General features: G+C 38.9%; 4 protein-coding genes across 4 annotated transcripts; 1 reads left to right on the forward strand and 3 right to left on the reverse strand.

The window, feature by feature from the left end:
* Positions 1–1,244: 1,244 nt before the first annotated feature.
* TRAK2 (trafficking kinesin protein 2) lies at positions 1,245–19,489 on the forward strand (the record flags this gene model as incomplete). The annotated part of the gene is made up of 16 exons (XM_079538826.1): positions 1,245–1,281; positions 2,180–2,374; positions 7,759–7,812; positions 8,345–8,415; positions 9,025–9,141; positions 10,424–10,633; positions 11,173–11,251; positions 12,812–12,942; positions 13,138–13,212; positions 14,076–14,213; positions 15,106–15,185; positions 15,791–15,991; positions 16,126–16,424; positions 16,765–17,040; positions 18,197–18,296; positions 18,811–19,489. The coding sequence occupies 16 exons, from the start codon at positions 1,245–1,247 to the stop codon at positions 19,487–19,489; spliced, it is 2,742 nt and encodes a 913-aa protein (XP_079394952.1).
* A 6,794-nt stretch (positions 19,490–26,283) lies between these two features.
* LOC306949217 (caspase-8-like) lies at positions 26,284–30,974 on the reverse strand (the record flags this gene model as incomplete). The annotated part of the gene is made up of 8 exons (XM_079539008.1): positions 26,284–26,419; positions 26,718–27,219; positions 27,554–27,689; positions 28,172–28,239; positions 28,432–28,488; positions 28,579–28,717; positions 29,801–29,906; positions 30,670–30,974. 8 exons carry the CDS (start codon positions 30,972–30,974, stop codon positions 26,284–26,286), a joined length of 1,449 nt encoding a protein of 482 aa, XP_079395134.1.
* Positions 30,975–36,879: 5,905 nt separating this feature from the next.
* Positions 36,880–42,854, reverse strand: LOC306949218 (caspase-8-like; the record flags this gene model as incomplete). Its single annotated transcript, XM_079539009.1, has 7 exons — positions 36,880–37,039; positions 37,617–38,106; positions 39,204–39,315; positions 39,979–40,055; positions 41,038–41,176; positions 42,217–42,322; positions 42,544–42,854. 7 exons carry the CDS (start codon positions 42,852–42,854, stop codon positions 36,880–36,882), a joined length of 1,395 nt encoding a protein of 464 aa, XP_079395135.1.
* Positions 42,855–48,227: 5,373 nt separating this feature from the next.
* On the reverse strand, positions 48,228–56,796 carry LOC306949471 (caspase-10-like; the record flags this gene model as incomplete). Its single annotated transcript, XM_079539371.1, has 10 exons — positions 48,228–48,384; positions 49,056–49,560; positions 50,227–50,335; positions 51,776–51,864; positions 53,278–53,349; positions 53,785–53,821; positions 54,945–55,033; positions 55,816–55,951; positions 56,253–56,352; positions 56,483–56,796. The coding sequence occupies 10 exons, from the start codon at positions 56,794–56,796 to the stop codon at positions 48,228–48,230; spliced, it is 1,608 nt and encodes a 535-aa protein (XP_079395497.1).
* Between the last annotated feature and the right edge of the window lie 7,138 nt (positions 56,797–63,934).

Below are 63,934 nucleotides of genomic sequence, written 5' to 3' on the forward strand. Positions count from 1 at the left end.
GCTAAGTGCTTAAACTTACACTGAGAACACTGAGAAGTAAAACTCAAAGAATCTGATGACATGAAGCACTTCTTATGAACGTGCATTGCTATCTTAAGTGACTCACAGAATGGTTGAGATTAGAAGGGAACTCTGGAGGCCATCTAGTCCAACAAACCTGCTCAAGGCAGAGCCGTGTGGAGCTGCTTGCTTAGGACCATTTCCTACAAAAAAGATGACTTTTGAATATCTCCACAGTCTGTCTGGACAGCCTTTTCCAGTTCTCAGTTACCCTCACAACAAAACAAACCACAACAAAAAACGCTTCCAGTGTTCAGACAGGATCTCCTGCATTTCAGTTTTTGTCTATTGCCTCTTGTTCAGTAAAGGCAAATGCCAAGTCCTGCACCTCAGAATAAAACTATGTAAGCAGGATGTGCTGGGAGGTGACAGCCTGGAAAGAACCTTTGCCAAAAAGGACTAGGGAGTTCTGGTAAACAATAAGTAGACCATTAGCCAGCAATATTGCCTTGTAAGAAGGAAGGTCAACAGCCATCTTGGGTGACATTAGGAGGATCACAAGCTGGTTAAGGGTTGTGATCTTTCCACTGTGCTCAGTCATGGTGAGAAACATGTACAGCTGTGTGTTTAATTCTGGGGCTCTTAGTACAAGAGACAGTACAAATTGTGTGTCCTGCAGAGGTTAAAGAACTGGAGCATCTATCGCATGAGAAGAGCTGAGATAGAAAGCTCAGAGCAGAATCTTATCTGTGTGTGGAGAAGACATTTTTTTAACGCTACACTTAACATATGATGATGTAATGTGTAAGCTATTAATTTGATTAAAATGATTAAAATGATTGTTTATTTTTTTGAGTTAAATGGTGATACAGAGAAGAAATAGACTGAAAAAAATGAGGTCATATTAATCTCATTTGAAATGTGTTAAATTCTTGCACTCTTTGTTTTATTTTTAGGTTATGGCTGAGCTGAGGATCTTATGCAGCTTTTATGAAATAACCTATAGATGTTCCTGCTGATGAGTAGTGCCTCAGATGAAATGAGCATGTCCTAAGAGATTTGGAATAAGAACCAGTCAACAGAAGGGAACTGATGCCTGATTTGTTGGCGTCTCGGTAGCTTGATGGCTGTCAATTACTCTGTCTCTAAACCAAAGCCATCTTTCTACCAAAGCAATAAAGGGACAGTGCACAATCTGACTACAGAATGCAGTTTCCAAAGAAGTGAACTGTAAAGAAAGACTCATGAATTTTGATCACAGGATCTTGGAGAGCATCTCTGGTGAGTTGGAGAAATAATTCTGGTACAAATCTTGAATGTATCTAGTGTTTTACAGATCGCCAACTTGAAAACAGCCTTGCATTTCATATTAATCATTACTGGCATCTCTTCTATTGGAAGTTATTGAAGATAGCCTTCATCTTTAGCGGGCATGTTCAAAGGATAATAATTATATACCTTTGAGATGCAGTATTTTAGCAACTTAATGTTTTTGTTTGTTTTGTTTATTTGTGTTTGTTTGTTTGTGTTGTTTTGTTTTTCAATAATATCAAAGAGGAGGAAAAGCAGGATGAGTTAAATTTCCTGTTCAGAATTTTTAGGTACTGTGTTTTCATAAATCGTGATTCCAGATGTATGATAACAGAATTGTTACCATTGTTATCACATATCAAGTTGCCCAATTTCAAGGCAGCATTCAGTTGCTATTTCTAGTCACTTTTTAAAAATTTATATTAATTGGCAAACAAAAACATAAATGGAAGAAACAGAAAAATATGAATTTCCTTCAGGAAAGAGAACTGTAATCTTGCTAAAGCCAGTGAAACCTTACAAAATTGATCAGTAAAATGTAGATCTCCGTTTTAGTTCAATAAGCAGGAAAAGATAGAAACTGAAACTCATTACACGTATTGAAGAAATCAGAGGGAGTAATGGATAAAACAGCTTTGCAGGAAGCTTTGCAGTAACTCGGGAATGAGGAACTTGCAAATACTCTAATATCAATTAAGTATTAAATCAATAAGTATTCTGCTCATTTGTTCAGTACAGAATAATTATTTTCAAATCTACTGAAGATTTATGAAAGTATAGTAAATAGAATCTGTACTACTATAGCGTATACTAAATACATGGCGTATTTTATAGTTATGTTCTCTTACTGGTATTTAATCATTTTTAGATGTCTGCTCCACTGAGGACCTCCCTGAGGTAGAGTTGGTGAGCATGCTAGAGGAACAGTTGCCAGATTACAAACTACGAGTGGACTCTCTGTATCTTTATGAAAATCATGACTGGATTCAGTCTCCTACCCACCGTGGTCGTCTTCCTGAAATCTCTTCTCCGGTTCATGATGAGGAGACCTTCCGTTACATGAGTGAGTATATCCAGGCCGAAGGATTTTTTTTTCTTTCTTTTTCTTACATTTATTTAAGAGAAAAATGTAAATGTAAACTGATTAATGTTAAAAGTGTAATGTTCAAATTTGAACGTTTTAGCACAAGTGAAACAAAAAGCAGAGTTGAGAGGAAGTGCTTTTAGTGTGACTGCCATCCTTAGAGCTGAGCTGGCATGTCACATATCTGCCTGATCATTAGGTTTCATTTAGAAACAAGGTCAGAAACATAATGAAGGGAGAAGAAGAGGGGGGAAAAATTGTGCTAGATTATATGAGATGTGAGCAGTGTGGCATATGCAGCAATTCTGTTTTCAGAAGCATTAATGATGCTATGATTTTTATTTTTTTTTTAATGATGTTTGCCCTGATACATTTTGTCACTGTTGCTTGTAAGATGCTGTTAGATGTTTCTTCTGCGGATATAAATTATGTGAAAGCCAGGTAGGTGAATATTAGATCAGTGTTGATCACTGCCTTCTGGTTCTGAAAATAATAACAACTATTTTTTGCTACCAGTCAATTGTGATTACAGCAGTCCTTAAAGCTAGCAGATCATGAAGAAAACAATGGACAGCATCAGATCATGTGGAGAAACCATTAATATGTTAAAAATCAAATGGTATAGAAAGGTTGAAGAAAAAAAAAAAACCCTAAATGCTTACATGTCATAATTTCAAGTGTTTTTCATGTAAAAAGAGGAAAACACTGTAAGAGCTTTTAGATAAATCTACCCTCTTTGAACAAGGGGGAACGGCTTCAAGCTCAAAGAGGGTAGGTTTAGCTTGAACACAAGGAAGAAGTCTTCTACAGTGAGGGTGGTAAAGCACTGGAATAGGTTGCCCAGAGATGTGTTTGATGCCCCGTCCATGGAGACTTTCAAGGCGAGGCTGGATCAGGCCCTCGGCGACCTGACCTAGCTGTGTATGTCAATGTTTACTGCAGGGGAGTTGGACTAGATGGCCTTAAAAAATCTCTTCCAACTCTAAGGATTCTATGATTCTGCAAATGGCTAAGTCCTCTTTCTTCCACAGAATCATAGAATCACTCAGGTGGGAGAAGACCTTAAGATCATTGAGTCCAACCATGACCTAACCATACTACCCTAACTCTAACAACCTTCCACTAAATCATGTCCCTGAGCACCACATCCAAACAGTTTTTAAACACATCCAGGGCTGGTGACTCGCTGGGGAGCCTATTCCAGTGCTTAACAACCTTTTCTTTTAAAGTTTTTCCGATATCCAACCTAAACCCACCCTGGCACAACTTGAGTCCATTTCCTCTCATCCTGTCACCAGTGAGAAGAGACCAACGCCGCTTTCGCTGTAAGCACCTTTCAGATACTGGAAGAGAGCAATAAAGTCTCCCCTCAGGCTCCTCTTCCCCAGATTAAATAGCACCAGTTCCTTCAGTCTCTCCTTGTAGGGTGCATTCTTCAAGCCCTTCACAAGCTTTGTTGCCTTTCTTTGGACCTGCTCCAGCACCTCAGTGTCCCCTTTGTACTGAGGTGCCCAAAACTGAACACCTGGAGGAATGAACTTGGTATTTGGATTACTGTTTCTCTGTAATGATTACCTCTTCCACATACTTGCCACCTCTGAACAGGGATTTTTTGTCGTTTGTGCTTTCAGCCTCCACCCAGGGCGTATAGCAAATGATTAAATAAAAGTAACATATTGCCTTCTGCAAATACAGTATTCCATAATTTAAAGCAATCTTGTTATCAGTTGAACTTTCATTCTTGGAATTTTTTTAAACTGTGGAAAGTATATTCAAAGCCTTAATGATTATTGCTCAGCCTGTTTCTGATAACAGAACTGGAAAAACAAATGAATTTTGAGTTGAATGAACGCTTTCATAGTTCGTTTGAATTGATTGTGTGTAGTCAGTGGGGTGTGTACTATCCTCAAAGTTTTTTTTTATAAAGAGGTGGAATCAAAGTCTGTCAGTGCTGGTAGCAACTTGACATCAAATGTGTCTCTGGTCAATGCATGCATTTCCAGTGTGATAAAGCACAGAGCTCCAAGAGAAGGTTCTTCAGTGAACGTGAACCTGCATTTCCAATCAGTGAGAGGCAGGGGCTTTAAGCCATATATTATTTGGCAGTCAAGGTATTACAAAACTGGTGTTTTCCTCCTTCACCCAGCAAAAAGTTCTTTTTAGCTATAAAAATGTGTTCTGTGAAAATAGTGAGCTGCTTGTGAGAATTCTTTGGAATTGCTGCCATAGTTTTCCTGGCATTCTCAAAAGTGTTCAGTAACTATGACTGTAAATTTCTGTCTAAAACTGAATCTTCTGAATGAGTCCATCTTAGAATTTTGCATTTTAGGATTATGTAGACACTTCTGTATGTAAGATTCAAGTGTGGTTACCCAATCTGGATGTGAAATGCATCACATTAATTTAAAACATTTGTAGTTAGAGTTAATTCTGTATGTTAAATCTATCATTTAATTGGCTAGGTAGTGATAGAATAAGGGGTAACGGTTTTAAACTAAAAGAGTGCAGATTTAGGTTAGATTTTAGGGGGAAATTCTTTACTTAGAGAGTGAAGTGCTGGAGCAGGCTGCAAAGAGACTCTGTGGATGCTCCATCCCTGGAGGTTCAAGGTCAGGTTGGGCTCTGGACAGCTTGATCTAATTGCTGGCAACCCTGCCCATGGCAGGGTGTTGGAGCTGGACCCAAGCCATTCATCATCATCGTGATGATTTAAGTACACTGTTGTAACTGCCAAATCATAATATTCAAGATAGGCACAGTTTATTTTATGTTTGTCTGAGAAACTGTCCAAAGAGGAGTCATCATATGAGATTTTTTGAGCCTAATAACTTACAGGAAGATGCTGAGGTGGTCCCAGACAGGCATACAGAAACGCAAATCAGGATCTAGTTACAATCACATCCGAATCACTTGTTAGCTGAAGTTTGCATCTTTCTTATAATTGACTGAAATTGGGAGTAAGTATGATGATCATATTCTTGAAGCATAACTAGGGATTTTTATCGGTATCTGTCTCCCTCTCTCTATACGTGTATGAAAACATTATGGAAACTCTTTCCTAAAAAGAATGGTGAAGATATGATTTGCTTCAATTTGTAGTTGATATCTAAGGAAAAAAATAGCAGTGCACTGCTTACTTCACTTGAACTCCTCCTCCTTTTATGGCTGCTGCTGCCTATTAGAAGGTTGATCCAGTGACTGGGTGACTGCCACTTAACTAGTTTCCAGTGAAGTGGAGGAATGCTTTCTTTGAGACAGAAGAATACTTTTGCTTCATCTGTGGTAGCATAAGAAACCTAGAATTAGAAAATGTCTGTCCTTAGAACTACTTTGTGTATGTGAATATGGCACTGCATAACAAGAATATTAACCAAAGTGAAGAGTTGTTTGCAGCCTTCACATGGCAAGGTGAGTGAACAGATATGTGTGCTCATAAGAAAGTGGTGTAACAAACTTATGCGTAACTTTGATTCTGTACTGAAGGAAATTAACAAAGGTTGTGCGGAGATGAGTTTCAAAGCTGTTAGTTCTGAGATGTCATTTGCCAGAGGAGATAGGTATCTTTGTTTTTAGGAACCTATGTATCTGAGTAACTCTGCATGTACTTAGCATAGATCTTCATTAAGTTGATTTAGCAATGGGCAGAAACTTCCATCTGAAGTCGTCTGGTGGAACACTTAGCCACAGGAGAGCTGGCTGTAATATTCTACCTATAAGGGCTAATAGTTATTTTTGTGTGCAGTTGAATTTTCAAAATATTAATAAGCAAGGTAAGTGCTTTCTTGGCAAGCTGTGGAAATGACACAGTAAAACTTTCCTACAAAATGCGTGTCTTGCCACAGGTAAGTACTTCACATTTTGAGGAGTTAGTTTTCTATTTTCACCCCACCTTAAAATAGGATTAGTAAATATCACTGCTTGAAGTTCAAAGCTTGTTAATATTTGGATGGCGTTTGTTGGTTTTTTATGCTCACTAATCTACTTAGTAAAAAATATTTGACTTGTTAGTTTCATTCTCTTCCCTGTTAAACTATTACAGAAACAGTTCAGTAAATCTTATTCTTCTATATTGCTCTTTCCATTTTCCTCTTAAAAGATTAAGTTTCTTCATATGCTAAAATGCAACTTATTTTTTTCTGAAGCACAGACTTAGTGATATGTTTTGTGAGGTTAATTGTAGGCATTACCTTTGTAAAGGATATATATAGCTTACATAAAATACATTAATAAAATTACTGTGCACTTCAGTGTAGCTGCATTGTCTCATAACTGCATCAGCAGCCCTCAATAAGAACTAAGACAAAAACACTCTGAACCAGCACCACAACATACTTGGAGTGCGAATCAGGTTTAAACAAGGCATAAAATTATCAGAAATAGATGTAGACCATAATAATCTTATTTCACGATGCAGTGGTGATGGAATTAGTTTCAAAAGATGTTAATTTACACCTTCGGCTGAAGCAGTTACTTCTGTATTTATTCATTTTATATTGCTGCATTTGTTTTGCTTTCTTGATCACTATTCCAAGTGAAAATAGCAAATTTCTGTTGAACTTTAAGAGGCGTAAACATCCTTCACCTGTAAGATATCCTCATTTTGAAGAGAATCATATTTAAGTGGTTCCTTAAAATTTCCACAGAAGTTTTAGGAATAAAAAAGATATGCTTTACACATCTCTACTTTTTTTGTGATGGAGGATATATGCAAGTAACTATTCCATTTGCAGTGGTTGCTTTCTATACTGCACCACACCACTCTCACTCCCCCTCGCCAAAAGGATGGAGGAAAAATACGATGGAAGAAAAGAGACTTGGGTTGAGATAAGGACACTGTAATTAAAGGGGAAAAAAACAAACCCAAACCCAGCAGGCTGAAGAAACATAGGGTAAAAATAATTGTTATCTGCTTCCCATCAGCAAACAATGTTCAGCCATGTCTTGGAAAGCAGGGTTTCAGTACGTGTAGTGATTGCTCAGGAAAACACTTTCATAACAAAAGTCCCCCTTCTCCTTCCATTTCCTCGGCTTTTTTTTACAGTACAGAATATCCCTTTGGATAGTTCAGTACAGCTGCCCTGGTGGTGTCCCTTCCCCACCTCTTTTCCACCCCCCTGCCTACTGGGCTTTTTTTCAGGGTGGGAAGAAAGTCTTGATGCTGTGCCAGCGCCACTTAGTAATAGATAAAATATTGGTGTGTTATCAGTGCTGTTCTAGCTGCAAGTGCAAAGCGCAGCAGTGTATGGTCTGCCGTGGGGAAAGTCAACTCCGTCCCAGCCAGACCCAGTAGACTGTTGCCTTAAATTTTAACTCTTTTTCATCTTCTTTTTCTTTCTTCTGTCTTTCATTTTCTGTTACTATAGCTCTTATTGAACTTCCTCCCTCCTCCTTGTCTGGATCTTGCAAATTTTCACAAGGTAATTAAGAGTTTTCTTACTAGTGTCTTTTGTTTCTCAGGACAAGAACTAGAACAGGATAGGGATTTATGTTTTAGCACTGAGTTCTGTTCAGAATTGTCTTATGTTCTTCATGCCCTTACATCCCATTTTCAAGTCCTGCTTGTTGTGGATGAAGTCTTCAAGTGTTTTCAGCTATATTTGGATCGCATTACTCTCCCTTTGTCCCCAGCCTGGTGGATGATTTAATTGCTTAGCTATATTGAAGAAGTTGATCTAAAGATTCTTCACCATTTTCCAATTTTACAGGATATGTAAACACCTCAGCTTCTAGCTAATATTGCTGAGAGCTGCAAATACTCAATACCTCATTGAGATCAGTCTCTCAAATAAGCATTGTTTCAAACGTCTGAAGTTAAAATGCATTTTCATAACTCACTGCTAGTTTTCTCAACTGATTGCTGTATTTCTGCTGTGTTTTAGTTCTCTGCCTTCCCAGCAGTCCTCTTATAAATTAAGGTACTTCAGTAAGTGTGGTTTTTTCTCTTGTCAGTTCTAGGTACAGATAATATGGAGCAGAAAACCTACAGTGATGCTGATATGGTCAGACATCTGCTAGCTGAGGTATGTTCACCTCTGTAATGCTGTGTTAATGCATTTGAGGACATGTATTTGAAGAGGTTATTCAGCTACTGGAATCCTGCCTGATTCAGTTGTCTTCATGAGCTGCTTATCAAACACATGGGTCCTGAGAAGCTGTCTAGTCAGTTGCATCATCGTAGGAACAGAATTTAGCTAAACTATGGATGCCTCACAGGGGCTGGCAAGTAACAATGAAGAAATAGCTTTCTTCTTGGCTTTTACCCTCTCATCACTATTCCATTTAAGCAGTCTGTTCTGGAGAAGTTGTTACTTGAAAGACAACAGAATTGGGCATATGTGAATTCTTAGAATAATACAACAGAGCCTTCAACCTCATCAAAACTATACCTAGATTAGGTGCTGTTCCCCTCTTATTGAAAATGACTATGCAAGGGAAGCACAGTTAGGGATGTGTTCTGGATCAAAATGAAGTGTTAATCTTTTTTTTTGACAATGTTGAAGAACCAATGCATTTGACAGTGGAGCTCTCAAAGCGATGATGCATTAAACAGTAACTAAGAAAATCAAAATTACTATGAATTTACACTTCATCTGATCGAAAGTAGACATTCATTCGCTTTTCATGTGCAGAAAGATCGGGACCTGGAACTGGCAGCACGAATTGGACAAGCCCTGCTTAAGCGAAACCATCTGTTGACGGAACAGAATGAAGCACTAGAAGAACAGTTAGGACAAACTCTAGATCAAGTGAGTGATTCTTTTTCTTTTGTTTTCTTTTTTTCTTCTTTATATGATGATGGAAATGGGATTCATAGAAATATGTTATTCCATTGTGAACACACAAAATTGCTACTTTCAAACTATGTAGTGTACTTCGATATCATCCTCCTCATTGTCATAGTTCAGTCAGCTTTCTTGGGCTAAGGGTCAACTATAAAGTCTGCACATGGTGGTTACTGAGAAATTGTTAGGTGCAGGAACGTTAGGTGCTATTTGTGATATACTTAGAGCAAAATTGCGCTTTTAAAGTGTTTGTTTTGACATAAGTCTGATATTTTGGTTTTAAACTAAGAATATAATAATATAAATAAAAATAGACTATGTAGTTGACATCTGTTGTGACCTTTTATGTAGCAACTTCTGAAGAGAAGAAACAGTCAGAAAATGAGTTGACTTAATGGATTGCTTCCATTTAAATATAAAACAAAAAAAAACATGCAAAGGGAGTTTTGTTCCATATCTTCATTCCCTTTTTTCGTAATTCTTTATTTAATCTTTTCTTGATTATTCTTGCTTAAAAAATATGTGTATGTAGTTGTCAACCTAGAAAGTATCCCAAGTTTTTTTTTGTATTTTTTATCTTTGGGGACAATATGTGTAGGCTGAGTAATAGTGAAATAGTTTCAGCTGCGTGTGTTAAACACTATGCTGGTAATAAATACATACAGTCAGCTGTAGGCCAGCACGGCTTATTTATTCACATAAAAATATCAATAAGCAAAATTGAATCTGTCTTAACTTGAGATTTGTCTCATCTCTTTATTCCTTTGTCCTACAGTTCGTTTATTATATAGACTGGTGCGGACCATTCTGTGCACACACAGATATCTACTGGTTCTTTTCTCCAGAAAGTTACAGTGCAGAAAAAGTCATAAACAAAAAGATACTAGCTTGTTAAAATGTAAGATATAACAAGGCAGCTGGAAAATTATTTTAAAGTAAATTGTTCTTAAAAAAAAAAAAGAAGAAAAACAATAGTAAGCTGTGCTGTCCATTCCTATATTACCTTAAATTTTCAGTTTCCTTTACAGTGCTAAAACTATGATTTTGTGAACTTTGTATAGGATACACAGGGCCTGGATCTTCTGTGCAAGTGTGTACAAATTGATCGTGACCAGTGAGCAGTTTTTAATCTCATGTTAGAGTAGAGCAGTGATATGCAGCCTCTCAATTCTTGGGATAAATAATATAATGTAATACTGTTTAGCTAAACAGTAGTTCACAAGCTGGTAATCTTCTTTTGTGCTAGGTTAACCAGCTCCAGCATGAACTGTCGAAGAAGGATGACCTGCTTCGTATTGTTTCAATTGCTTCTGAGGAAAGCGAAACAGATTCTAGCTGTTCCACACCGCTTCGTTTCAATGAGTCTTTCAGTGTATCACAAGGTCTCTTGCAGCTGGATATCTTGCAAGATAAACTCAGGGAGTTGGAGGAAGAGAACCTTGCTCTCCGATCGAAGGTATAGCTGAGTTATAGTATGTGCTATGGATGCTGGATATGAGATAAATTAGAACTGTTTAAACATCTAGCATCTGGGTTTCTCTTTAAACATACAGGTGTTTTGTTTCATTGCATACACGTCATATCCAACCATGTTTCCTCCACTCTCCACATCCTTCTCTTTCCTTCACTACTATTATGTTCAAAGCCTCTACTCCTATCACAGTGCCTTTATGTTGTATGTGAATCCACGTGACCATACAGCTGAAGAATATAGATGTATCAGACCCTTGAGTGTTTGTGACATGTTCTGGTGTAAATCTAACTGCAATTAATAGCAGTATTTTGGAAATTTCTATGTGTTGGGATGACATCTTAATTTGGCATTAGGGATTGAATAAACAAATCCTTATGAAGACAAAGAGAGGGCAGATTCTTCACTTGCAGCAATGTCCAAAATAAAATTTGTAGCATTAACATATATATATATACATATATATATGTACATATATATATACATAAACTGAAATGGGAAGACTAATTTTTTTTTTTTTTAAGGCCTGTCATCTGAAAACAGAAACCATTACGTATGAAGAGAAGGAACAGCAGTTAGTTAATGACTGTGTCAGAGAGCTCCGTGAGTATCCAAGTTGTATCTTGCAATAGCAAAACAGTACTTGAATACCTGCTGCCTAAATTTTCTCTTGTTCATCCTTGAATTAAAAAATGAGCTTCAGTAATTTCTGCCAATTTTTTGAGTTTTGCTCTTTTACCGAGTGCAAATGTCTTTTGTTCTGTATTCCGTGAAATTTCATTGTGGTATTCAACTTCAGCACAAAACCTCGTGTTTATAAACCTAAACTGAAGACTGCAGACACTGGAAAATAGATGAATTTGAATTGGCAAGTGTTTTGATGTATCTGGAACAGTTGTTTAAATTTGCTTTGAGGACTACTTACTTGCAGGGAGTGGCAGCTGTTCTGTTACTTAGGGGTTTTTTTGATGATTGTGTGTGTGTATATATATATATATATATTTTTAATCAGTAGTCAATTTATATGGTCTGATTCTTTTGTGCATAATAAGCCCCCATATTTTAAGTTTGCTTTTTTGTTTTTGTATGCAACCACCATGAAGAAGACTGGCTGTTTCTTCTTTTTTAAGATAACCATCAGTTTATAAGTATGAACTGATACCTGGGTAGTTGTTAATTTACTATTTTGTCTGTAGAAACTTATATCCATTGCAAATAAATGTTTATTTCTTAAAACCTCTCCATTTTTCCTTCAGCGAGAATGTTCATGAGTTCTGTTTTGTCTAACTTCATAGCGTACACAGACTTACTATCCAGTTTAGGCTCTCAGAATCTTCTTCCACAGAGTGCCTACTGCACAGCTTTAAAATTTGTGTCTTCAGGAAAGTGATCCTAACTATTGACATCAGATGCCTATAGGCCCTCAGACAGGATTTTATCCTGTAGCAAACCTGTGAGATACAATAATCACTATCAATTAAAGATAATTTACACTGCTTTAAAAGATAAGTATTTAGCACTTCTAGAGAATCATTTTTTTAAACTCAAATTCCATTAAGACTGATTTTTTTTTTTTTTTTTTTTTTTTTTTTTTTTTTTTTTAAGAAATAAGATTTTTCTTGCTCTAAGGTTATCTTCTTAATCTGTAGTCTGACCTTTTATGCAAGGTAGATCGTACTTTATTATGACTTTGTACCCATGCCCTGAAAGCATAGCAAGAAGCTATCTGTATAAAATACTTCAGCCTTTTGAGGTGCTTTGTCACTTTTCTTCAGGAAATGTTCAAAGAAAATAAGAATAACCACTGGAAATTGTGTGCAGTGGGTCCTTGGGGAACAGACAGTTATTAGAATCAAAAGATAGATTAAGAGGTGTATGCTGTATTGAGAAAGTGTGAAAAAATCTTTGTATACAGAAAATGGTAGACTTGGAGCCTGCTTTCCTCAGCGTATTCCAATAAATCTAGTGTTGACTATGGATCCGTGTGTCACTTGAAATAATTTGTAGTGGCTTGTCTTGGTTATGTTATGGTTATTGATCCTATCTTTGCTATGCATATCAGTTTCTGCATACTCAATTTTCAGCACGTTACACCTACATTTGAAGTTAACTTTTTCTTTTAATTCCTTAAAGCCATTGATTGAGTTGCTTTTATATTTGTAGGGCAAACAAATGCTCAAATTTCCAGAATAACAGAGGAGTTGTCAGAGAAGAGTGAGGAACTGGTCCGCTACCAAGAAGAGATTTCATCCCTTTTGTTTCAGATTGTTGATCTTCAGCATAAACTCAAAGAAGTAAGGGACTGCTGATGAAGTGTGCATGCATGTGTGTATGTGCACACAAGGAGATGTGTGTACTTGCAGTGGGTGAAAATAGACTTGCAAGGTGGGGGTTACATCACTGTGACTGTTTCAGGAAAGTATGGCAGAGAATCAACTCTCTCAAGGAAATCAGCTAAGAAAATAATAGACACCTTTTTGTGCTTTCAGCATGTGATTGAGAAGGAAGAGCTGAAACTTCACTTACAAGCTTCCAAAGATGCTCAGAGACAACTGACAGCGGAGGTACTTACGGTGCACGTGCACGTTTGTGTGTATAACAGAATACAAGAGAAATAAAACTAAATGGACAAGAACAGCTTTCTTCTTTTTAATTATTATTTATTTATTTTAAACTTATTTTTTTATTCATTTTTTTTATTATGGTAGGAGCCAAATGATAGGAGGAAAAGAATAATTGCTTTGAACCATACTTTCGTGATTCATAAGAGTCTGAAAGGCAAAGAGGATGTTCCAAGTAGATAGATCTTACTTATTTGTCTTAGTTGTTATGAAAAAAGAATGCATTAATATGAATATTACTGATTACATCAACAGTGCTGTAGCTCGCTGTAGCTTAAGGAAATTCTCTTCCTTCTTTTGCATTTGTAATTATGGTATTTGCAGGTGTTTTTATGTACTTTTGGTTTTAATTCTGTACTCCTTTGAGTCTTAATTTGGACTTTGTCTGTCACCACTGAAATTAGTGTGAGTGTTATGCTGAGTGTAGTCATAGAATCATTGAATGGTTTTGGTTGGAAGGGACTTTTTAGATCATCTGGTTCCAACCCCCCTGCTATAGGCAGGAATGCCTCCACTATACCAGATTGCTTACAGCCCATCATCCAGCCTGGCCTTATGTGCTTCCCCTGTAGAGGTGCTCCAGCCCTCTGGTCATCTTCACGGCCCTTGACTGGACCCACTCGTAGAGCTCCATGTCTTTCTTGTGTCTATTATTTTTTTCAATTTTAGATGTTAGCATGTGCTGTGTAATAGTGGAAACATGGTACTGAGTCCATCCCATCTGTACAAGTTACTCAGTTTCACTGCGTCTTTTTGTTTTGCTTCTGTTGGAGCTTAATGGTATCTTGTCATCTTTTCTCTTTCAGTTACATGAGTTGCAAGATCGGAATGCAGAGTGTTTGGGGATGCTGCATGAATCTCAAGAAGAAGTGAAGTTGCTGCGCAGCAGAGCCAGCTCTGTTGCTTGTCTCTGCCACCCTCAGGCATGTGGAACATTTCCTGTGGTAACAAATACTGCTGCTATGGTGTATACCTACTGGCACAAATGGCCTGGAGTAAACAGCTGTTACCTGCAGTGCAGAGGGAACCATTTTGTTATAGGCAAAGAAGCTGAGTTTTTCATTTTTTTAAGGTGTACACTTCTGAGTGTACACCTTTCATATTTAGTAAATGAATCATTCACTTGCCATTTTATGATATTAGGATGGCTTTTCCTTTTTATGTGACTTTTATTTTAAGTACAGAAATTGGTATGTTCAGTTGTTAGCTTGGTTGTGCAAGTATATTGTTAAATTTTATAATTTGACAATACTTAAGAAACCATTTTTTTTGGGAGTTCAAACAGCGTTTTTTTCCTTTAAGTATCTTATGATGTGCTTTTATGTCCTTATCTCCTTATTTTGTGAAATTGAACTTTAAGCATAATCAGAAATGTGTTAGACTAATTGAAGATAAGTAAATCAATGGAAAAAAAATGTTAAAAGCTTTTATTTTCTTCTTAGTATCAGGAATATTCTGAATAGTGTATCACAAATTTCTGGGCCGTGCTGGGATTTTGTCAAGTTTTGGTTTTTCATTCTGCTTATACAGAAACCCTTGTATGTGTTTGGACCTTGTAAGAAGTGCTCTTACCAAGTGTTGTTTAATTTAAGAAGCCAAGAGTACCAAGAAAGTACATTTTGCTAATGAAAGCTGAACAGTTTTATGTAGATGTTATTATGGTGTAAAACTTACTTCTCTCCACCTTCAGAGACTGGAAGGTCTATGCATTATACTCTGTGTGAAACATATCTATGAGGAAAAAAATTGAAAATTTTCAAGTATTTTGAAAGATGTTTTCTGCTAAAATTATTGTATTTAATTTGTCAACTCTTCTGGTTCTCTTTTTTTCCTTAGGATTCCCTTGCAGCAGAAATTGAAGGGACAATGCGGAAAGAATTGAGTCAGGTTGATGAATCTCTCCTATCCAAGCAAAAGTATGTTTTCAGATATTTTGTGACATTTCAGTACTTTTCCATATGCTTATATTAGGTAAGGTGAGCTATCTGGAAGTCTATAAGTGTGAACTTTCATTCTACAGTAAGTTTTCTATATAGCTTTAAAAAAAAAAAAATTAGCTGGTAGACTTTTCAACTTGGAAATCTGTTATTCTTAATTGTTTCCATGAAGAAGCTGGAAATTTGCTAAAAGAATGTTATCTCATTCTTTGATTTCTGAAATATTTTTATGCAGATCCTCTGACAAGCAGCACTAGTTTTGTCATTTTGACTACTTACAGAAAAATTATCTGGCAAGTGATATTAGAGCTTAAACATTGATAACAATTTCTAAAGCTCTGAAGGTTTATTTCTGAAGACCATGTTTCTGAGCAAGAGTTAAATATAAGCTTCTAAAATTTCTCAGATAGTTATCAGTAGAATGTTTTGTTCTTCCAGGTCAAAGTAAGCAGTAATTCTGATATTAGTAGAGGAACATTTTAGGTAATTCTGTTCTTCTGTAGCAAATTTGTTGCACAAAGCTTTATTATCCTTTTAGAAATGTTTCTGAAACCCATATTTGTTTCCTTGCTTTTTTTCTGCAGGAGTCAACAGAAACGAGTATTTGACACTGTCAGGGTTGCTAACGTTACTCGTAGCCGCTCTTCTTCTTTTCCTGCTCCATTACCAATCCCTGGATCTAATAGGTCAAGTGTTGTTATGACAGCAAAGCCTTTTCAGTCTGGCTTACAGATGGAAAGCCATGCACAGATGATCCAGAGGAGCAGCTCTGAGAAGAATTTGAAGTAGGAAACAGTTTATTATTGTCTTTCTAAACTGATTTACTTAAAACTGAATCCACACTGGACCCTTGCTATGTAAGAGAAAAATATTGAATTTAGTGGTCTCCATATCTGTTATTATATCTTGTTTCACACAGGGGCAGACATAAGCCTGGCCAGCCAGGAACTCCTGGAGACAATGACTTAGTCACAGCTCTGCACAGGCTCTCTCTCCGTCACCACAACTATCTGAGTGAAAAGCAGTTCTTTGAGGAGGAGTGGGAGCGCAAGATGCATTTGCTGAATGAGCAGAAAGAAGGGGCTAGTGGTTATAGTACACCAACAGAAAGTTGTTTTTCCTTGGGTACAAACTCAGAATTCACCGATCTCTCTGCCAGTTCCAGTAACCTCCGTGTCCTCCTACCAGAAAAACTGCAAATTGTCAAGCCCATCGAAGGTAAGCAGAAGATCTTCCTCCTTCTGTCAGCAAAAAAAGATTTGATATTCATTTGCCAACTAACTCATTGTGTGTATAGACAGACATGATGATAATTAATAAGGAGAAAAAGCATTCTTGTTGGCTTTGTGCCGACTAGCTCATCAGTATCACTTTGTATTTGGCTTTTTTACATGGCGCTAAATGTTCGGCTTTTTCTGGCTCTTGGTGTCACCATCCAAGTGCTCTGTGTGCTTCAGCAACGGCACCAGATGGCTGAAATTTTGCGATCAAGTGTTCTTGTAACTTGATGTAATAGTAGGTGTTGGCTCTCTGAAACCATTCTCTTTTGTCGCACCAGGATCTCAGACCCTGTTTCACTGGCAGCAGCTTGCTCGACCCAACCTAGGCACCATACTTGACCCAAGACCAGGTGTTGTTACAAAAGGTTTTACCCCTCTGACCGATGATTCTGTGCACCGCATCTCTGACTTGGAGGAGGATGATGAAGAAGGGGAAGGAGGTATAACGTTTCAAGTGCAACAATCCTTCCCGGAGAAAAATAAGTCTGCAGTGGCAAAACCAGTGTCAGGGATTTTCCTGTCACCTATTACTTCAGTAGCAGTACCACTCACTGGTAAGAAGCACAGTGATTTTTTTTTTCCTCCTTTTGTATGCTGATTTCTGAGGTTTTAATGCATACTTGATGCCTTGATAATTGTAGCAGTTTACAAACTGTCCACCCTCTGCATTCGAGTCTGCAGTAAATTTGTTAGGGAGACATTGTCAATTTCATCTACATGCTACAAAATATAGTGCAGGGGGTTGTAGAAGGTGATGTTTGTCTTCTATGTCAGTTTTTTAATTAGGTGGTACAAGTCTGCTGGAAAACTTAGCTGGGATAAGGTTATATTTGAATAACTATATGCTAAGCAGTTATCTTATAAAACAATTGAAGATGACCAGTATCTTCCATTTAATTATCAAAAATGTGCTACTTTTGTTAGTAAAAGGTGTAAAGCTTAGATTTGTGGAAAACAGGGCCTTAAAAGGTGAGGATGGATATCCTAACATTAAATTTGTATCAAACCCCTCATGGGAAAATTCGTGTTGCAAACACTGATCTTATTTTTGTCAAAATACAAATCCCTAAGGAAGGCTGATGTCAAAGAATGGGAAAAACATCCCTGCTTTCTCTTGGCACATGGGCTTCATCACTGTTCATGTGCTGAGCTCTCTGATTGCAGTGTGAGCTTACAGACCAACATTTTTTATCAGGGCTCTACTATTTGTTAGGTTTTATTTAGTTTAGGAATATATCTCCAATAACTTAGTTTTCTGCAGAATTCTGTACTACAGTAGTTCAAAGTGCTAGTTCAAATGCAACTTAATACACATGGTGTAGTTTCTTCTAATTCTTTTCATCTTCAGAGCATTTTATAAAGGCTAGATAGAAACTTGTGCCTTGTTTTTTGATTTAAGTTGGATGTCCGTATTTCTTGTACTGCTAGTTAGCTTCTGTGGTTTTTGGTGTTACTAACATTTGAAAAGCATTATTTCAGCTCATCTTAAATGAGAAAAAACAAAGCAAGAAAGTTAAATGGATTTTAAAATAAACTAATAGTAGAATCTTTTTCTCAACTGAAATAGCTGACTTTGAGACAATACTGTCTTTGTTATCCCTTAAAAAAGATAAATATTAGCAGTGACAACATCATCTCAAACATTGCTTTCATTAATTATGATTTGTCTCTACTTTTAACCTCATGGGATGTTAATTCTCCACATTGCAGCCTTGAATCCTGGCAAGTGTCTGTCTTCGACAAATTCCACGTTTACTTTCACTACCTGTAGAATCCTTCACCCGTCCGATGTCACCCAAGTTACTCCCAGGTATGGTGACTGCTGACATCCTAAGAGTTGCTGCATAGAATTAAATGGTTGCATTCTGGCTTTTGATATATAGACAGGTTTTAAAAAAAATACCAGGATATTTAGGCAATGCATAAAATGTTATTCATTTACAGGGGTTGCAATTACAAAGGGGAAACTTGAAATTCTCCAGAATAAAACAGGAGTGGTTTTTTTTCTTTCCTTTGGTCCTTTTTAAAAAAACTAAGCTATTGCTTAGTGTTGTAACAATTATTTTTGTTTCCTTTCTCCATGTTCAGACATTAAAAATTATACATGAAAGATAAATGCTTTGGTACATACATTAAAACCCTTTTGTGAATCAATACATTCCAGATATTTTGCAGAACACTAATAGTGAATCTACTAATGCTGAAACTGTCAAAAATATCAAGTTTACTTTTTTGTGAACCTTTCGTATACTAAAAAGCAAATATAGAGCCAAGCTGTCTAATGCATATATCTGTGTATCTTCTTTGTTTCACTTTTGTTTCAGCTCTACGTCTGCTCCACTTTCACTTGGAAATAGTGGCAAGAGCTTTGGAAACCATGTAGTGAGCACTCCAGCCATGTCTTACAGGCTTAGTATTGGAGAATTTCTCACCAACAGAGGAGATTCAACTACTACCCTCAGCAGTACCAGCAGTCTGGCTCAACTCTTGCAAGAGCGTGGCATCTCTGCCAAGGTTTATGATAGTCCCCTATTAGATAAACTGCCTCTGCTACAGCCCCCTCGTACAGTCCCCGTTCCTTCTACTCCACCGAATTCTCCTTCACATTCACCTTGTCCTTCCCCTCCACCGTTTGAGTCTCGAGTGCATCACTCAGAAAATTTCCTGGCTTCAAGACCAGCAGAAACATTCTTGCAGGAAATGTATGGCCTAAAGCCCTCCCGTAATGCTCCAGAAGTAGGCCAGCTGAAGATGAACCTGGTGGACAGGCTGAAGAGGCTGGGTATTGCCAGGGTCGTCAAGCCCCCTGATACACAGGACCACAAGAAGAATCAGGGGGCAGAGGTTAGCTTGCGAAGGCCAGACTCGGCTGTGTTTTTAAATGCAGGTAGCAACTTAATGGCAGGACTGAGAAGAAACCAGAGTCTTCCAGCCATGATTGGAGCATTAGGAGCCCCAGTCTGCACACAGTCAACAAAAATGGATATCCTAAAAGAGGACTGATTGCTCTGGACACTGGCTTAGTAAATAATTCAAGAGGGATAAGCATCCAGTACAGAAAAGGTTAGGTGTGTTACAGAAGAGTTGGAGAAGGCATGTGCATGTTAAAAGGGGTGGAGAGAGAAGTGATAGGGTCAAGGAGAAAAGAACATTACTTGGGTCTGGGAAAGAAGGCTTTTGTGGAAGATAAGAAAAGAAACAAGAAACCAAAGCTTAGTTTTGAGATCTCTCCAGCATCTGTCTTAGCTTAAGTAAAAATCCCACTGTAGACGTTTTCAGTATTTTAACCTTTTAAACTGTACTTGTAGAACTGTCTTGCAGGTGCTGTTCTATTTTTTCTACCATATGGCTATAGTATTTATAATTTGTTAGCAGTCAGGCTTATCATTTAAATACGATATTAAGATAATAATCAGTCTGACCAGCACCATTTGTCCAAGTTCTTCTCTGTAGCAAATACAAAAACTTGGAACTACTTTAATTCTAGTATTTTCTAGCTCAGAAACTGCTCTTTTGAACTCCCCATGTTGAGAAGCAGAAGTGAGAACCTTTAATTTGACATTTGAGCACAAAAATAAATGATCAGGATTTGTTTTTTTGAAAGAGTGCAATTGTGCTAGTGAGTTACTCATGGAAGTTAATTTCTTTCTAGAGCTTCTGAAGCATACAGTGGAAAGTGCAATGAATGAGAACTAAGAAGAATAAAAGTATGTATTAGGGTAAAAATTTCAAGCTAAGAGATCTTTTTTTTTCACATACAGAGAAAAATCTCAGGCATGTTTCAATATTGCAAAAGGAAATAAAAACTAGGTGCTTGATTCAGAGTTTATTTTCGTTTGGCATAAGCAGAGAGCATTTACCTAAATGCTTGAAAAATAAGTAATCTGAATCTTGACAGCTAGGCATTCTGTATATTGGAGACTTTGGCAGCAACATCATGCCTTTTGTTCAGATATTCCTGATTTTAGGCAGGATTTTGTTTGAAAGATTTCATTAAGATCAAAATTTATCATTCTGTATTCAGAAAATGGAAGATGAAAGCCAGTTTTCTTTTGTAGCATTTTATGAATGCAGATCAATTTGGCCTGTGTTGAAATCATGTTTGAATGATGAAAAGTGGCTCTGACCTTTGTTCTGAATTAACATTGAGGCAAACTTTTTGTCTCAAAAGAAAACACCACTGGAGAAATCTGGTTCCAGAGTGACATTCAGCAAAGTATTATTGCCTGTCCTGCTTTTTGAATTCCTTCCTGACCAAGCTTCTAGTCATAACTGAATAATCTACAATAGATTTAAAATGTATCTTAAGAATAAATATTTGTCCCACATTCCTTGGGGGAATAGATCTTTGACAGTGATCAGAATGGAAACAGGTTCTTAAATCTGTTTGTGATTTTTTTTTTTTTCAGTGCACCTGACCTATTTGAATGATTTTAAGGTTTGTTTCCATATAGTTAGTTAGAACAGCTAGTGTTTGTTTACCTTGGCTGTTAGAGTGTATGTGGGACATAGGTGGCATCTTTCTGGATGTATGGTGTGAAGCACTGGCATAATTACACTGATTTGCATTTGGCATGTGGCACATCCACACCTTTGTTGCTGCAGGATTGATTGGAGTAGGGCAGGAAAAGAAAGCTTCTTAAACTGATTATGTGGCCTTTCTGCTTTTACAGCCCTATGGATCTCATGATGACTCTGATATAGCAGTCTTTTTTTGTAAAAGGAAAAGGACTAACCACTTCAAACTTGCACAGGGACTCTCAGCAGAAATTTGTCTGTCAGCAGCGCACAGAAGTATTCAGGAACTCCTGGAGTTGCCTTTTGCTCTCTAAGAATCTTATGAAAGGTGAATTTTATTTGAAATGCTATATACGGGTTAATTTGTTTTTTAAATGAAAAATATTTAATTCCTTCATGTAAATATTTGTTTGTACTTCCTTAAGTGTTCACTGGGCCTTACCTAGCTAAATAAGGTAAGAATGAAAGAGCTGGGGGGAGATATTCTTGCTCTCCAGTTAACTAAGGAACGAGTTGACAGACGATTAGTTTGATATAAACAGGGAAGTATATGACGTGTCAGAAGTCTGTCTGTTTTATGTACGCTTATTGTAGGAATGCATCTAAGAGACAGATAATTTTTAAAGGTATTTCACTGTGTTTCTAACTAGCTTCATTACATAACTCCAGATCACTGCGTGTGTTATCAGCAGAAAAAGGAAAATAAATTAAATCCAAATTCCTTTACGTTTTCATTAAAAGCTATGTAATAGCACATTAATTAAATGCATGTTTCTTTTCAGGACAATTCCATTTTCTGTAGCCTAGCAATAGGGACTGATTCCATTCAAATGATATGATAGATGCTGTGAGGTCTGTTGGTTGCTTTCTGTAGGATCATCGGATACTTACACAAGCAGGAAGATGATCAAAGAGTTTGAATACTGTTGTGCTTGTATCCAGTGTTTTGATGCCGTGGTACAGTACTTTTGAAATTCTGTTGTGCATTTTGTATATGTGTGCCTAGCTTGCAGCAACAGGGAAAGTTGCTACATCTTCCAAGTTTACTTCTTGGTGCCAAAATCAAGCAGACAAACACATGTATTTCTGATAACATACTAAAGTTGCCATTATTCTAAGAACTCATTTGGATTCCATTGTCTCCTGCAAGAGGGGAAATGAACTTGGATGACTTAGGTAGCTGAGATCTTTCTCAAGACCTTTTTGTCCTGCACAGATGTGATTTGGTTGAGTGAATTGATGGAGAATTGCGCTTGTAAAACATTCTGCTACCTTGCAAATTTGAGACAAAAAATAGATGCTGCAAAGAAAAGAAGTGCCATGTTTGTGAAATTTCAAGACACTGGAAAGGAAAATTTTGTGGTGTCTACATTTATTCAGGTTGGCTTAAATCAAGTACAAGTTTATAACTTTCTAGTTGTACAGGCATACGGTTCAAGCTTCACGTGTTTGATAAACTTGGAGATACCTGCACACTCAAAATACCTGTGGGCTGATGAAGTCAAAAGTCTACTGCTGTCAAAGAGCATTACAGAGGGAATGAGGATAATAGGTTTGAGCCTCTTTTGGCTGCTACACAAAGGGATTACACACAATGTTTGAACGGTCTGGGAACGTTTGTTTTTTTCCATCTGCTTTTTGCACCTCCTGTTGTTTCATGGTGGAATGTAAATTTCATAATAAACATGTATAACATGTCCTTTTTCAGTATGTTGGTCATCTTGTGTGGTTTCTTCCAGATGCCATCATCTGTTCTGCAGTGTTATTTAGTAAAATTGAAATTAGAGCTTTTTGACAGTTGGCTAGAATTTAGTGATTGGTGTACAGACTTAGTGAGTTGGTATCTGCATAAGTATTGCATATAAAAGCTGTCTTAGAAATTGATTCCAAAACTTGATCAGGCTGTGCTAGTCTGTTTGCAGTTGTGCTCATACTTAAGCAATTAAAGGAAATATAGATGTGCAATACAAGTTGTGGTCAGACTTTGACTGCAGTTTAGATGTGTTGGTTAAATCTAGAAAACACCCCTTAGTATGCTGCTTTTGGAAAAACATTTTACTTAGGAGTGATAAAACTTCACATAAAATCACAAAATGCTCGTTAGCTTCTAAGCAGAATATTTGAATGTGAGCCTCAATTGAAATCAATGTGCATATGCTTTCTGGTACTACAGCAGCTAATGCTGCATTCTTCTAGCAATATTGTGGCAAGTAAGAAAGAAGCAGAAAAGAGAATAGACTACTCTGCTACAATTAAGTATCTATCTAGGTCAGTGGCTTTGTTTGCATTTATTTTATGTGCTCCTATTTGGACATATATATTCTTCCCTTGTTTTTTCTTCAGACCTCCAAGGGAAGATTGCTTGAGCTTTTTACAGGAAAGTGTGTGATTTCCTATCCCAGTTAACTGTATTTTTATTAGGCTTCCTCTGTGTTTGTGATAAAGTGGGAGCAGAGACTGAAACCAAGCTACTTATCCTTGAAGAGTACTCCCTCTGTGCACGTCTCATGAAATTCCATATGCACAGAGGTGCCCAATTTTTGCCTGCAGCTGTGCGTACCTCCAACACATGTCCTTGCACCTGCTTTTGTGGCAGAAAGGCTCAGATTGTTTTCCTAAATTACTTCCATGGTACAGACTGGGAACAGCATTTATTACAATTAATAGGTTTTTACTAAAATTTGCCTAATTTAATAACTGATAGTAGAACACCGCAAAAAATTAGGAACCACCATTATCCTACGGTAAGTATCTTCTATTTATTTAGCTTGCTATCTTTTCTGACATGAGAGGGTGGCAAAGGACTGGAACCCTCGTCTGACTGAAGCTGACTTTTCAGCTCAGCATTTCATATGCAGAAGATTGAGTTGGACGTCCTGAGGAGAGATTCTTCTCCTACAAGTCTCTGCAACTGTTGTACCTACAGGTGGTTAGGCAGGGTCAAGCCAAAAGATAGAACGCCTGCATTCTGCATTGTAAAAGAAGTTCCCCAAGTTTGCTTCACCAACATGTATGCAACTTAGATTGTTGCCTAATATTCACCATATCTACGCAGCTACAAAACTGTACATCTGTGTAAGAAATGGTGATCTATGTAGAGCTGCACTACTAGAGTAATACTACTGCGAATACACATGAGGATAAAAGAATGGCCTAACTCTCTGTGAAATTTAGGCTATTACAAACTAGTCCTGGGTGATGGTTCTAACAGTCTTCTCAATTAAAACAAAACAACCAAACAAAAAAAAACAAGGGAAGCAAGGAGGGAGTGAAGAAAGCTGTTCTTGGCAATTGGTAGTACTTGTTTGTTTGTCACCTTAACAATTTACTGTTGTTTGTATTTACTAGTTGTGATGTTGATATACAAAGAAAAAAATTTACAATGAAAAAGATTTACAAAGATTTACAAAGAAAAAAAAAAAAGAAAACAGAACTTTTTCTTCTTTTCTTTGCAAAGAAAGCAAAATATCTGCTGCGGAGAGAAGCATCAAGAAGAAAATTACATCAGTTGAAGAAAACCACCAGCTCACTGCAGTTTATCTCTGTGATGAAAATGTTACTCTAAGGTAAGCACTGCAGAATTAGTGCGAGCAAACAACTGACACCAATGAGAGTTAGTCTAAAATGTGCAAATGTTTACCTCACTGTGTGTGCTGTGGCCTCTATGGCTGTCCACTTGTAACTTATTGGTGCACTATCCCACTGGCAGGGGTGCTTGTACAGGTAACTGCAATACATGTGCCTCAGCAGCACACACAGACCCTTCAAAACCTTACTGGTGGTTGTTGTTGCTTTACGTATCTGTTACAAGACCAAGAGCATTAGAAGTAGAGAGAATTTTGTTTTTTCTTCATATGCATGAGTGTAATTAGTCTGCAGAGCTGCTGGGATTCCTTGTAAATCAGTGAGATAGTGGCTTTATAAGAGGAAACCAATTATAAAAGAGTTTGAAAGGGCACGTATTTAATTCCTATTTGAAAAAGAGTTGCCAAACTGATTATGTGAGGAGATTCCTAGTAAGACCTTGCTTATGAGATGCATTTATCTTGCTGGAAAATTCCCCCAGATTTTTTATATCATGTTCTCCTGGGGAAATTATTTCCCTCAGAATAGGTAACTGTAGTTGCTGTAGTTTTTTTCCTTTAATTCTTAAGAGTTGCCTATACAATCATGCTGTCAGATTCTTCTAATTTCAAATCTCTGGGCTCACTTAAATTTTGTCAGCAATACAAGCTTAAAAGACATTCCAGCCTCTACCCAAAGGAAAGAGAACTGTGCAACTTGTCATTTGGCTGTAACTGGTCCCAAGCTGGCTGATCTGCAGTGTGACAAGCAGGACAGTTAGAATAGCAGGAGCCCAGGGCATATGTACAGAACAGAACGTTGCTGAAGAGTACAGGTGTGATGTAAAAGGTAAAGTACTGAACAGTATGCGTGGAGAGAGAATCTTGGATGAAAATCCAAAGTAAAAAAGGTCACACTGGTAGCAAAGAGTGAAGAAATATTCAGCAGAGGAATCTAGGGGATTACTTACATTCCAAAAATGGTTCAACTGAAGACTTATCTAAAATCAGCTATATAGTCACCTACATTAATATCGTTACTGTGCACATAGTAATCAGAGGAGGTAATATGTCTTTAAAGAGCTGTTCACTTATCTAGTAAAATCTTTTCTTGCTATGCCTACAACAGAGACTTAAAGTCAGCAAGGTGAGTGAACATAAGCGTAATGCTGCACCTATGCAATTGATTGGAATGTTAAGAGTACTGTAGGTAAAGGATACTGTGAAATGCAGGTCACAGCTCAGGATGCTGGAGGACAAGTTCTTGACTTGTTTTTGAGAAAGACTGAGACTAAGTCTGAATGATTTAAAGCAGAGGGGTGTGTAAGAAAATACTGATGAGATGATGCACGCTATAAAATTTGCAGTCCCACGTCTTTTATTTTATGAAAAGTTAAACATAAAGTACACAAGGCTTTATATGAATTTGTATTTGAAAAGTATCTTAACAAAACAACAGCAACGTATGGTAGGTACATCTGGAAGGGCCTTCAATCTATTGTAAGGTTGCAAACTGAAGACCAGCTTTCAAGTATAAAAAGCATCACCTAAATTAACTCTTACATTCATAAAGCTTTTATTCCTTATCTGTTACCAATAAAAACATTCATATATATATATATGTATTCTGCTAGGAGCAGACTGATGTTTTACTGAATTCACAGCTGAGATGAGTGGTTTTCAGGTTACTGCAGTGCTCTCTGCCTCTGCTCCCATTTAGTTTACAGGAAATATAAGTTTTTTCCTCAGTGTGAAACTGGGCTGTGGCATTTGCTTTCCTGCATTCTGCTTGTCAATCTTGCTGCTCACCTCTTGATTCACTGCTGTCAGTATGGTGAGAATATCTTCTCCTCTGCAAAAAATACAAGCAGTTTTGTATTAGAGTATTTGTATGTAACATCAGAAAACTTACTGTGTTCTTATATATCATCTTGACCTGTGCCACTGCTAATGGCTCCTCCTTTAAACCATCTTTAAAGCAGTTGGGTGAACTGCTTCAAACAATCAGTGTTGCTATTCTACATTGCTCTTTTCACTTTGAGTGATCACTCCCAGTGCATGTTATCCACCTCTGCATTCAAATCAAACTTGTGTCCTCCAAAAGGAAAATAAAAGGTGTTGCTAAAAAGTATCTTAGGAAGTATAGTTACCGAGGACAGCTGTTCTCCAAGTGTTGGCACAGTGACTGTATGTACCAGGTCCCCTGGCTTGGGCTTCTGTAGGAGACGTAATCTTGCAGGGTAGCCATGCCCAAGAGGAAGTCTGCCTCTGAGGGGATGCAGTCCAGCTGAAATCTTGCATCCGTTTCTAAAGAACGATCTTGCTGCCCGGAATCTGTTTCAATGGTTACACCTTTCTGATAAGCACCACCTTGGCAAGCCTGAACGAAGAAGACTTTTGGTTTTCCAGCAAGTGATTGGCAATTTTGCCCAGTGAAAGAAGTGGTCAGTTCCTGGATAGGTACTTCCTGCCCATCAACACCGTAGATGATGCCTTTTTTTCCATGAGAGAGAATACAGCAAACAAAACAGTCTTTGTTGTTGTGGTCCATGCACCGATAGTTGTTCACTATCTTACGGATTTCCTCTGCAGTGCAGTCTTTGTATTCTGCTACTGTAAAATGAAGGTTGCTAAAGACTTTTCTCAGAGCATCTGGAAAGTAAACCAAGGAGTAATTAAAGCAGTTTTCTAAAATTACAAATAAACTTTTTTTTTTTTTTTTAGCAATAGCAATATAATAGTGCCTGAATTACATATCCCCATCCATTCTTAAGTTAGAAGTGAAGTAAAATTCTGGTTCTCCAGCAAATCTGCTTTTGATTCTGTGTATTTTAGTAGTATGTAAGTCTACCACTACAAGAAACATAGCCTTGACGTGGAAGATTGAACTTTAGACTCCTAGTCCAGATCACAAAATGGTTCCTGTTTTTATGTACAGTCCACTTTCCCTGAACATATGTAAACTCATTTGTAATGTTCACTGTACCTGCATCCACATCTGTCCCATTCCGATTTTTCATCTTTCTGAGTTCTGGCACTGCTTCCCTGGCTTTTGCAAAATTGTGATTATTCAGGATCAGGCAAACTCCACGGGGTCGGCTGGTCATTTTATAAACTTCAAGCTGTTAGAAAGAAAGATTTCTTGTGACTGCTTCTCAGCCCTTGTAGTGGCACAGAGGGTAAAAAGCCAGCTAGCTTTCCATCTGGGCAGCTCTTCCCGTACAGCTCTGCTACCAGGACTTGGCCATGTGCTGCCTCACAGCAAGACAGAACCCATCTCTTGCAGCCTCCACCATTACACTCCGCCCACAAGGAGTGTTACATTCATCCACTTCTCTGTGCCTATTTATCTACCTGCTGCCTGTCTCCTGGTATTAAAATTAGGGGTATCTTCTACTCTTAAAAACATTTCTTAAGCTTAATGCTTCTGCTGCTTCTGCCTGGTATGTAGTTTCAAAATAAACAACGTTAAAGAGTAGTACATCTTTGTTTTTCTAGACAGTGCCTTTAGCAGCTGTGCTTATTATAGTTCATGTGCACTTCATAAAGGAATGGTCTCTTCTGAGACAAAATTGTGACATTTCTAAGACACAAACTGACTTACCTGTGAAGGCTGATCACAGCTGCCGAGAGAATCAGGTGCCACAGATGATGCCAGCCATATGGCACTGTCTGAATACACACACAGAACATATGTATAAGTAAAAAATTAAAAGGGAGTTTAAAGTGCTGCAATCAGTTAGTAAGCAACAGGATACTTGATCACTTCTCAGGTGCATGTTTAAAGGCAAGATGCAGGTAGAGGTCAAAATCTGGAAAAAAGCCAAAGATCTAAACGTTCATTTTGGAAGAAGTTTCAGTTACCTTCAGGGGCTCCTCTGCTGCTGCTTTGCCCCTCTGTTACAAGCATCTCTCCTTCACCTGTAAAGCATTCATTATTAGTCCTTTAAGACACCTTACATATCACTTCAAAAATAAAAAGTATGGGAAAGAGGCCTTGTTTTGTTTTACCAAATGAGTTTAATCCATACTCTTCAATTTTCTTCAACAGGCTCTTGTCCACTTTTCCACAAATAGTCTTCAGGACAGTTAAGTTGTCTTCTCTCAAAATCCCCTTCTTCTCCATCTCAATGAAAACGTCGAGCATTGTCTGAGCAATCAGAAAAGTAGTTTGCTCTTAGGGCAGATCCATGCTGCTACTGAGAAGGAAGCTGCAGCATGTTTAGGGCACCCAAGCTGGCTTTAATGTACTGACAACATAAGTGATCCACTGTCAGTCTCCATGTCTCAGTTGATACCTCAAGCTGATTCAGTTAAATGTAGGTTGAGAAAAGCTAGAAGTACAATGACTAAAAATATCTTCCCAAAACAAGCTTATTTCCCTCCCACTGCTCAAAGATGCTGAGAGCTAATGGTGATCACATAGGAACAAATAATGTCATTTTTAATGACATTTATCTGACTCGCAGCAGCAACTTTGTGCACTTGACTGAAACTAAACATCACTGGAGCAAAAATGGGTATAACCATGCAAATATAGTATAAAGAGTTCTCTGAAGAGAGAACCCAAGGGACAGAAGCTGTTGCCAAAGAGTGGCAGAGCACAGCGGTCACCCATGGATTTACTAGAACAGCTACCACTGAACAGGCACAGTTGATCCTCTAAGAAAAGAGGAAAGATTTTAAAAGAGATTTCGTTAGGCAGAACAAAGTACCTAGCAGTCTAAAGGGCAGGCTGACATAGTGTAAAGAATAGCTGTATCTCTTGAAACGATGTAAGTTAACTCCAAGCTCTTGGGCCATAGCTCTCTGCCTGGATCTGTTTGAGGTTTTCTTCTAGGTTTGGAAATAAATAGAACCAGAACATTACAGGAATAGCCCTAGTGGGTGATTCTTCATTCGCTAATGACTTACTTAGCAACCAAAAGAAAACCAGCTGGAAAAGATGAATGAAAGTGCTCAGCCCTCTACTGAATAAAACCAGTCAACCCTACACAGAGCTTGGGTGTGCAGGCATCATGCCTGGCCCAGGGCTGAACCGTGCTTTCTGGGCTGGAGCAGTACATGTCACACTGGCACACAACAAGTCATCTATGCACCATTCCCAGTCTTCCCTTTTCCTTACGGAAAAGTGACTCTCATTCCCCTCAGAGCAACCTAAATATTGCTATGTACTATAGCAATTATTTAAAAGAAAGGAAACAAAAGAAAAACAAAACAAAATAATTCTTACAGTTTCAGGACTTAGCTTGCATTTTGGTAATTCTTTTCCCAAAAGAAACTTGAAACACTTCATGTCGTCTTTGGTGATGTTTTCTGACAGCTGAAAGAGCAGATATCTAGAAGGAACAGGAGAGGACAGTTTCATTATGTTTTCTAGCATTCTTCTTAGTACAGTTTAATGCTGTACCATTGAACCATCTCCTCTGCACCCCCAGCTGCCTTCCCAGAGCAGCTTTTTTTTCTTTTTAATCTGAGGACATTAGTCCCAGAACAGACAGAAGTCAAACCATTTTCAGCTGCAACCAAAAACATGTTTTTTCCCAAAATCAGAATTGCACAGAAAGTTTCTGCACTGGGACATGAGGGTAAAAGCAGTCACACCCAGTCACTGATTGTTGCCCACAACAAAGGTGAGGAGGCCTTTGTAGTCTGCAAATTATCTCCGAATCGTAGAATCACCAAGGTTGGAAAGAAGCTCTAAGATCATGTAGACCAACTGTCCACCTACTGCCAGAATTTTCCCACTAAACCACGTCACTTAGTACTACATCCACATGTTTCTTGAACACCTCCAGGCACAGTGACTCAACCACCTCCCTGGACAGTCCATTACAGTGCCTCACAACTCTTTCAGAGAAGAAAGCTTGGTCTTCTCTCCTTTACTGGACAGAAATTTTCTCTACTGCTTATACCTGTTTTTCCTAGGAAAGACGGAGATGCTTATGTTCTGCCAAACCTTACCTTAGTGTTAACTCATCAGTAAAAATCTTGCACCTACCCACCCAAGGATAACTGATCCCCAGAGAACAACTCCGGAGTCGGGCTCTGCCAGACTTTCGCCTCCAGGACCCTGGTGAACCCACACTGCCAGCCGCTCACCTGAATGGAGACACCCGTGCTCTGCCTGGGATCTGGAGCTCCCTCTCCATCTCCTCTCGGCTGGAGCCCAGGTGGGAAGCCAGAAGGTCCATCCGATTGATCCGATAGAGCAGCTCCTTCAAGAAGAACAGGTCCCCGACTTCGATCATCCCTTTCTCTTGTAATGCTTGGAAGAAGGCCTTGGGCTCCTCAATATCTTCCCGCTTCCTTACAGTGACGTGCTCCAGGCTGAGAAACTTCAGAGATGCCAGCTCAGTCCTGTCCAGCGCCTCGCTGATCACGAAGAGCAGCTGGGAGAACTCCATCTCCCCGCAGCAGCTCCAGCCCTGGGCCGGGATGGGCGCCACTTCCTCGTGCACCCGCGCTTCTGCGCTTCCGTCCGCCTCCCGGCGGGCGGGGCAGCGCCCAGGCTCCTGGGAGCTGTAGTTCCGTCTGGATTTCTTACTTGAAAACCCACAGTTCGACTCAGAGACTGCTTGTCTGCCAGACGGGAGCTTTCTGACACAGCTGAGGCTGTCTCCGTTCACAGTTACGGAGCGCTATTTTTAAAAAAGCAGAAAGAGGCCGGAGAAGTCGAAAATCCCTGCTATGCGCTTGGCACGATCGGGAGGAGAGCGCAGGGGCCGGTCAGCGCTCACCAGCGCCCACCTCCCATACGCCTATCTCCACGGGCGTCACTGCTGTCCAAATGCTGAGCTCCTTCCTTCAGCCTGAGCGGCACTGTGCTTCATATTTCCTTTTCTTCTCTCACCATGAAATACCAATACATCTCTCTTTACTGTTAAAAAAAAACAAAACAAACAAAAAAAACACCGTCCAATAGCACATCAGTGCTCTTTTTCCAGCGGACAGATTTCTCATATCACTTCAAACACGCATACTACTGCCAGGAAGAAGTGAATTTTACACGTGTGAGTGGTTTTGTAACACATGCAAAACACAGCATTCTTTGCCATTTTACATTAACACTGCTCCCTTTTTTTTTTGAATTTGAAATGCTTTTTTGAATTCTTCCCTTTTTGCTTCATAAAATTCATACACCCACTGAGCAAAACCAGTAAGTGGAAACGTAGGGGAAAGCAGAAGGAATAGCTTTGCCTCTGTGCTGAAGTATTTCAGAAGAAACACAGACACATGAAAATCAATTGCCAGAGTGGCACTTCAGTGGTTAAGCAAAGTAAATTAGAGGACTTCAGAGTTCTCCAATAAGAGTTTGAGCTCAAATCACACCACTATCTAGACATGCATCCCAAGGATATTTCCAGCACAAAAAGGAGTCTTGAGAAAACTGAACTTATTTGAGCAGGTCAGGAGCTCTCCCTCTGCCTGCTGCAGTCACACCTCCACAGTCTAAGGGCACTAACAATTCATCGCTATTTTAATACAAGTGAAAAAAATCTCAGAACACATTTCCTCCTCACAAGCCGCCCCCATGCTGCTGACAGGAAGCACAGCACACTCAGTCGAGGTATTCAACCCCGTTCCCCAATAACAGGCACAAGCCACTGAACCAACTTCCTTCCCAGCCCTTGGGATTTGCTGGAAGCTTTCAGCAGCAGGAGCAAGCCCACAGGAAGCAACACGATGGAGTGAGAGCTTGGAATGGTGCATAACCTCTGTTATAAATTCTAACAAAGAGATGGTATTTTACAGCAACAGGAGGAAGGAGGGAGGTGTTTTTACTGGTTAGAGTTTCATGATTCTGAAACTGAACATTAACAGCACAGAGAGCTGCGCTCAGCACTGATTTTAAAACAACCTCTTCCTACCAGTACTCCCTTTGAAAAAAAAAAACAAAACAGTATACAGTAATCTGTGAGCGTGCTCTCCCCGCCCCAACCTCATCCTTTGGCCTGGCTGTTACACCCAAGGCTGTGTTCAGGGCTGATAACAGTTTCATCACGTACTGTGACTGTGCTAATCATCTTACCCCATAAATAGTGAAAGCCCCAGAGCCCCTTGAGCTCTAATCCTCATAACAAGGCTGCACATATCCTCTCAGTTCCTCCTAAATATTGTGAGTCTTGAGCATCTGTAGTCACAGGATCAATTATGTGGAGTAATCACTGGAAGTCGCTTATTGGGATATTCCCCTCTCAAAAGAAAAAAAGTATTGTAGACACCTCCAGAATGGAATGCAGTAAATATGCACAGAGTGTATTCCATGACAGTTCCCTAAGCCCAGGGATGGGAACTTGGTGGTACTATAGAACAGATAAATGCATAGCAGTCAATTATGGTACTATGGAACAGATAAATGGAACAGATAAGTGCATAGCAGTCAAACTGAGTTAGTTTTTCAGTTTTTCTGTTGCACCAATTGCAACAAAGATAAGTAATATTAGTCATTCAAGCTCCACATGAAAGTAAGAAAATAGTATAAAAAAGGGAGGAGGAATTTTTGGGAAAGATACTATCGCAGACAAGTTGGGAGGACATGCTGACTTCTGGAACCAGTCAGTGGGCTGAGCCTCTCTTCCCACCCCCACAGGGACACCTATTGGGTGAGATTTGCAACTCAGTTACACCAAGTGCTTTCTTGGGAAACACAGAAATCTCTATGGAGCTATTCCATAGTTCAGAGCTGCATTATTCACATTATTGGCATTCAAAAGAATCTGCCATATTGGATATTTACCCTTTAATACAGCAATTAACCAGAAATATTTACATTATTATCATACAAGTCAATAATGTTCAAAGCCCTAAGCAAGATGTTTGATTACTGCCTGCATATAGATTGGGTCAAAGGTGGAAGTAATCTGAATGCAGTGAGACTTTTTTTTTTTTCCCTTTTTAAACAGCGTATGAGTTAACATCCCCTCAAGTCCTGTTAAAACAAGCTCCTACTGAATAGACTGCAGGAGCTATGGATCTGTTTTTTTGCACTGACATGTCTGGACAAAACAGCTTAAACACAAAGTGGCTACAGGAGCATTTGATACATAAAATAGCCATGCGAAGCTCCAAAGATACGTGCAGAATAACTTTGTGTCTAGCTAGGAATGTGTTACAGTTGAGAACTGCAGAAGTAAGTCACATCATGTGACTGGGGAATTCCCGCGGTTGTCAAACATAGAACAAATACAGCAGTAAGCAAAGGCACAGCTTCAGAAAGGAAACACAAATGAGTACTTGGGAATTCCCAAAGATCTCAACTATCTTTTAGTACACTGCACAGAAACCATTGTAAACTAAACATGTTCTCTGTAAGTTTGCATCTCTTTATCAGAAAAAGATAGATCTGAATAATTCCAGAAAAGATGTGCCCATGTAAGTTGGGGGTCAAAATAAAAAGGATGGCCATCAAGGACTTAACATTGAAAATTTCCTGAGAACATTCTAGCTCTGAACTCCCTGCTGCACAACTGGTTCTTCTAAAGGATGTGGAGTTTGTTTCCACTTTTCATGAGTTTCCAGGATTTCCTGTGTGAGATGTAGATGGCAGACATAGCCAACAATTAAATATAAGTAATTAAATAAAAAATCTCCTGTAGTCAAACTTTTCAGCGCTCTAAAAACTTTGAAAAGAGTGAACCCTTACCAAGTTAGTGGATACTTAAACAGCAGCCCATGCTGAGAGAAAGCAGCAGCGAGCAGGCAGGCTCCTAATACGTGCCAAAAACCCACCCTGGCAGCAGCAGATTACCAGTTGTGCTTAAGACTGAATGATAAATTTCCCAGGGAAGACTGGCATCAACAACTCTCTGGGACACTGACTTTAAACTGATGTTCAACTGAAGAAATAAGAAGATTCAAATCAAAGGGCAGACATTCATGGCTCTGAATGAACACTGTTTCCGCCTAAGCAGATAATGGCCCTCCCTCGGTCTTCTCAGCATTTTCTTTCCCAAACAGCCTCACTTTGACTGCTTGCTTTCTAGCTTATCTCTGCAGGACCTAACTCAGCCTTGCCTTCCTGCCAATCTTGTGATTCACTAACCACTGGTAGTGCTTCCATTGGCTGAAAGCATAACAGACTCAAGTGCCAGCATTGCTTCAGTGCAAAGTTCTGCCTCCCAGACATGAGTTGAAGAAAAGGGAAGGCAGGCTGACTAACTATAGCCTTCTGAACAGAGAGGCAATCGCCCCTCCCCCTTTCCCCGAGTTGTGCTACAGAGAAGAAACAGTCAGGAAATTGTACAGTCTTCAAGTTTCCTTCATACCTCTCAGCTCTGGTAGAGGGCAACAAATATGGTTGGAAACATTGCAGCCACTCTGCCATGGGCCTGCACATATTTATTTTGCTCAGAACCACAAAAAATGAAAGTGCATTTTCTCCTTCATTGAGTCACATATCAACTCACAGTATGATTTCTTCCTGAAATTACTTGTAAGTAACAAGAGCTTCTCCAAAAGTCATGCCTCCTATTATATGATAATATATTTATTATTACTATATAAAAAACCCAAGTAACACCAAACAAGTAAATTTGATATTAGACATTAAATTCTCCTCATGTGGAATAAAAGAACCTAATCTGAGAGGACTGAACTCTGACACAGAGACACCGAAAGAAACAGAAGTGCTGTAGATTCAGCACTTCACTAGTACCAGTAATATTTCCTCTTAATTCTACTGGAGCAGCTGCTGCCTGCCAGCAAGCTTCTCCCAGAGGAAGCTACATGCTAATTTCATTTCAACCATATTTCCAGAAAGTTTAAAAGAAAAAAAAAATTAACTTCTACATTTATAGCAAGGTCTCACTTATGAAAATGCTATAGAAATGTGAATTGTGATGTTTCCTCAACAGTTAACCAAACATCAGCTATAGAAATGCATCATAACCTGTAACACCTGCTAACATCTGCCACAAATAGCATTCTCATTTATATAATACTTGTAATATCTATTTATTATTTATGAAACCTGTATGAATAGAGCTGTGATTCTAAGAACAGACATTCTGTCTTTTACTCGGAAAGTAAAAATGGTAAGCAGAGCAACTGTCAACAACTGTGAAGAATTAGGAGTAAAAGGCCTCACTTCAGGAAGACAAACAGGGCTGAATTAAGAATCCCTGCATTACAGCTAGACACAGATCTATTCAGAAAAAAGCATAACTTATAAAGCGTTTCACACTGATCCTTCATCTTGCTACAAAGCTTAAAAGGGATGTAGCCATTAGAGTTACAGATGGCTCCCAGATACTACATACATATTGCTGAAAATACAAGGTAAGAGCAGCTTCACTGGCATCAGCTCCCATTATCAAGAATGTCCTAACTTTAAGTTTATTCTTTTCTACCATGTCTCCATCTGCTAATGAAAGAATATCAATGCGCCACCTCTCCATCAGAGTGTCTGCCATAGAATACTTCAGTGAAAGCAAAAATAACTTCTTTAGCTGAAGCAAAGGAGGTTCATTGTGCTGACTGTCCCTCAGTTAGCTCCTGAGAGGAAAACACCACAAAGAAGGGTGATGTGACAACAAACAGTGTTTATTACAACAGAGATTAGGAGCCCGTAGAACTTACAGCCAGGAGGTGACAGTATCTCAGAATTGTGTCTCATGGAATGGAACCTTACTTGCAGTGGTCAACTGCCTTTCAAAAGATAATGCTTCCCAAGCATTCTGAGAAAGAGCACAATTGGGACTTATTATTAAAAATTCTAACCAGCAATGCTGCCCAACCATGCAAATCAATACATAAGGCACACAAACAAACAAACAAAGAAATGTGAAGGAAAAGAACCAGATATATAACAATCATTTTTCTTTTGCCCTTCTGGATGGAGATATTATTTTCTGTGAAAAACCACATAGCTTCCATAGATACCCAGTCACTCACTTCAGTGTAAATCAGTTACAGCCTTACACAGGTTCTCTGGGAAGGGATCTGGTGCTCTGAATCTTCCTGTTCTTTCCTTCAGATTTCAAGGACTTACTCTCCTAACAGACAGAAATTATAATTCCATTAACATAAAATACTTAAAAATCATACTGCTTAGAGGTGCTTCCTCAGTTAAGGCCAGGACTGAACAGATTTCAGTGCTTCTGCACGACAGGAAAGCAACTCTTTACTCCTCCATTGCCTACTGATTTAAGCTTGGGCAGACTCATCACACACGGCATTTGCAAAATTTAGGTCAGATGGCTCCTTGCAGGACAGCAACGAACTACACAGACCCAGACCATTTCTCTTGCAAGTTCTCTTAAATTCCCTGTGGAAGTCCATTCCAGAAGCAATTCCTAATTGAGGACATTCTTATTTTTCCTGCTTTTCAATTGACTGGCATTGTGGAATTTGGAAGATAAATTGTTTCCGTAGGGTTGATGTTATCTTTGGCATCTGTTTCCACCCATTTAATATTAGTCTTCCCACTTCCTTGTTCACTTCTGTCAGGATGGTTATGAGATCCTTGCGACTTGAACAAAAATTAAGAAAAGTTACATTAAAATACACAGTATGTGCTGCTAGGGCAGAAACTGATCTATTTTTGCTCCAATAAAGTGAGATCTCAGAAAGTTATTATCTATCCTTCACCTTGCCCGCAACTAAAATTGCACATCCCATTTTGTAACCAAAGAATTCCATATGTTTTGGGGAATAAAAGCAACTTCCATGTAGGATCACCTTACAAATTAACACAGCTTTCCACTTCAGTTGTGGTCACAGTAGCACAATAAAATGAAACAGAACCAATCTAAGCATTCACCAAGCTGCCCTTTGAACATCATAAGAAGGTAGGAAGTCTGGAGGAAAAATTCCATTTTCTAAATTAACTTTGTGAGGGAGGCAATGATGAGAATTATGAGTAAAGAATACTGATTTTCTGCCTGTGTACTAGCCCAACAAATTTGCCTCTCATCAGGTGTCACTGGAAGAAAATTCATTTATCAGTCAATAAAATGTTAAGAGTGTGCACACATAAACACACCTGCCTATATGTAATGTTCCAGCATTACAACCCCAAATCTGTACTGGGTTAAAACTAGACTTACAGTGGGCAAAGTAACTCCATCTTGTCACAGAGGCACTGAATGTAAACACTGCCCGTCTCTATACAACGGTAGCACTCAAAATCTTCCACAGTAGCCATGCCAACCAGAACATCAGCCTGGTCAGGAATAGAAAGCAGAGGGATAGCATCCGTCTCAAGATGACCAGAACAGTCTTCCTTTACTGCAACAGCTGGATGACCTATGTAGCCCTGGCAGGCCTGTATGAAAAATAGCTTGGGCTTGCCAGCAAGAGAAGGACAATTAGATCCACTGAAGCAGGAGAGTAAATCTTTAATATTTACAAGTTCATGATCAACGCCTTTTATTTTGTTCTTCTCACCATGTGAAAGAATGAAGCAAACAAAACAGTCCATGTTGCTGTGATCTTTCTTGCTGTATTCTTTAACTTTTGCAAAGATTTGCTTTGCTTCTAGATCCATGTACTCAACTGTGTCAAACTGAAGCCATTTAAATACTCTCTTCAGAGCTTCTGGGGAAAAAAAAAAAAGTCAGAAGGTACTTATTAAACATAAACATCAGGCTATCCGCAGCAGAACAGTTCACCTACCTCTTAGCCTGCCAAGTCTAATTAGAGAATGGCCTAATTTTCTTTTATTTTTTTTAAAGGGAAACAAAAAACAGAAAAACCCTATGCAATCAGGTTGAACACTACTATTTAAAACAAAATGCATGTTTCAGACTGCCCTAAAATTTATCTGTACAATTTAGTGAAATGTACTTTTTTTTTTTAAACAAGGCTTTCACTATTTGCATAGCCATCTCAGATGCTTAACAGAACAACGCTTGGCTAGTTAAGGAAGAAACAACTCTTTACAATAACAAACTACCATTCTTAAATGAATTTGATCCTTCATTCTGTGAGAATGATTTATGCAGCAAGAAGGAATACAGAGTAACCTGCTAAAGTGCTAGCAAGGACGGAGTGCTACATAGACTTCCCAGCAAATGTTGACTTGTTCAGGGAGAGATCAAATAGCTGGGAAGAAAGAAGCATGTAGACAGGCAGGGTGGAGTTAAAACATCATTGGTGTGCGCTTTCAAGAAACTGATTTTAGTTTATTAAGTTAAATAAGTGATTCCTGCAAGAAAGCAAGCATTAAGGACAGTTATAAAACAAGAAAATAACTGCATTTATTTGAGCATTATTGCAAACGGGTGTCCATACTGACTAAATTGGAATGCTTTCTCAGCTTGCAGCATGGCCAAGCTGTAAAGCAAACGAACACTGAAAGATATTAAGGACCTCAGAAGTGCTTCTCTATGATAGGTAAAAATTAAAAGCAATCAGAAAGTGAAAGAGCAGATTAGTAACCTCTCCTTCACTTTTTGTTACATATGACCAGTTAAGATGATGCTTTTTACTGACAACATAAACACCTTCCTTCTTTAAGTCATCAGCCAAACTGTTGGACATGGTGTATTTCAAAATTCTACAGTGATTGTCACTGCAGTTAATTTGGAGGCAAAGGAGCTCAGTGGAAGCAATCATTTTTAACAGTAAAAATAACTCTTTCAGAGGGTAATACAAGAGACTAAACTAGTCATTGGATTAAAAAAAGTACACACTTCCATCTTCCACCGTTCCTTCTCTGGTTTCATCTGGATTTTTGAAACGATAGTTGTTCAGAATCACGCAGTAACCATGGGGGTTATTTTCCATCTTATATGATTCCACATGCTGTAGAACAAAGAAACCATGTAAGAAAGCAGTGCCAATCACCCAAAAAAGAAATATGCTATGTACAGATTGGTGCTCCTCCATGTCCACACACACACACACGCACGCACAAAAAGTCTTGAGGGCAAAGCTACAAGAAAAATAGCTTAAGAGTACAAGTCAGCCCCAGGTACAGGCGAGAGGAAGTTGCTTGCTCTTCTGGAAACCCTCCTCCTCTTTCTCTTTGGTTAGGATATGATTTTGGAATGGGAGAGAGCATTCATTAACTAAATTCTGCACACATGGAGGAAAAGTTCCTGCACTATACCATTCACTCTGAGAGTCCTGGCTTTCCAGCAAGGTAACAGATGCTTCTGGGCCCTTCCCAGCTGTCCAGGATATTCCTGGACAGGACTTTACTGTCCTAGTCTCTTTAACATTGCTTTTCTTCCCATGACAAATAGGAAAACAACCTTTGTTGTCTTGTAAGGTTGCTGACAGCCAGGTCCTTACTAATGGATAAGGCTTGGGTCTTGTTTTGAAAACAGGAACTCTTCCACAGCCAACATAAAAACCAGAAGCCCTCTCTTTTAGCTCTTCCACTCACTTAGCCTTAAAAATTTATTCCCCCTGCTCCCAACAGTTAGATGAATACTTTAAAGGCAATCTTGAGGCATTTCTCACCCCACCCTCCGCTCCTTGTCCTGGTGGACACGTAGACACACAGACTGGAAAGCTCAGATTTTCGTTAGAATCATTTTCTAAGGAGGAGATAAACAGAATATTTTAGGATAAATATTTAAATATTCCACTTTGCATATTTCAACACCAAATAAACAAAAACCAACACAAAGAGATGAAGCTGTGCAAAGTTTGGAACAAATTATACAGTTGTGTTAAGACTGTACAGCCCTAATCAAATATTCTTAGTATTATAGTTATTAAGCAGAAGTGAACTTCTGGGCCTGTGCACATACAGCAACCTGAGGCAGGAGATGGCAGGCACTGCATTCTCACAACAGCTGTACCTTGATCAATTTCTTTGTTCTTTTATTGGCAGCAAGGTCCAAATAATAGCAGCATGAGTGTGATAGTCACCCCAGGAAAGCCATTCACTAGCATCTCCACTATGGGATACATAAGTAAAAGAATAAACCCATTTTTATAATGGTGCACCGCAGCCAACTGATTTACTTCTGAAGTTACTGTCCCTTCCCTAGAGGGTTTATGTTGGTAGACACACCAGGCAAGCAGAACACTAGCATAACGGAAGATCTCTTCAAAGCAAGAAAACACTGCTCTAAGTACAGCTGCCAGGAATAAGTGAATAAATCATCACCCAGGATTCTACACAAGGAAATAAATGACAATACTTGTTTTAAATTGAGTTTAATTGTCAGAAAAGCAAGATCTACCAACATGCTCCTTTCCTGCTTTATCAAGGGGGAAAAACTATACCAATGATACTAAAAAGCTATTCTCCTGACAAGGGGTTTGTTTATCCTGACATTCCTTAGCCCAGGACAGAACAGAACATGTTTCAGGGAGAGGTACAAGAAAATATAATGCAATAGTGAAATAGCAGAGAACATTAGAAAGCAAGGGTAACAAAAGCTGTTCTGCTCATCTTAATATACTTTAAGAGGTCTCTCTTATCTCCAGATTCTAATATCCCGAAGATAGAGCTATGAAAGTCACACACACAAAAAAAAAGTTATCCTCCTAAACAGCTGATTAATTTACCTTTTGTTTTTTCTTCATAGTTATCAATTTTGTTCTTTAGGTCAGGTCTAAATGCCTTTAATATACTCTTCAACATTGTTAGGTCATCTTCCTTAATTATCCCATTTCTTTCCATTTCCACTAACACCTTCAACATTGACTGGTAAAAAAAAACAAACAAACAAAAGGACAGCAAACAAAAAGCATAACCCAAAATCATATAGTGACTCTCAATAACAGCATTATCAGACACTTCTGGAGAAATCAGCATCCTCAGTTCCCGAAGACTGATCGACTTGAAGATCAATTTATTTTTCCCCCAAACTTCATTAAAACAAAGGTCAGGATGCAATGTGAATGAAGAAACAAACCACCAAGATAAAGACCATACTGTAGAAATTGCCTATGGCTAAGTTATCCTGCTTTGCTTCAGCAGTGCAAAACACTTAAGCAGATAATAACACAGCATCTTCTTGTGCTTCTGCATTCGGATGAACTGCTGTGAGCCATTCAGCTGCATGACTCTACATTTCCTAACACAGGAAATACCTTCAGTGATGACTTTATTATTTAAAGTGGATTTGTCCACCAAGTTGGAGGTAAATCTGCTCATTTTGCAATAGTTGCTACAACACAAATAGGACTTTTAAGGAAGCTTCTTTGTAATACCAAATACTTTCAAAGCACTATACATTATTTACAAAACAGGTGTGAGACTAGCTCACCAAACCTCCTAATATGATTGTGAGGGAATTAACAGAGTTGTTACCTCAGATTACAATGAAAAAGAAAACGTACCCAGTAACACACAAAAATTTGTGGTGGAACTCACTTGAGAGCTCATTTTATGATGTCCGAAAGATTGCTTTTTTTTTTTTTTTTTACAGCAAACATCACTTTTATTAGATACACCATATGCACAAATGCCTTACAAAAAGTCAAGCAAAGATGAAAGACAGAGCATGACAAACATCGCAAGAAGAAGAAAAGGCATGTAGTGTAGATAGAATGAGAACAGGAGAGTAAAAAGCAGCGAGAAAAAAGGGTCCATGCCACATGTCACAGCACCTGTTGGCTACTATCACAAATCTTTGAAGAACAGAAATTTCATGAGCGCATTAGTCTCTCCCTACTCCTGTCCTAAAATAGGCAGACTCTGAGATAGTTTTGCAAGAAACTTCTCAAGATCATTTTGCTTACAGCATTATCCCGGAGCTTGTTCTTTGGTAATTTTTCTTGCAGCAGGAATTTCACACTCTTGACATCTTCTGCAGTTAAGTTCTCAGCAATCCCATATAGCAGTTGTCTGGCATTAAAGGTCAGAGAAAGACTGATTAAGAAAGTTATGAGAAGTAAACGTGGCAAAATGTAAAACACGGTCTCCAAATTCACAGCATCAAGTAGTCATGCTGTAATAAATACAATTTTGCTGAACAATCCATAAAATAACACTGTAGACAGAAAACAAGAAAGACAACAGAACTGTTGTACATTTTGCTTGCAAAAGTATACTACTTTTATGCCTACCTATAGGCTGACACCTTTGCCTTCCCTGGGACCTGGAGCTCCCTCTCCATCTCCTCTCGGCTGGAGCCCAGGTGGGAAGCCAGAAGGTCCATCCGATTGATGCGGTAGAGCAGCTCCTTCAAGAAGAACAGGTCCCCCACCTCAATCATCCCTTTCTCCTTCAGCACTTCAAAGAAAGCTTTGGGCTCCTTAGTATCTTCCTGCTTCCTCACAGGGACATGCTCCAAGCTGAGAAACTTTAGAGCTGCCAGTTCTTCTGTGACCAAAGCCTCAGAAATGTCAAAAAGGAGTTTCCAGAAGTCTGAACTCATTTCACATTAAGATTTTGATCTAAACACAGACAGAATTTGGTTTGTCAGTAATGGTAGTGCAACCACATGATTATAAAAGGTATCATGCCATACAGAATAGTCTGAGATAAATACATGTAATCAAACATGCTTCAGTAGACAGAAGCTGTCCCGCAAACATAGCTTTGATACTTAGCCCTTTTGGTTCTCTGAACTCACTTCCTACGGTGTATTTCAATAACCGGATGTACTGATATGGAAGACATACTATCCTGGCAAGTCAGTGGTTTTTCTTTTGTCACTCAAAATCTGAAATATAGACTACACAGTAAATAAGACTGACAGATTTTGTACTATGACAAAGATAAAGGTTTTACATCCTGACAAAGGTAAGGGCCCATATGAGCATGTTTCTAAGCTATTTAGCTGCTTCAGTATACTGCTTCTGACCTTGGTCAGTGTAAACAAAGCGCTTTGTCCTGTTTTGGTTCATCTGGAGAAAGTAAAATTCAGTCCCCATTTCTCAGTAATATTCAGATCACGTCGATCTCTTCAAAAAGACCAGGAGAATTCTTGTCAAAGCAGTTCTGTTTCACTAATCATCAAATATCATCCTCCTCCTCCATCACTTACCACCTCTATCAGCTTCACCAATATTAAATTTGACTTGCGCATCCAGCCTTTGAGCACAATAGAAAGTCAGAAAACAAGTTTCAAATCTACAACTTACTGCAACTAGAACAGATGTGCCATCTACACGCTGTATTTAAGCCTGTCGGCTTAAATGTAAATACAGGAGCACACTAAAAAAATATTTAACTGCATCTGTCTTCTACTTCGCTAAAACAAAACCGATACAACGGCAAACTATTTCTTCTATACCATAAATAGCCACTTTAACACACTTACTTGGGAAAGTGGGCTGGAAGACTGCTGAGACGACTCTGAAAAATGAAAGTAATTGTCCTGGAAGTTTCGGGAAAAGTACTGGATGTACTATGGCCTGTGTTGTCATGTGACTTACAAAATGAAAGCTGTATCGAAGCTGTGATAATTTTGCAGCAATTTCCTTCTCCACTTATCACTCTTCTAGAATCAGGAAATTGTTACACTGGCCATGAAAAAAATTAGTAAACCTACAAAAGTAACCGAAGCTTCTGAGAGTACACGCTGAATAGCATAGCAAGGACTTGCTAGCATATGGTACTGCTCATTAAATGGTGATTAACTACGAATCCTAATTAAAAGATAGCAGTAAAGACGTGCATTAATTACATCTTCCCATTTAAAAATATCTCAGTTCCATCATCCTGTTGTGTCACCAGACCTTCCACATCCTACCTCCATTCTTTGAAGTCCCACTTGAACTCACCTAGCCTACTTTTAACAAGCATATTTATGGAAGATTATTTCCTAAAATGAAATGTCAGCACCATATTCAGTAGCAGTACTTGGTGCATACAGGAAACTGAAAGGCTAAACATCTCCTTGAAATTATTTCACATTTCCCCATTTGCAAAAGAATTTAAACAATATTTAAGTTTTGGCATTTATGTCTTTTTTCATGCATAGAACTCTGCCTTTCGTGATGAAGTTCCAAGAATGATCTGTTGGTCACTGGTACACTTCATGCATTGGGAAGCATATGAACAACAGAACAGCTACCAACCCCTCCATCTACATCTGAAGCTCAGTTCAATACTATGAAAAGAGACAGGAGAACAGAAATTCAAATTTCACAATGAAAGCTACCTTTCATTGATTTCAACCTACCTGCCTTTAAGAACTCAAAATTATAACATACCTTTCAATAGAATGAGGCCTACAAACTTCTTCCAAAGGTCATACTCTTGTAAGAACTCAGAAAATTTGTCTGATGTTCAATTGCATGAGTCTTCCTTTTATCCAAAGGTTAGAAATTACACCAAGGAACAGAACAAGCACTGTCTGATCTTCAGGTCCAAAACAGTTCTGTCTCACGTCGTCCCATGCCTCACCGTCTCTCTTCCTTCATCAGTCACTGTGTGTCTTAAATGAATCAAGATTCCAGTTGCAGATTTAAAGAGGCAAAATACCGTGATTAGTAAAGCATGAAAAATATTTGCAGACAAGTCCAATCCTGAGATAGCTCTTTCCAGACAGAGATCTCTCCCATCATGCAGTTGTTCCAGGGAACACCCCTTCTGGTACTGTTCTTCCTGTTTTTATGATTTCAGTTCTTATTTCTCTTCATCTTTCCCCAAAATATCCCTGCTCTTTTATTAACCTGTAGTCACTCCAATTTCCCTCAGCTTTTCTGCAGCTCTGTTTGGTCCCTCTGGCTTCACCAAGAACAATCTCGATGATCCAATTAATTCCGTGTACAGCAGACCAGAAAAAATTCAGCTCTCCCAGAAAGGCTGGTCTCAAGGAAGCGAAAAATGCTGACGGAAATTGGTGACTGGCCTCTACTGGCAAAAGCCAGGATAAACCACTCCTACACAAAAAAACTGCCAGTGTGGAAGGACTTGTCAATTATATAAATTCCACTTCAAAGATCTTCTGAGTAAATTATATGCAATTATAAATAAATTGTAACAAATCTTCCACACGCCCAATCTAAATCTCCCCCTTTTTAGCTTGAAACTGTTCACCCTTGTCCTACTGCAACAAACCTGCTAGACTCTCCCCTTCCTTCTTATAGCCCTCTTCAGATACCAAAAGGCTGCTATAAGGTCTTCCCGGAGCCTTCTCTTCTCCAGGCTGAACAGCCCCAGCTCTCAGTCTGTGAGAGCTGTGAGAGTCTCTCACTTCTCCTCACAGGAGAAGTGCTCCATCCCTTGGATCATTTCTGTGGCCCTCCACTGCACGCACTCTAATAGGCCTGCATCTCATCTCTCTTGTACCAAAGACTCCACACCTGGATGCAGTATTCCAGGTGAGATCTCACCAGAACAGAGCAAAGAAGCAGGATCACCTCCCTCAACCAGCTGACCACATTTCTTTTGATACAACCCAGGATACAGTTGGCTTTCTGGGCTGCAAGGGCACACTGCTGTCTCATGTCCAGTTTACCAACCATGAGTACCCCACACCCTTTTTGACAGGGCTACGTCCTATCCTTTCATCCCCCAGCTTGCATTGATAGTAGGGTTTGTCCACTAATGCAGTTACACCGTGAATGTCATTAAAGTCTCTTCTGCAGCATCTGATGCACAGACTCGGATGAGAACAACCCAAATCGTCAATTACAAGTTCTCACATTACTCGTGTACCTTCAGAAGTTTCCTTTTTCTAGCTTTCCCATCCACCTTCACAGGTCAACAGAGCATTCTACAAACACTCTTCAACCGTTCATGCAGGTGCTTATCCAATCAGCCATGAGACATTCTTTCTTCTTCTAGGTGTCCTTAGTTCTCATGCTGTTTATCTTGCTCCACAGCTGCTGCTCTGAACAGTTTTTCTTGTATTCCCAAACTCTTCCAACCCGAATCACTCTTATGATTCTAAGATTCTTGTCAGTGCTTGTACTGATAAAATTCAATTGTTATCTGAACATACAAAAGAGGAGTGCACCAAATCTGAACACTAATTTTGAGCCAGATACTTGGTGATTCTATTATAGTGAATATATATATATGGTGATATATATATAGTATATATATATATTCTAATATAAAATATATATTCTATATAGAATATTATATATTCTACTAGCAAAGAAAATATTTTCTACCTGTGGCATAAATGAAACCCCAAGTGTAGGACCTACACTAATTCAGAAGCCTTAGAATGCAGTCATGAATTGACTTAGAATATAGTTGAATTCATAACGACAAAAAGTAAAAGATGTTTTGGCAGATTGACTGCATTTTAATGTTTTGGGTGATGCAAAAATCATGTATACTGCAAGCAAAAATTGGTTCCAAGAGCATCAGTCCATGCTCTCTCACTTTTACACCCCAAGTCTTGAGCTATTTTACAGCTAGTAATTATAGATAATAATCACTGTTTTGTTGAAATAAACTAAGCTTCACTTTCAGTTTAAGTCCTGAAGTAGTAAAAATCCCATCAATTGATGAGACCCAACAAGGATATAACACAAGGGAATGGCAGAAATCTGTGCCAGAGTAGGTTCAAACTGAATATTAGGAAAAATTTCTTTACCATGAGGATGGTCAAGTACTGGAAGGGGCTTCCTAGAGATGCCCCATGCCTGTCAGTGTCTAAGAGGCGTTTGGATAATGCCCTCAATTACATGCGTTATCTTTTGATTTGCCTTGAAGTAGTCAGGCAGTTGGACAAGTTGATCTTCAAAAGCCTCTTTCATCTGAATTATTCCATTCCATGCTATTCTACAGGTAGGCAAGCAGAAGCAATGATAAGCTTTAGCCCTGTACAAAATTTTTATTATTACTTTCTTCCCCAACCCCCACGTTCTTAAAAAGAAGTATAAATTAAACTCAGCAACAAACAGGAAGGACGCAGATACACATAGTAAACATCTCTAACAAAATAACATCACCTTATTTTGGTTAACTCTAAAACATACTCTGATAAAAGCTTAATAAAGAGCCTTCTGTCCCATATGAATGCATTTTATATCTTAAAATAAGAAATCAGAAAATTTAATGTTTCCAGTTAATCAGACTGATAAATGTATGCAGATACAATGCTGAATATTATCATTTCGTAGTGCTCAGCTGTTCCATGCTAACTTGCCTGTGGAAATGAGGGTTAACAAGGTTTCACAGAGGGAATACTGTAGCATTTTGTGTATACTGAGTCTTGGAAACATCTTGTACGTGAGTTGATGTTAGCTATTAGAGGGCATCAGTGTGTACAGCAAACAAATCAAGTGATTTTCAGTAGTTATAAGTGATCTAAGTTAGGAATGAAAGAAAAAATTCTCCTCCACCTACTACTTGAACTTTCTCTTCTTCATTCCTACCTTTGCCTTTCTCCGTGAACACAGCTTATGTGGTTTTAGAGGTAGGTTTAAGCATTATTAGTATGCAAAATAAAATTTGATGAGTCTAAACCAGACTGTTAACATCCTCATTTAGATATAAAGGAACATACAGAAGGCTACATACTATGCAATCCTTATGCTGACCGAAATACACTTTTACATCTGCAGGCTGTGTCAGTACAAAAATGCTTAACATCATAGAAACTTGCTTCTCCCATCCTTGAAAATTCTGAATATACAGATGATGTAAATAGCTGGCACACTGATTGTGTTAACTGCATCTCTTCCAACTCAGCTTCAAAGTTTCTCTGGAAGAAAAAAAAAGAGAGGCATTGCCTTGACACCAACAGTTCCTCAGGAGTCAGTAACTACCTTAAAAAAGTGTTGTGAATTGCATTTAGAGAGACATATTGACAAAACGATGTATTAAAAAAGTCTCAATGTCACTGTGAAGGAGGAGGGTCTCTAGGTATTGGGAATATAAGTTTTCTTCTTAAGGTATATGCTGGCTGAGGCATCTGCTTCCTTGTCCCACAACGGTCAACACGCTTGCTAACATCTTCATTAACTTCTGTAAGGATGGACAAAATATCTTCACCCCTGCAGCCAAAAAGAAAACAAAAATAAAAAGTGACTTATTAATGAGCAGATGGTACAGTTTCTCCATGTAACACCTCTCAGATAATCTAGAGGCTACAGTATAAGCACTTAAAGCCAAAAAAGGTAAAACAAAGCACACCCTTTTTTCCAAATTCCCCTTCATTTGATATTCACTTGAGTCATACTAGAAATACAAAACTTTTTCTCTCTCTGACTTCTCGTGCTTGATCTATTGGCTGGCAACCCTGCCTATGGCAGGGGATTGGAACTTCATGATTTTGAGGTCCCTTTCAATCCAAGCCATTCTATAATTCTATGACTGACATTTAGTAATGAAAGAGAAGGGAACAAAATATTTTCATCTAAATCCACTAAAGAAACGGATAGCTTCATCTAATATGATAGAGATTGGAAGTTCAGAGGTTTTTAGGTTTTTTTTTTTTTTTTTTTTTGAGGGGTAGTTCCCCAATAAACTTCACAGTGACCTGATTGACACTAAGCTACTACTGGTGTTAATGTAAATTTATCAAAGATCAAACCAGTAGTTTCACTGATTTTGCCTATTTCAGAACATGGATTAATGTTACTACTTGAGTTTGCCTTCAGAGAAAAATAAAAGAAGGGGAAGTTCCTCTCATTTTTTCATAAGAGCTACCTAAATAATTATTTACCGTGGTACCAACGACTGTAGCTTGCTGCACAAGGCCTGAATATACCAAGTACCCTCTTGAACATGTCGGAAAGAAGCATATCCGTCAATTGTGGCCATGCCTAGAAGGAAATCAGCCTCTTCAGGAATGCTTTCAGAAGGAGAAATGCTCTGTTGTACAGAAGAGAAGTCAGGAACTCGTGCATCAGTTTCAACATAGACAGGACGCTGTATCTCTTTACCCTGGCATGCTTGGATAAAGAATAGTTTGGGTTTTTCAGTCAACTGTGGACATTGTTTGGCAGTGAAGTAGGTCATGATAGTGCGGATTGATACAAGCTTCCCATCTTTCCCATACACTGCTCCTGACTCTCCATGAGACAGAATGCAACAAACAAAACAGTCCCTATCCTTGTGGTCTTCTGAACGCTGCCATGCTTGCATCAGCTCTTTAATCTGATCAGATGTCTGATCTGTGTAAGTCCTCACATCCAGACCAAGCCATTTGAATACTTTCTCCAATTCCCCTGTAATTAAAGATAAGAAAGAAAAATTGAGGCAGTAGAAAACCATTTTATGGTCATCGTGCAAGCTAGTTTTAAGTGTAAAAGACATCATATGCTGATCCTTCTGTAAATTCATCCATATACTATTATCAAATAAAAGTTAATGGAATAAAGGTAGCATCAGCTCAAACACAGTAACTGATTCCTTCTAGACAAGTTTCAGAAAATACAATGACATTTTACAGTGTACAATCACAAACTGAGTTCAAAATTACATATGGAAATTAAGGTGATCTCTTTTGAAACCTTCTTAGAATGTTGTTTTCCAACTGCAGTTTTGACTATTACAGAGTTCTATCAAAAAGAGACAAACAGAATAAAGACTACACATGGAGCTGTTTGCTTAAGGAGTTACGCATTATATAAAATGACAGTCTATATCTATAATAAAGAATTAAAACTAACTAAAAAGGAATTCTCGAGATGTTTAAAGAACAATCTAACTTTATGAAAAACTCGGTCATTAGTCCTTCCTGCAAGGATACACAAGTGGTGTAACATATCAAAAATTCTACTGTTTAAAAATATTTACTGAAACACATACAAAAAATATAGACTATACAGGAAAATCAACTTGCATGAGGAAATAGAAGTAAGATTTTTGAAGGGTTGATCTCAAGAACTTACAGGCATCTTTATAAGAACCCTTTCTCTCTTGAAGAACCCCATCAAATTTAACATTATTAATAACAAGACAAATTCCTCTCTGTGGCCCATCCATTTTGTAAGTTGACACCTGTAAAAAGCATAAGAAAAACAGCTTACAGCTTCAGAGAACTTATTCAGCACAGATGCGTGATCTCTAGAAAACATATTTCCTTAACATGTTTAAAAACTAGCAACCAGAACACCAGAGGTGCCTAAGACTCCAGGTTATTTCGGACAAAGTGGAACTCGTAATGCCTCCTTGTGTGAAGTGGCATGGATGAAGTCTCAAGCACACTATCACCAAACCATCAAAGTGCAGAAGAAGGGTTTAACAACTGAGTTGGTGATCTGTATGCAATCTGAACTGGCGTTAGGGTTAGCAGTATTTCACTGTCAGGAAAAGATTATAATTTTAAGTGGCAGAGGGTTTACCCTCAACCTTGACAATGTTAGACACCTCATTTCATTCTGTGAGGACTGTTGAGTGCCTACTGGAGATTTTGGAAAGGGATGCAATGAGAACAGAGATCTCACACAGGAACAAACCTGCCACACTAGCAGTTTCACTGAGACTTAAAAATTGCCACTCTCTTTTAAGAAAAAATGCTTTAAAAATTGAGAAGTCACCAAAACTTCAAATATTATCCCTAATTTTAACCTCAGGTAAAAATTAGAGTTCCACCATTCCAGTTCCTCTCTGCTAACTGGAAAGAACAATAAAAAACACCTGATTTTGTGCATAATAGTTGAAGGAAATCAAGACATCACCCCAAAAACTCTTTCAAGAGTAGCAGGCAGTAGTGTTTGCTTGAGCATTCTGAACATTGGTTGATGGCACAGAACTTCGAGAAATTAAACAGGTATAAACAAATGCAGCAACATGCTCTCTCAATATCTGTGCTTATCACAAGGAAAAAGACATGGGGAGAATTAATGGTTACACTGCTGTGCAAGCTTAAAGAACACATACAAGACTTGTAAAAAGGTACCTCACAGAAGGCATGTTTTCCCCTGAACCAAGACGCCTGGTGCATTACATGCCCATGATTACTGAACACACTTGCCTTTCCTTCTCTTACCCTTCTTCCATAGTGGGTAGAGTGCGAAGGCAATATTATTAATTTCAGGGCACCTTGAAGCTTTTTCTAAGCCACATCCGGAGAGGGAGAGAACTGTGAAGGTATGGTTGCCTCTGCTTCTACCTGCACATTCTGCTGCCATCTCCAAAATTTGCAACTCAATATTATGCCAGATGATTTGCCTCTATCAGGGAGATAACGATGTGTGTATAGCACCAAAGGCAATATGCCTGTTTTGTCTCACTATGTCTTTCAATATGGTGAAGTTCCTGACCTCCAAGGTTAGAATACCCTCCAAAATATTCTGGATTATCAGACTGCTCAACCACCTTCACACAGGTGACACAAAAACACAGAAAATCTCAACATGCTGTTGCATGCCAGTGCAGGGATAGAGACCTTACATACCTACATATTCACAAATAATCATTTAAGAGATTATCTCAAACCTTGGATTCATTTTCTACACCACTGAATCCTCCAGACAGCTGCAGGTTTGTTTCAGAGAAGACTTGTGTAAGATGAGGCACTCTGTTATCTAGGAAAAAACAGCATAAATATTTGTGAGGATTAATCTAGTATTGGTGTATGTAGCAAAAAGGAGTTTAGCTACAGTACAGCCCTTCTTATATTTAAAATGGCTATACACTAAAAGGAATAATTCTTTCCATATGAGATAGCTACTATCACTTACATGGCACGACATGTCTGAACATGCCTCCAGTTATTTTAAGTATTTTCATGCCTAAGGCAAGGCTTCTGCTTGCGCTGGTTTTAGGGAACAAAGACATTTGTGGTACAATGATAGAGTCTATCTGCAACAGCCAAATTAATTTTTCAACTGGAAATATTTAGAAATAAGCTGCACTGTAAGAAGAATCTGTGACTTACTAGTGAAGCTTCCATTACATAATACTTTCAGTTCCTGAGTGATTCACAATAGCTCTGAGACAAAACTTTCAAACAGCATTCAAAGAATTTCAAAGTGGAAAACCACAGGTTATGCTGCAATACTTTTTAACAGGCCAATATGTAGTGGAGTCTCAAAGATAGCTGTATACATACCAGCCACTGTTATTTGCACATAACCCTTTCAGAGATCTGATCCAAGTTGTAATTTATTGCCATATAATCAATGAATATACAGTTATAATTAAGAAACATGCAAGAGAGTTTGGCTAAGCAGGTTATTACACCAAAAAAGAATAGATGAAGGGCTTACCCTTGTGCTGGGCTTGCTGGAAAACTCCAAAAGGAGGGACCTCCAGAAAGAGATCCTTCCCCACTGGTAGTCAGCTCTTATATGGGGTCTAGGAGAGATGGAGCCAAGCTCCACCCTTTCCAGCAGCACAGGTGAATTGCCTTCACCTGTGCTCCCAGGACTGACTCGGCACTCATCTCAGGTGATCAATCAGAGGTTCAGGCTGTGATTCAGCAGTTCCCATACAACTGTTAATTTATTTATGTTTCCTTCTGAACCTGAAACTCTCCCCTCCTTCTCATGTCTATCTCAGGCTACTCAATGCATTCAAAACATCCATTTCCACTGTATAACACCTGGTGACTTCCTCAACTGGTAATCTTTCTAACTTCACTTTTCCAGGAAGCCATGGAAGATGTGCAAACATTAACTGTACATGTTATGCTCTCTCTAGTGTATAAAGGTGCCAGGAACTAAACCAATTTTTGTCTGTTTGCTTATTTCTGTTCTCAGACCTTTTATTTTCTGCCATTTTAACAGCTGTTCAGCAAATGTCTGAGAAGAACTGGCATTCCAGAACTGGAATGGAGAGACAAAGTCAGCGCATCTTCTCATTTCCTCTATAAGGATCCCCAGAGGTATGGCAGAAAGGGCTACAAGAATTGGTGTGGTCCTTTTAAATAACACATTAAATTTCAGGCATCACAGAATAAAAATTGCTTAACAATTAAACACTAAGAGAATACAAACCTTGCCTGCCAGGTACAGAGCTCACGTTTCCAGCATATTCCCATGGGCTCCCAGGTTCTTCAACATAATGATCTATATAGCAAAAGAAGTCTGAGCTAAAGTCTCACACACAAAAAATTAACAGTTCAGTTTTATAAACAGTCACAGAGATCTATTCCTTCCAGGCATATTTAAATGGAGCACTTGTTTTTTCTTCTCAAGAAGAACAAACTATCTTTTTACTACTAATCTTTATTCCACTTCCAAAAAAAAAAAAAAACAAACCATGCTAGTTAGTCTCTAGTGAATGACTAACAAAATGCAAGGGATTTGCCAATTTTCTCCCATTTACATAAGAGTGGAAATCCTTCAAATCTTCTTGAGTAGAAAGCAAAAGTCCCTTACAGGTAGGACAGCAAGGTAAGTGTGTTGCATTAAACCAAATGCTAGAAATTTACTACAGTAAATAATCATATGCAATATTAAACATAAAAGTAACAAACTGAGTGTATTTTTGGAAAGTCTTACCATGGATATTGGAACTGACAAATTTGATTGAGGTCTCCTATTTTTTTGAGTGGAGGAAGGAACATGTTAAAATTATTGTGTGTATGTATATATATATACATATACATACACACACATACACCTCATAGTGGTTTTAGCAAAACAGGCTTAATAAACACCAAAGCTTTCTAAGTAGCAGGTAACAAGGTAACAAAAATACCGAATTCCTAAGAGCAGGAAGCATAATGAAACTACAAAAGACTTTTTCACTTACTGCAAATGTCATGGAACTGCAAACAAACATTTTTTCATACAAGTAAAAGAAACAGCATTTTTTTTTTTTTCAGTTTCAAATTATCTTCCAGTATAGGGGTGGGCAATCACTAAAAACAAAAAAAGTAGTCTGACACTGCCCCCTATCAATTCTCTTGGATAGTATAATTTCTTTTTTCTATCTATGTTTTTGTACTCTGACATTAATTTTCTTACCATGCCAAATGTCATGCATGAAAGCAGAGCAAAGCTCAAAGCTGCAGTTATGCAAGCCCTTTTGATACTGAATAGCACATTTTCCTCAGCTCTTGTCTACCACGACTGCACTTCTGGGAAGTATCATCAAAAAGACCATTGCTTCCCTCATTCAGAACTGGAATAAAACTCCCTCCCCTAAAAAAGAAATCTGTCATAAGCCATGCAAGTTAGGTTTCTTAATCTGCTTCATCATTCAGCTGCAGAAATGACTTAACTGAGCAAGGACTGCTACACTGGAGAAATGGGAACACTCCTTCAGAAGCAGCCTTTTGAACCGGTTGTCAGTACACGGTGTTAATCCTTGGAGATAGATAGTTTTGTGATGATCAGACAAAACTTTAAAGATCTGCAATTCATGTCTCATTCTCTAGAAGGCCCTCTTATACCTCTCTCTCACATTTCTCCTTCTAGTGTTATCTTTTCCTCCAATTGCACACGACCAACAGTAGTTTTTCAGTTGAAACTATTTGATGCTACATAGAGCTGTATTTCTTATATGCAGAACAAATATGTTTGTCACCTTATTAAATCAAGTGGAAAGAATCAGTGAAACAGAGAGCCAACCAAGTATGGTTTCAAAGTGAAGGCAAAGAAAAAACAAACCCCAAACACTAAAACCCTTGACCCAGACAGCATGTGTTCCAGTGTACCTGAGGGGAATTGAAAACTCTGATGCCTACAGCGTAAGATGGTGAAGATTCCTTGACTGGAAGAGCATTCTCCGGCTCAGACAGAGACACTAAGAAAAGGAGAAACAGAAAATAAGTGAGAGACATTGTGTGCGTTTTAGTTAAATCCCTATGAACCTGCACATTAGGGCAAATGCAGATCTATACTTAATGAAAGGTGCATTAAAATAAAAAACAACTTTGAAACACACAAAGGAAGCACATGGGACTGGACCCCTTCGAAGTATTGAATGCCCTCACACCTGTTTAAAACATAGCTTTGGACTTCCCAGAATTTGCTTCCCATTGCTAAAATAATTGGAAGCAGAACCTTCTCTCCAGCATGCTTATAGTCACTCCATAGGACATTAAGAGTAGCAGTGTCACAAACTGCAGTACAACACCCCTGAGAACACCAATCACACATTCTAAAATTAAAGTTACCATGTATCAGACAAACACAAATTGGCTTTCCAGCTTACTAGCAGGCAACTGCTTTGTAGATGTATACATTTATGAATCACAGAGCGTCTTTTATAGGATAGTCATCATCAACTCAGTGCTACCCACATAGAAACTGAGGAGTGTGGCATAACTATAAATGGATTTTTAGTTTCTCAGGCAGTTCGTATGTGCTGGACTGCTCTGCATGGCCTCAAATATCCAAACACATTCCTACTGGGGAATAATGATGTAATACAAGTTTGGGACAGTTATGCTGAACTTGCGTGTGAAGATACTGAACAAACCCAGTCTAGTAAAGCACACATAGATCTTTCAAGTTCAGTTGCCCAGACCCTCGTAGAGCTTCCTGCATTTTAGCAAGTATATTCTCTAACTCTGAATTTCTCACCATTTGCCATTCTGTAGCAGTTTACTGTTTCCAGGAGATCAGGTGAAACATTTCTAAAGACTTCCTCCAGTGTCTGCACATTGTTTTCAGTTAAAAGACCCTGTTTTTCCAATAAAATCAGCAACTCCAAAGCAGACTGATAAAGAAGACAATAAAATATATTTATTGTTCTTTAGAACTTAAAACCGTTTGTTTCAGCCCTGTCTGTCTCAAATAATCCCACGATCACCTGCTTTGCCTCCTATCAATAAAATCCAAACAGTCAATTTTACATCACAGGGAGAGGGAGCTTCCTCCTTGCTCACCCTATGAACATTGACCAGCTTAGTCACACAGCATCTTTTCTGCCAAAGACTTCTCACACTTCTCCCATTTCACTCCCACTCCCATCTTCTTCCCTCCCCGCCATAGGCATATTTGCCACTCTCCCCACATACAATAGTTCTGTGTCGCTTTGGAAGATGGTTTCTCAGGAGGAATACAATTTCCTGCAACATCTCATTGGTAATGTTCTCTGACAATTCATACAGCATCTGCCTGTAAGAGAGACTCAGTGAGACAAAGGTAGAACAGAGCGTGGAGAAAGCTAAAAGCAATACGAGAAATTAAAGGAAAGGGAAACAGAAAGTTATAGATGGCAGATAGCAGAATCTCGTTACATACTTACCTGTACACAGACACTTTTCCCTTCTCACGCAGACATGCTTGCACTTTCTCCTTGGTATAGCCCAGGAGACTGAGCAAGGAGTGGTATTTAATTCTGTATAACAGTTCAGCTAGCAGGAAAGTATCTTTCTCATTCAGATAATCTTCATCCATAAGAAGCTGAAAAATGTCCATTGCTGACTGCACGCTTTCCAGTTTTCTAAAGGGGATCAAGTCAGTACAGAGAAATTTTAATGCTGCTACATCCTCAGCCCCCAGTTTTTCATCGATGAGCAGGAGCAGCTGACGAAACTGCAAGCTGTCAACATCCTCCATGTTGTTGGCACTGATGATCTCTGCCCAAAAGTAAAATTAAATGTTGGTAACAGTCAAATCTCCAGCAATCCTCATAACTATAAATAATAATAAGATATAATCCAAGGAGGTTTGAAAGACTTGAATTCTCTGCAAAGGAGAAGTTTTGTTTTAAACCAATCTGAAACATACTTCCTTCTCCAAGCGCAAAACAACGAAGAATAAATTTGGCAGTGTACAATCAACAAATATACAATTAGCAGAGTGGCATGATAAGGCTGGTATTGTATAGATCATATAACTAGAAGGATTATCATGGTGGAAAGAGACAATCTAAAACAAAAGAAAGGTTCACCCATATCCTAGGCTTGTAGAAAAACTCCAAAGGGAGCAATCTCCAGAAAGAGACCCTTCCCCAGTGGGGGTCAGCCCTTAAATGGGGTCTAGGAGAGGTGGAGCCAGGCTGCATCCCTTTCTGTCATGCTGCTGAATTGCCTTCACCTGTGCTCCCAGGGCTGGCTCGGTGCTTGCCTCAGCTGATCAATCAGAGGCTCAGGCCGTGATTCAACAGTTCCCATACTGGCAGGTGTTCTATACAACCCTGTCTAACTTTGATATCAGCCCTGTGCTGATCAGAAATCTGTGCTTGATGACCTCAAGAGATCCCTTCCAACCTAAATTCTTTTATTTCTTTGTATCATCTTTAACGTTCAAAGCTTCACTTCTTTACACTGTTGGTGGGTGGGAAGAGACCCTTTGTAACTCTCAGTGGGGACAATGTAGCAAAATCACTTATTCCTTGATCTTCTACTAAACTCTTTTGCATTTAGCGCAGGAAAGCCTCTGTGCAAGCAAATTAATCCTACTGAAGTTTCCAATAGAGAGCAATTATCCTTTTATGCACTAGCTTCTTCATTGTAGCTTATGCAGTTATTATTTGCCTGTACAACGTTGTATAGGGAAGCTTACTTAAGAAAGAGCTTTAGTACCTTCCTTCAGGCACTTCCTTCAGACAGGCAGGTAGGTTCTTAGTCTTTTATTCCGGGCAGTTGGGATGAGCAAAGCTTTCTACATAAGAGAGCACCTAGGAAAAAAAAAAAAAAAAGCCAGGGAAGCAGAGCAAACAAAGAAGCATTATCTACATTTCAAGTAAGAGAGCTGACAAGTTCCAGGAGTCCTGCACTCTCTTCTGACCCTTTGTCATGAGTGAAAAACCACATGAAAACAAACTAGCCCTCAGATCACTTTTTTTCCTGTATTCAAAATGTAACAGCTCGTTAACTATTATTTACAATCTCTCCTCAATTTGAACTCCATGTTGTGAAACTTTCTTCATTTAAGAAACCAGTTACTATCAAAAAGGTCTGGAATCAATTCAAATCAGTTTAGCCAAGCTACTTCTAAACCTTGTTCTTGCTTTAATCAAGTAAATTTAGCAGAATAACTTAGGTTAAATTGATTCCTGCCTGTACCAGTAAGCCCATATAAACCAGGTTCAAACTGAATAGTGACTATCTGTAATTTGTAGCAGATTATTTGAATTAAATCTGATAATAAATCATAGCTTTAGGAGAAGAGGGTCGTGCATAGCCCAAGCATACATAATTGTTTCATCAGCAAATCGAACTGAAGCAAGACCCAGAACAGATTCCTTCATCTACCCTTAAAACAGTTTTCAAGTCGTGCTGCTGCCACTCCTGGAATGCCCTTCACTCCAAACACTTTCCGCTTGAGTTCAGAATATCCTCACAGCCACTAAACCTGTGCTGAATTTACCAGTTGTCCTGAAGTCTTTTTCCGCCCACAGTAAGGCCCAGCCCTCCCTCCTAGCAACGCTGGGAGAGGAGACACCACCACTTCGTTGCTTGAAATCCCCCGCTCGGTTTACAGCTATGGTATTTCTGGAGCCCTCTAGCACTTACACATTTTATAAGCGACACTCGATGGCCAGGACCTCCTCACCCCCCAGGTTTGCCACGGCTCACGGCTAGGCCAGCAGGGCACTAACAAGCACAAACCGGCGCACGCAGAAAGGTGGTGGAACTGCCGCTCCAATCTACGTTTTGCATAATATCCATAGGGAAGGAAAATCACATAAAATAAGCGATGAAGATTATCAAATTACTTTTTCCTCTAACGTTTCACAGAACGGAACAATGCCTAACTTAACGATTTTAAAAGAACGCAAAACCACGAACGCAGAAGAACGGCAAGGCTCAGCCCGCGGCCCCGCAAACAACGGAATCAACTGGCCGCCGGGGGCAGCGGCGCAACGTGGGAAGGAGGCGCGTTCTTTCGTTCCCCTTCCGTCCCAGACCCTCCTTTCTTACCTTCGAAAGAAATTCGCGCCCGCCTCCGCTCCCGGCGACCGCTGTGCGCGTGGTGCGCCGCGCTGCCCGCTCTGCGCCCCGCCACCAGGAGCAGCCCCACGTGCTGAGTCACAGCGCCGCCGCAAGGCGCCGCCAGCCCGCCACCCTGCAGGAGGGGCGGAATTCCCAGGAACGGGACTGCAAAGCGGGACAAAGCCGACAGATGGAAGCCCCTAGGGACGCGCCTCCCAGCGCGACGAGCTGCTAATGGGCGGCTCTGCTCCGCGGGGTTCGGCCGAGCGCCGGGCCGCCCTTTCTCCTCCCCGCAGGGTGCGGAGTCACGCGGGCAGCGCCCTCCGCCCGGTGCCGCGCCGCAGTCGGCCTCGGGACTTTTGGAACTCCACGCCCTTGCCCCAGCCCAGGAATTTCGCTAAATAATCTGGAAAAAAAAAATATGGGGACTCTTGCAAGGCGGAGCGTAAGAAGCGAGAGGTAACTTTTCTACTACTTTCACTTTCGGTATCAAGCCCCTTTTAAAGCAGTTTACATTAAAAAAAGGAAAAGAGAAAAAAAAAAGCAAAGGCCGAGTTTATCACACACGTGCAGCTTGAGATCAGTGCTTGTGGGAGACGCCTTCAATGGAGCTTTCACGCACGGCCGTCCTTCCGGCCCTTTGCTGCCGGGAGGACGGGGAGTGCGCCCTGCCCAGCGCAGCCTCATACGTAACGCGGTGCCAACTCCACGCCTCCGGGATGAGCCCTTCGCGCGCGTACTGCTGCCCAGCACACAGCCAGGGGGTGAATTCTCTGTGAAACGAGCAGGTTCTCTGACCGTCATGCTCTCATTTCGCTTTTACAGAACCGTGGTAACTCTACAGCCACCTTTAGCAAGCACTAAAGAGATCCACTGGCCAACAGTTCCAAGGGGTACTCTGGGCTGAAGGGAGACCGACAAAGCTCATGCATTTTACTAACGGCATTAACTGAAATCACATTTATTTAGACATTATTTATATAAGTTAAAAACTGAAAATACATTCTCAGAGTGACGCAAATGAAAAAATAACGCACACAAAGAGGCACAATCCTGAAAATGCCCAGAAACACTTTCAACTTCTTTTTGACTAACACAGAAACTGAGAAAACATCCTTCAGTAATAGCTACAGAGCTGTCAAATACTTTAGACAGAAGATACAGTTTAAATGGAACATAATCACATACACAGCAGACAGGCTGCACATCATCCACCACAGCCAGCATCTTCTCCGCAACATCGTGCTGCGTGTCAGAAATTAAAAGCCGTGCGTATCACAAAAACATTCTCAGGAAGCATCATGTAAAGATTCTCTGACTCAACCATACGTAACGGGAGTCACTGTTACTTCTTCAACTACAGAGTTGAAGAGGTATCAGACAGAGTAGGGCATCAACTGCGAGCACTGTAAAGTTCCTCTTCAATGCAACTTCGAATCATGAGCTGGCACTGATTGTAATTCAGGACACAAATATATAACGGTATAAAGTAAACTAGATTTAAAGTAAACTAGATATAACGCTCAGAAAAATCATGCTAATTAAGACTGGAGTAGAACACCAAAGAATCTCCTGCTGCAGGGTTACATCTTCTGAGCCAATGGGAAAGCATCATCTACATTTGACAATTCTTTTCCCCATTCCATATATACAACACATACAGAAGTACACTACATTTGTTTTTCAGCTCTCAGAAACCAGAACTGAAGCAATGCCATGGAGCCACGAGTCCAACAGCCTTGCTCTGAGCAGGAACAATGCAGAAGCAGGAGGTACAGCTTGCATATCCTTGTTCAACAGCAGGTTCAGAAAACTATATGTTTTGGCAGCCCATTTAACTCTACCAGCACCTGCCACTTTCTATGGTCCTATGCTAACACAGTTATGATGGATCCAGAATTGTTCTCCCTCTTTTCTCATAGCTGCTGAATGGAATTCAGCTAGATCATGTCAAATGCATGTAGGGCTTGATCCCAGTATTCAATTTCCAGACTCAAATTTTAGATGGACAATGCAGCAAGAATAAGAAGTCCCTACCACATACATGGAGGGGCACAAAAATCTACTGGAGAGGTTACAGACAAATTCTGCTACTGCAAAATTCCTGCACATCAGTCCAGGAAATCAAACTCTTGACTCCTGAAGGAGAAGCAAAGGCAATAAATGCTGCTTAGATGAATGACTCCAGAATGAGTACTAGTGTCAGTTAAGAATCTGCAGAGGGTCAAGGCTTCAAGGTAGAAATCCAGTATCTGATGCCCATGAATGCTGCTCGACACAGGACATGTCCACCCAAACACCCTGGTCATTAGAGGACTGCGATCAATTCTGATCTAAGCAGCCAAACACAAAGCAACTCCTTTCCTTTCTTTACTACAAGGGTTATTTACAGGCATCTCCCCTGTTTTCAAAACAGTGCTTCTTCCTTTATTTCCTAAGAAAGGGAATACAGATTACACTACAACCTTCAACACAAACCCATGTCACAAACTCGTAAGAAACAGAATATATCCTATTGCTAACATTCTACTAAATAGTTGGACTTAGCATCACTCAAAAAAAAAGTTTTCAGATCTTTTAATAATATCCACTGTTATTCTTACTTCCTATCTTTTCTCCTTCCTCCTTCTGATATTGAGGTTGTACATCTCCATATCTTCTTTTCCTTATGTGTTCTTCTCTTGGTTCTTCCCTACCACTTCCCTTTTCATTTCTGCTTGAATTTTCACTATTTCTTTCCCTCATCTCTATGCCCTCTCTTGGTTCCATTTTCCCTGCATTTGGTGTCTATATGGCAGCAGAAGTACTCATCACATGTAAAAGCTAGTAAGGAAAATGGGAGAATGATTAAGTTAATTTGTGAAGGAATGGCATTTATTAAGATCACATATTTATATAGGCAATTATGAATCAAACCTGATTTACACAGCCACAGAAGAGTCTATATTTTTTGCCACACCATTTGTTTCCCTTACCAGTCGCAATAGGAACTAGTAAGACTCCAAATTTGTCATTTTATAATCCTTCTGTCACCCTATGGAAGGAACATCAGCAAGGTGGAAGTTCAAAATTACACTTGTGCTATATTTTATTATAAGCTAGTCAGTTATGAAATATTCAGAGTCAAAAGTGAAGGCTATTTTTATTAACCATCACATACAACATAGATCCTTCTGTTAATGCAAAACTCTGAAGCTTTCTACTTTTATAATACATCATCAAATACATCAGATCATATTTTTAAAGACATTATCTATCATTACAGACAGAAGCAATACGCAATTAGTGTATGAAAAGAGCCAGTGTGACAGGCCCTTTCTTATAATGTAGAAACTGAAAGGAAGAATTGACCTTCCCACTCAAAAGTATAAATGCGTTTATTTCCAGACCTACAACATAATGAAATTCAATTCAGTATTTTTTACATTAATGCTTACAGAGAACAAGTTGTTACTATCTTTGTCTTCCTATACCTGGACCTACATAAAATTACAGTAACACTGACAATACACATACCCCTAATTTAAGATACAATTAGGAGTCACATTTTTCAATTCAAAGCTATTAGAAAAAGTTTTCATTTTTTTTTAAAGGGAAACTACCTTATTAAGTGAAAAGATAGAAGTATGTTATACATAGGTCTGTAATGTAGCAAAATATTTTTCTCATTTGTGCAAACATTCTTCATCACAATTATGTATTTCATTTTCTCCAGTTAACACAAAAAAGATACAAAAACAAATTTTTAAAATTTACAAAATTAAAAAGGCATAACTGAAGACTTCAGTTAATGATATAAAATGTACTTTATATATATTACATAAAATTGTATATTAATATAAATAAATAGATATTGTGATCTTAACATCACATATAGATGGCTAAGGAAAGACTGTAAGGCAAAACCCGTTCAGTGAATTTCTCCTCAATCAGCAGTTTAGGAACCTCTCAAGCCAGGAAGAAACTGGACCTATACCATGTAACAAGGAAGGACTTCTGTGAGCTTAATGGAGTTAGACATCTACTACACCAGATAAACGTGACTTTACTTACAATTATAGAAGCTACTTGAAAACTCATTTGCTATTTATCTGAGTTAATATATAAAAAGATTGTTTTACAAGAAAAAATAAAACTTGGGGTTACCAAAAACAATGTAAATCCAACATCTAGAAGTACAACATAATACTGAGGAATGAAAAAGCATTTTTTCCTGATCAGGAAACTATAGCAGTATTAAAAGTTTGCAAGTAGACTATATAAGGAGGGAAGAGAATGTGATAAACTCATTAAATTTCAATGTAAGTCCTCCAGATTATACTGTTACATAACAAGCAGGTCAGCTGAACTTTTTGTGTTAGTTATATGTTGTATTGGAAGGGAAAAAAAGCTACAACTTTCACTACTGCCTTTTCTTGACAGATTAGAGAAACTTAAAAAAGAAAACAAAACAAAACCAGTTAGTAAACTGATAAACTTTTTTTCATATTCAAAAGAGGTATGTGGGGGAAGGTGTTGGATTAATTTTATTTGGCCTTAAGAAGCAGTGGTTGCTACATTTTGGTTCAAATGTGTTAAACAGCATACTTATACTTTGCCTGGTACCACACAGTGAAGTGCATTTCAGCATCCCTGGAACACCTGCCAAAATCCCACTATTTATGTATAATTTGCACAGACTACTACAAAGCGCTGCCACACGTAGTCATTTTTGCATCAGTGGTGAACACAGCACAAAACATGCCAGACTGCCTGATTTATTAGCATACAATCCTGGTGTGCTATGGATAGTACTGACAGTACAAGTTCTGGGTGAA

This window comes from Tetrao urogallus (assembly GCF_951394365.1).
Source record: "Tetrao urogallus genome assembly, chromosome: 8".
Taxonomy (NCBI): domain Eukaryota; kingdom Metazoa; phylum Chordata; class Aves; order Galliformes; family Phasianidae; genus Tetrao; species Tetrao urogallus.